Source organism: Leptosomus discolor, chromosome 5 (assembly GCF_034619465.1).
Source record: "Leptosomus discolor isolate bLepDis1 chromosome 5, bLepDis1.hap2, whole genome shotgun sequence".
Taxonomy (NCBI): Eukaryota; Metazoa; Chordata; class Aves; order Leptosomiformes; family Leptosomidae; genus Leptosomus; species Leptosomus discolor.
In genome coordinates, this window is record NC_141395.1 from 18,718,556 (window position 1) to 18,775,053 (window position 56,498).

General features: G+C 40.1%; 1 protein-coding gene across 1 annotated transcript; it reads right to left on the minus strand.

Annotated features, from left to right (window-relative positions):
* Nucleotides 1–628: 628 nt before the first annotated feature.
* Nucleotides 629–43,463, minus strand: PLA2R1 (phospholipase A2 receptor 1). Its single transcript, XM_086464997.1, has 30 exons — nt 43,355–43,463; nt 39,563–39,946; nt 37,173–37,340; nt 35,912–36,085; nt 34,693–34,806; nt 33,880–34,023; nt 32,387–32,575; nt 30,750–30,907; nt 29,256–29,363; nt 24,124–24,236; nt 21,884–22,053; nt 20,618–20,820; nt 20,178–20,323; nt 19,594–19,678; nt 18,475–18,607; nt 18,009–18,044; nt 17,346–17,503; nt 15,866–15,930; nt 15,380–15,483; nt 13,916–14,058; nt 12,963–13,080; nt 11,966–12,096; nt 11,264–11,408; nt 7,887–8,125; nt 7,191–7,359; nt 5,659–5,799; nt 5,124–5,240; nt 4,531–4,707; nt 3,817–3,846; nt 629–3,589 (listed from the first exon to the last, which is right to left on the minus strand). Exons 1-30 carry the CDS (start codon nt 43,461–43,463, stop codon nt 3,375–3,377), a joined length of 4,386 nt encoding a protein of 1,461 aa, XP_086321123.1. The 3' UTR covers nt 629–3,374.
* Between the last annotated feature and the right edge of the window lie 13,035 nt (nt 43,464–56,498).

The following is a 56,498-nucleotide window of genomic DNA, read 5'->3' on the forward strand; positions in this document are numbered from 1 at the left end:
CCAACACTTCCCTTTCAGTAAACGCGTTCAAAGAAGCTGGCACAACAGAGGAAAACACAATGTTAATTTGTCTGCTCGGGCTCTGGTGAACCCAGTTCTGGGACACTGGAAGCACTTCGGTGCTACCCATGGAAGCTACTGTGCTGCAGTCTGTGTATCTCCACCTTGTTTGTGGCAGAAACGAATGGGCTCCCACACAACACAGCCTCCACAGTCCAGCAGGAAAATTCCTCCAGCCCATCACTGATCCCTGATGGCCCCAGCTCCCAGGACTGCAGGGAATGGGCAGTAGGCTGGGAGATTATCTGTGGATCAGCACCATGCTTCCATCCATCATCCTTACTGATGGTGCTGCGGCTCCTTCCTCCTCCCAGCACCTCCTGCACACACGTCCTGGGGAATCCTCGTCTGTGCCCTGGGGAACATTGGGGCCACCACATGTATGGAGACCGTCTGCAGTGCCCAGGTCTAGGTCCAGCAACGTAGCCAGAAAAGAGACTGGTGTAAGCTGTCCCTCTCCTACCAGGATGACCCAGTGTGAAGCCTGGGGACTGCTGTTACGAGACACTAAAGCCTGGCAGCTAATTAAAGCTGGGGAAAGATTCAAGAAAAATTACAGCACAGAAAATTATTATTCACACTTTAATTTTCCAGTTGAAATAGTACAGTGAATCTCACTGCCAATATCATGAAGGCCAGCAGTAAAAACATAGTCACCACATACTCTGATCAGGAACAGTATAGGAGACATCTGATTAAGGGAAAACAAACGAAAGCTATAGGTAACAAAATCCAGAATGAAGACTAGAAAGCAATCAACAATTACATTCTTGAGTGAATACTACCTGCAATTATAAAAGTTAAATGATGAAAGATTTAAAAGTAAGTATTTAAGGGTCTGTTCCCTCAAAACCATTTCAAAGCAGGAAGAAAACATCACTTTAACTATTTTCCCTTAATGCAAGATCATCTACATCACAGTCAATGTTAATCAAGGATCACTAATTTGAGGTTAGAGTTATTTATTATACCACTGCCCTTCAAATGTAAATGATTACAACATACCTCAAGGAAAATTGATAAAATGCCTATGTCAAGTTTTGTGAAAAAAACACACCTTCATTAACCACATCAAAATCCGATAGGAGCCTGCGTAACTAGTAACAGCACTGCAGCCTGACAAATACACATCCTCAGAGATGACACAGCTTAGTCTTGCAAATAAAAACCAGCCTGCAAGCCGTTCTGCTTGCTGTACTGTAAGAAGGCAGCATTTACACACCTGTCAGTGAAAGGGATGAAGGGGGTTCATTGGTTTAAGTACCTCCAGCTGTAGTTTAAATAGGTGAAATTCTCACGGGGAAGGGAGAGTTGGTCACAACCTTTTTTCCTCTTTTATTTTTGTGGTAAAGAAGCTATCACAGTTCATACATGTAAACAACAGATTATCTGGCAATTGTACTCAGAAGTTATAGTCCACAAACTCTAATAGTGGACATAAAAACAGTCCCATAGAAAAATATAGAGGACTAAACCCAAACTTTTAAAACTCCTGAAAACTAATGAATGTATGGGGTCAAACCATTAGACAAAATATGCACAGAAAAGCTATTTATATTTTATATGATGGAAAAATTTCAGATTAAGAACTTGTGATAGCTACACCCATAGAAGTTACCGAAAACAGTAAGCTGAAAATGGCATTGGGATCAAAACCATCTGCAGCCTCTTTGACAAGATTTTTGAACGGTTCTGTAAACCAGCACAGAAATATTCTACATACTAAATAATTTTTTAAAATAGCCCTATACATAATTATGACATGAACAGGCAATTTTTGTTTCTAGAATTGGCCATGTGAAATCTAACTAAAACACAGTCATACATTCCTGTGCATGTGCACAAATACTATGTAAAAACATTTCAGTTGGCCTTGGCTGCTTGCTTAATTTCAAGGAACATACCTCCATCTTAGGGCTCTTGCAAAATTGTTAGAATGAGTCATCTTAAAACAAACAAACCAACAAACCCAACAATAAATGCACCTCTTCGCAGCAGCTTTTAGAGACTGAAGGCACAGTAAATCCATTCTGAAGTAACTCGTCATGACTAACCATTTGTTTTTCCACACTGCAATGAAAATTAAAAAATAAAATCCCTGAAAACCTTCCAGGTATTTTCAGAGATGTGGTGGAGGACTGGTTAGCATGGTGGGAGTCCCACAGAAAGTAGGCGTGGCTGTCCTCAGCCACTTTAACTGAGGTAGTGGAGAGACCTGAGCTGGGTCCTTCACAACCATCAGCCTGCAGGCAAACTGGTCAGTGAAATTTATCTCCTTTGTTAGCACCTTAGTACGAACACTGAAAGTGAAGCGTGTCCTTCGGAGGGTCTGCTACATGGGGTTAGAGGAATATAGCACCCTTTGGGAGCAGCAATGTGGCTCCCCAACGTATTGTCCTTAGCTTTTGAGAGCAAAAGAATGTATGTGAATAGTGCTTGCAGAAATACTGTAGGTGAACAGTAAAGCAATTTATTACCATAACTTCAGCAAGGTCTGTAACAGTTTTTTTTCCTTCAAACAGATATTGCCCAAAAATGTCTTTAAAAGAGGCTGATAGGATTCCATTTCTGAAATAACCTAGGTGAGAGGTCACATAATTGAATCTTTAACAGGATGCCGGAAGCATCTCAAATGAATATATTAACTTCAGGATGACAAAGCCCATATACCATTATATCTTTAGACTAATTTATTTTATAATATGACCTAGGGATCATGGCCCGAACTACCAAAACTCTGTTACTCCTGAGTCAAAAGTGACTTCATCTCTCTGCAAGCTTGGAAATCCACCTGGCAACAAGCCACCGCTTGAAAAATAACTGTTCATTTTGCAGAAGGAATGGCTATAAAGAAAAAAAATCTACCCCATAACGCCTGGAGTATGTTTCAGAGCTCCTAAATTCAAGGCCAAATTTAAATGCTGGCTCATGAGCAGATTCTGTGACATATAAAAACAAAACAAAAAAAGCCCAAACGTTCCTGAAAGACAAAGTTGCATTAAAATTCCTACTGCTCTGGGGCCTCGGACATGACTGCTCCACATGAGCAGTTGGAGGTTTATGGTGTGGGAGTATTTTCAGTTCCTGGCTTGTCCCAGAGGAGCCAATTCCTCTGTGGTTCTGCTGTGCATCTTCACCTCATCCTGATACAAAGCAAAAGTGTTCCAAGGCAGGGAGCCCCTACAGTGTTCATACCGATGGCTGTGAGGGTTTCCTCTGTACACAGGTGTCCGGGCGACTCCCGAGAAGGAGAAAACCACTGTAGATCGTGGAGTTTCACATGGAAGACAAGAAAGCTTGCTACTTCTGATCAATTAATTGTCGCTTGTCTCAAAATCAGAAATGAGGATGCTTTCTTCCAAAGCAGGAACGTCAGCGTTAATCTGTGGCAAATAAGCGTTTCTGACCCACAGTATCCTGCTGAAGAGTCGGTTATTCTGTTTGTACAGGCACCACAGAAACAGAGAAATGGCAGCCAGCATCACCAACGTCACGAGAACAGCCAGAGCTACAAGCCCACGGTATGATGCTAGAAGGGAAGGACAGAAACTGGTATTAAGCAAATATAGCTATAATTATATAGAACTCTAAATATAAACATATAGATGCTTTATGGAAAACATATTATTACCCCCTGTATGTCACACATTTTAAATTACAGATTTAACAGTGAAAAATGTTACCTCTCAAAATATCAGCTTAAAATGTGTTATTACTCCTTATAAAAAAAATTAAGAAAGTACAGAACAAACTTACATTTTTCAGAGGGTTCTCTTGCATCAATATCTGAAATAGAATCCGGAAGGGTCATAAAATTACCCATAGGGTTAACAAAAGTTATTACATATACTCATGGTAAAACTGATATTGAGAAGACAATCTAACTAAAACCATACAAGAGCAGACTGTTCTTTGTTTAACTTTACTCATGTTGATGGGATTCCAAGTTAAACATGACCTAATCTGTTATCTAAAATCCCTTAAATTTGGTGGAATATATTAATTGACATTTATGCAAGGATGAATAGCAGTATTTATCCACTTTTTAAAGTACAAACACATGCGCAGAACTGTGCAGTGGTAGATCAATCTAACTATTGGGTCCAACAGCGACTTGGGCATTTTGGGTGGGCTCTGGAAACACTTCAGCTCTCTCACAGATGTGGTGCCTGTGCAGCTCTCCTGGGCTGTGCCTGCTCATCCTACGGGGTCTGTGGAGGTCAGCCTGATGCTCTGCACACGGCGCACCCGTACCACAGAAAGTCCACCGCAGTCAGCAATAACGCAACGGCTGCCCAGGTTCCTCAAAAGGAAGTTACCCTGGCTGGCTGGGGGTTTTATGGGCATTTTTTCTAATACCAAGGGACAGAATTATTTAAATGGAAACTGAGAACAAGTAAGCAAGCCACAAAGAACATGTAAAGCAATGGTTACGAGGACACAACTGCTGCCTTTTATGGAAGCACATACCTGCATCCATTTTACATACAAATCCCTTTTTTTCTCTGCATGGAGATAATTGCCAGACTCCATCTGTGGTCCTCAGGCTGATACAGAAATTCCCTTTGACATGATCAAATTCAGGCCCCCTGATGCCCCAGTTAGAATAATTTAAGGGAGAACCATCAGACCAGGAGATTGTCCCATCTAAAAGCAGAAGTTATAAATCATTATAAAATATCATAGTATTTTAGTAAATATCTGTTTCAGTTGTACTTATCCTCACACAAAAAAATACTGTACTACGGAATACCAGGATTTTGTCTGTTCGGCCACTATTTTACTTTTTTTTTTCCTTGAAGGATTTAAAAACATCCTATGCAGTAGACACAGAAGACAGCCTGTAGTGCTTCTTTAAGAAGAAAATAAAGGCATTCACACTCATCATATTGAGTATTCAGAATACTAGGAAGTATTCTGGGTTTACACCATGAACATGTAAAAAGCAGTGAAAAAAAAATCTCAAAAGACAACAGTGTTTTGGAAGATGGTTACAGTAGCATTAAAACAACCTAAAACCAAACCAGACTCTTAGATGCAGCTCTCTTCCACCCAAAACTTACTGTCTGGAACAAGCAGGATGTTCAACCAAACCATTTGCACAGAATAACCAAAATTGTGCAATTCTTCCAAAACGAAGGCATTTTCATCTTCATCTTGAATAGTTAGAAGATTTGATCCTACAAATTAAACACAGAAGAAATTCCTGCCATTGAAATGTAACGTTGCATTTCAAAAAGTTAATATTAAAAGCCTGAAATGAAAAGCTTGAAAAGTCTGGTTATATTTTCTAAGTTATTAAATTTGCAATTAATGTGAAAATGCTCAGGCTGATATAAAACTGTTCTCACATGATTTTAAAACAAGTTTGAAGGGGAAAAAATTAATTTTCTGTGTTATTCCAGAAACCAGTATTTTCACATGGAAAGGAATATTTTTTGATATATGTTGCCTCCAATTTCATAGTTGGCTTAGGAGCTCCACTATTGTTATCTTGAACCAGAGAAAACACATGCTATGATTTCAGTCATTTCAGAAAATATGTATTTTTTTTTAAATACCACAATGACATTTTGTAGCTACAAAAGAATCAGTTACCTTGATTTTTGCAGACTTCATACGCAGTATCAAAACTTGTGCCCTGCAGAACTGTGGAAAAGCTGTAGCAACTGTTTTTGAACTTGATCCAGGGAACAGCTTTTTCTGAACATAAGCCTTTATAGGCAGTGGGTTTCTTTTCTGTGATAGAAATAACAGCACAGCTTCATTGGCACGACAACACACACATTAATATAACATTCCACATGCTGGTTTTGGAGTCATGCTAATAAGCCTGTTACTGCATTATGCCTCTCTTTTACAAAGTAAAAAATCTAGCGTTGTATATATTTGTATTAAAAGAGTAAAGCTGGTTTTACTTCTGATCAAAAGCCTTGCTGGATTGCAACAGCAATACCAGGACAATCTAACCAGTACTGATGTGCAGAAGGAGCTGTTATGAGCAAACTACGGGCACGTCGGAGCACTCCGGGCTGCCCATCATCTCTCAGAGGGCTGGGGATTTCCAAGGACTGCAGAGCTTCTCTCCACTAAGCCACAAAGATAACTGATGCCAAATACCGTGGCACAGAGGAGAGTTTCCCACCAGTAAGCAGCAGCCAGCCTCTCCAGCGTACAATGTGCTGCAACAAAGAGTCTCTCTGACTCAGGGCAACTCTACAAGCTCCCTTGGCGATACCCAGCATCGCTTTTGGCAGTGCTGTAGATTCAGCTATGTTACCTCCAGTCTCACATGCATGCTACTTTGCTACAGAACACAGTTTTTAAAAATTAAGTAAACCTTAGGCTATATATGGTTATATAACTTGAGAAACAAATCAGAAAATTAGTCAACTTCAGTACAAAACCCATGCTAGAGAGTAATTTTGGATTGAAGGATTCCGAAACAGCTTTCTTCTCAACAGATCCAAAAGCTATAATAAGCTGTAGGCGAACCCCTGGTGATCAGTACCACCCAAAGGGAACTATTTTGAGAACTGGATGCTGCCAAAGACTCTGTAGTCCTAGACTGAATGGAGTTCCAGACCCGAATTCTGGATTCCAATGAAGGCCAGGTAATTGACAGAACGTTGCAGGAAACACAACATATTTTAGGATACAGGAAGATATTCTTATCTTAAAAAAAAAAAAGTTGCAAAGTCTTTTATGTGCAATCAGTAAACACATGACAGTAATTTTCACTTTGCTCTATATGCTTCCCTTCTCCCATCCCACAGTTAATTGCAGCAAACTGAATTTATTTCCCTTCAAGCTAGGCTATTAGCAATCTTCATTTTTCACAGATAATATAGTGTCCACTGAAGAGACAGATAAGTTCCTGCTTCTTTTCTATTATGAAAGTTCTTTTTCCATTCTCCTACGGACCAGACCTGATGGCAAATATTTTATGGGGAAAAATCGTTTCACAAATAGGAGAAATAGCAAGGAAATGCCAGAAATATACTTCAGTTTCGAATAATACTATCACCATCACTTAACCTCAAACCAACTGATTCCCTTTCATATATTCCACTGTCAATACATACATTTGCAGCTGCAAAGATTTAATATAAAACTTCCCTCTGACTTACTAGGTGACACATGGCAAACTGCTCCTTGCAGAAGTCGTTCGCAGTCAGCACTTTTCCAGTGCCCCGAAGTATCAATGTAAACACAGCTGCCAAAGGCCTGGGACTCGTCGTCTTCCCAGAAGGTAAACAAAGACCTAGTCCCATCCGACCACTCAAAGTTAAGCCCGTTCTGCCAAAAGAAATTTCGGATTATCTTTCTGATATGCTTTAGCACCATTCAAGTTCATCTTCTTCTGGCGGCATCCTCACCAGATATCACAGAACACCTTTCACTTCTCCACAGGCTGGGTAGATCCAGGAGGATCTACAAAAGACAGATCAAAGGATCCTCCCAACTTACTTCTGGGAGACCACAAACTACATCTAACCTGCTGTTTTCAGCAAGCAGTTATTTGGGCCATTGAGCAACTACAAACGAACAACATAATTTCAATGTTGACAGTACAAGAGGGTTTTTGTGTGTTTTTAAATCCTTTCTATGGCTTTTAGTTTTCAGTAGACATTGCACCAAACCGGCTCTCATTAGATTCATACATTACGTTGCAAAAAAAAATGGTTAGGGCTCAAGCATTCCAGGGTTTCATTTCCAGGTACAAACTTCCTATGACTTCAAATGAATGACACAGCTCATTAGCCTGCTACTGGAAAAACTCCTTTGCAGCATCGAAGTTCATAGCCAGGGAGTCCACTACGTACATCCGAAGTGAACAGCCCGATCCAGTGGTTGTATCCCAGCCGATTCACAATGACCGTGAGGAAAGCTTGGTGATACTGGTCAGTAATGCTGACCAACTCCGCGCCGTTTGCCATGCAGGTTTTCAAAGCCGAAGACCATGTAAAATTCCCATGTATTAGCTTATACGTTCTGTTTCCATATTCTAAAGTATCTGGCACAGGGTACATTTCAGATGCGTTGATGACATGTCTGGATGTGTCTGTTATAAACAGAAAGAAAGGATTTCTTTATTTTTAAAACCAGACAGCTTGAACATAGCAGAACAGCTCCTAACAATCAGAACTAACCTTATAAACAAATCTAATACAAATTGCAAACTGCTTGGTTTCTAGAAAGCACTGTGAACTTTAGAAACAAAATGAAGAAGGTGGTGACTACTACAACAGTATCTGAAATTCCATCACAGCACAGAACTCATCACAGGAGTCAATAAGTTTAACGTATAACAAAAAGAAAAAAAAAAAGAAAACCTGGATGGAGTTAGTTCCACTGACTGGATCTTTGAAGGTCAGTAAGAAACCACCTGGTTTCTGGGCATATCCCAAATGTCCAATAGCAGCGGGCTACTGTGTGCTTTTATCTCAGATACCTTGCATGTAATTTAGATTACCTCTTTTTTGACCAATATTTTTTATAATTTCCAAGATCAGTTTAAAGCAGAAAGCCTGGCCTCACAAATAATTGTACTGGCACAACTGAGAGGAAGACCAGCTGTGACTCACGGTACAAGTGCGTGCCTGGGAGCTTCCTGAGCTCCTTTTTAGAATCCATGAGCCAATACAGGGAATATTGCAGTACTGGCACTTAAAGAGAAATCCTCTGTGCATGGAGACTTAAATCTCTTTTTGATGACAAACTAACACAGTAATGTCCAAAAAAATGAAAGGAAGAAGCAGACTTTTTAGATTTCAGAAATAAAGAGAGAGAGTCTCCCATGAGAAAAAAATGAGGAGACAGGGACCATCTCCACTCCAGCCCAGTCTATGATGCTGCTGGGCTCACTTTTCTACAGGAGGCAAATGCCTTTGCTAATGTGTATGAATGCCCACAGTATACTTTAAACAAGACTATTAAGCAACACCTCAGTTTTAATCTCGTTTGCCAGTTTGGATTAATTACTTCTGTCTGTAAAACTTCTCTGTGATTATAAAATGAAGTGATTGCTTTGCTATGAGATGGAGTGTTTTTTGCCCCTTTATGACTAAGACAGGAGGAGTGTTAACAAGCATCTTAAAACAGGAAATTTATTATTTGTCATTCACAAATCATTTAAAGTTAGAAATTTCTAAGCAAGAAAAAGTTCTACTCTTCAGCTAACTGAAGCACCCCATTTTGTTCCAGTTTTCAGTGTGTGTCACTGCTTAAAAGACAGAAAAGACAGGAAATGCAATAAAATGCCAACACAATCCTAATTCAAGCATCACTAAGAGATGAGAGCCTAGTTCAGATCTCCTGCTGGTTTATTTCATTTTAGTCTCCTACAGAAAATAATTCAAAAAAGGGGAGACGGGATGCGGACAGGATGGCAGAAGCAAAGCACCAGCTCATCTTTCCAGGAATTGACACATTTGTTTGGACATTTGAGCAAATTTAGCAGTTCACTACCACCAGCAAGAGGCTGTCTCACTTCTGCCTTCCTTGCGCCTCTGCTCTTCCAGCTCCATATTCCAATGCACAGGCCTGGTGTTTCCCTGACCCTGCCCTGAATCGATGCAGCCTGGAAAAGCTGCACAAAATCACATCAACTAGGGAAAAAAGACAGAAAGAGAGAAAGAAGGAAAAAAAAGAGACAGGAAAGCTTTCTGCTGAATTAGGAAGCTGAACTGCCTGATGGTTAGGGAGAGTGCCATGGGTGTCACACTGGGGAGGCAGGACTGGTCCCTTCACCCCCAGGAGCACTCTGCTGTGCATGGGGCAGGCGGGCAGCACTGAGCCCGGGGCACAGCATGGCCCTCCCATCCCCACCACGCTTGGCCAGGGCCCAGGGGCCACTCTCACATTCACCCAGCCAGGAAAAGTGGGGAGGGTCCTGAGCAGCCCCTGCAGCCCCAGTCTCCCCCAGGTGCCCTGCAGCCTGGCTACCCCAAGGCAACAGTTTTCCTTCCTGCCTCTTAACGCCTTTTCCATCTGTCTGAAGCAGCGGCAAGGGGTTAAAATACAAACGTTCAGGAAGAAAATGAAACAAACTAGCAGGAAAATGCCTTCTTTTTTTTTTTTTTTTTGTTTGTTTTGTTTTTTTGGTTTTTTGTCTACACTACGTGCAGGATTACTCCAGCACTCCCCGAAACTGTAGTTCATAATAAATGATGTCAAATATGGCTAATAGGGTTTGCTAGAGCCACATGTAAGCACTGCCCAAAGCTTGTATTTGTTTATCGTACTTCTTGACTCACTCTCCCTCCCCTCCCAGGCAACCAGAGGAGAGGATTGTCTCTTTAGACGCAGGGCTCAACCAAGAGGTGATATATAAAGCTGCGCCATATAAAACCACCCCCGCAGTAAGTGCAGCACTCAAGGACACTCCTTACAGGCTCAGATTACAGCCCTCCCTTTGCTTTCGGGTTAATAATTTGCTGTGGGTTTATTTTGGGAACATGCTCTGGCAGCTTCCCGCCAGCCGAGCTGCAGCAGGCCCTGGGACGGGGCTCCGAAGCCACCCCAGCGCCCTGGGGATGCCGGTGGCTCCCACTCGAGAGGCAAGGCCAGAACGCTGCTCGAGGAAAACAAATTATGTGTGATCCCCGCAAAAGCTTTGTGCTTCTGGCAACTGAACTTAATGGTAACAGAATTAGAGAAGCAGGAAAAGAAAAGCCAAATTGTATTTGATTGGCCAGTCAGTCCACCCTGTTCACAGAAATAAATTTTCTAGAGTCTATTCTGATCTAATATTACAAGTCTAATGCCCCATCCCCCCAAAAAAAATCACATTTTCATCAAAATTACCCTCAGTTTTGCCTTTTGTAATTTCATGTGGACATTTGAGCAAATTTAGCTGTTCACTACCACCAGCAAGAGGCTGTCTCTCTGCTGCCATGACAGAAAACATGAGATTTCATCTCTAATCCTGATTCTAAGATACACAACAGAAAGCTCAAAGTTAGTAACAAAACTTAATAACACAACATTTTTTTTAGAAATTACTTCTACATGACAGCTACAGATTTATTAAATAGCGTAGAGATGGTTTGTCTAAATATCAACATAAAACTATCTTAGAAATCTTTATGTTCCTGGTTTTGTAGACACTTAAAACAAGCTGCTTCTAGATGAAAATAATGTAAGATGAATTCAATATAGCAAGAACAGAGAACAGAAGCAAAGCAAACCAAAACCTTACCCTGAGTCTTCTGGCAGATAAACCCATAATTTTTCTGACAGTTTTCTAAGTACCATTTTCCCGTAAAATAAAAATTAGGGTTATTTGATACCAATGTACATAGTGGAAGTTGGTCTTGAACGTTTGCATTCTTATAACGCTGTCTCTGCAATCAACACAGAACCTTATATTTGTGAAAAAAGACACTGTGTAAAAACAACGCATAATTATTACAATAATTATCTGAAAAGCACTATGATAAATATCTGTGTAGAACAATGAACGATCTCATAAATACAATTTGAAATAATAATCTCATAATAAAAGGGTCACCAGCTTCCTCTGAACCAACTAAAACGCTAAGCCCAATATGGACTAACGTGGCGTAAAACAATACATTAAAATACAAAGTTCATAATCTTATTCCCAAACTTTGCTCAGACTCAGCATATGATACTAACCATGTAATTCAAACTCTGGTGCTTAAAAGCAATTGCAAAAGAATGTGACTATAGCCACAAACTATACAAGTAACTGTCTCCATAGTGCCTTTTTTGCCATCTCTAGTTATGTGCATAAATCTGTGCCCATGGTTGTCTGAAGTTGCAAAAATTAAGAGAAGATTAAGTTGCTGTAACAAGTGAGGCCTTGTCTTTGTGCTAGTCATGATTCTTACGGACAAAACAACTTCCCATTGTCTTTAAACCCCCTGGAAATACTCACATGCACTACTTCAACTGGAGACCAGTTGGAATACATCGGAGGATGTTCATTCAGCCATTTTTCATAATCATCACTCTGTAAACCTATCCAAACACTAGTTTTCCTTCCAAATAGATTCATTGTTATGAAAGCTGAAAAAATGAAGTAGGAATAAAATATAATAAACTGATAATCATTTAGGGATAGATGAAGTCTCTTCCAACACACTAAAGGATTGAAAAAAATAATTACTAATAGATGATGTTACATAGTTACTAGAAAGTAAGAACATAAGTGGCATTTCAGTGTCCTCTAACTATAAATTCAGTTAAACTTCAGCTGGGTTTGGATCTAGTCCATTAACTGATAAGTCTTCCAGAATGTTCACAGTAGCTTGAACAACTTAGGTATTAGTTCAGGGTACTGTCCCATTGAAAAAGCTCTTCTCAGTTTTAGTTGAAAGTTAAGATTTCTCAACTAAAGATAGCCAGCGGGATTCCTCCCACCTCCAAATAAGTGGTTTTACAAATGTATGAAATTCAACCACAGATTTTTACAAACAGGGATTATAAAAATTTCTGAATGTGCTGGCATTTATTTCTCTGACAGTTCCAGCCTAGTGCTATGCTTATGTGCTACACTATAGATCAGATTTTTAAGGATAAAAATGGGATTGCTTTTATAATAGTGTGATGTTGCATCCAAAAGGTAGAGATTTTACATAGCAAATTTTTAAATGGGTATTCCGTTTTTTAAATATTTATTTCTAATGCATGGTGGTATGCACAAAAGAAATTATAGTTACTCCTCAAAATGCACCTGTCATATAGCTCAGTGAGTATTTTAATCTTTACATTTTGGGCAACTGAGAAAGAGAAATGCTAATTTGTTTAAAGCAGTGGAACCACGAGTGGCATCTGAACGATCTTTTTTTCCTAAGTCTGTATCCAAGATTAAACTTTACTACAACATCCTAATGAAGATGAAATTTTATTCAACAGTATTTTCAGTACTCTACCTTGTTCCAGTTCATCTTCAAGAGAAGCGAGCGACCCATCATAGCTACTGCAGAACTCTTGTGCAGAGTACCAGCTTCTCAGATGCTCTGGATCCTTTGGAATTTGTATCAAAAAGCACTGTTTCCAAAAAAAAAAAAAAAAAAAAAGTATTTTCCTGGTTTTTTCTCTCCAGTTTAAAAAACTATTTATCAATCACTAAGAGCGATCACTAAATAAACCATTTCACACGCTGTTAATGAATATTAAATATTTAATTAGTTTCTGTCCTGCAATGGAACTCTCCAACACGCTTGGTATCAGTTTACAGCTGCGATCAGGCTTGGATTCAAACCCGTTGTTTAAAGGCAAACACAATCTGGGATAAATTTATCCTTGTCATCACTGCAGTTCAGCATTGGGGTAAATCTGGCCACCTCAATGCCCGTTGCTATTAAGGAACATATGTATTTAAGAGTGGCCTGATGAAATAATTGCCTTTCGACCTTCAATTGCAAATAGATTTTCGTTTATAATTATCTTTGATGAACCCTATTTGAAACAGTGTCCTTCGGAGGATGGCAGCAGTTAGGCATCCGTTTAGTACAACACAGGGTCAGAGATCTATTTTGAGACCATAGAAGTCTCTTGGAACTGTCATAAGTGGAAAAGAGAGAATCGAGCAGGCTTTTTACTGCAAACGCACAAATACACTTGGAGAGCTTTTGCATACATGAGTATTCACTTACTGGAATGAAAGTAAAATTTTGACACCTTAATAAGACAACTTCTGCATGCAAAGCTACTTAATAGCTGTAAACCTTTATATCACTGTGTCAGTAGTTATAAACCTAAGGGCCCTGCTTTCAAAAAGGAAGAAAATCTTCAAATACCAAATAATCCTTAAGAAGCCCAATTACTGTCATAAATATGGAAAGCATTTTGAGTAATGAAACAGCAGAAAAAAATATTTTACTTTGAATCCAAAATGCAACCAGCCGTTGGGACATACTCCTTGTTGGTTCTGGTCTTTTGGAATCTCTTTCTCTATTTTCCATGCAACTTTACGTTTACAAATACAGGGAAGAGAGACGGTACAGTTTTCATCACCCCAGAGTCCTGTGTAAAAAGAAAAATCATAGTTCAATATTAGCTTGAGAATTGGAAAGGGTTTTTTTCTTAGCTAGCTTAGATATTGTTATGAAGAGTATCCTTTAGTGGTTGAGTTAAGATGAGATTCTATGCCAAATACATTTGGACATACCATGTTACAGGGGATCTGATGGTCCATGGGGCTCATAGTTTTATTCCCAGTTTTATTTTACTAAGTTAAACCAATTCCTCTACACTGAGTCACATAACACATGCTTATGTCATCACATATTTTAAAAAATGTTATGCAAAAAAAGGAAAGGTATAGAAATTATGCCTTCCAGATAGAATAGTTTGACTTCCTTACATTGAAAATTTTTGGCAAGATTCAGGTACTGACATACAACGCTGACCTGCTTAGGAGGAAAATACATTTTTCAGTGCACTCAAGTTGTTGACCAGCTCCCATCTGCTGGCCAGCTGTGGAGAGAGGGTGAGTGTCTCTTCCTTTTAGCCGATACTAACTATAGTAACACCAAACTCAAGTATTTGAAAGTCATGAGTAAAACCCTCAGATTATATGTGGGAAAAAAAGGTTTTACATTTTTTCAGTTTTGGCTTTTGATGCTGCAGTTACAAGAGTGCAGCTGGATTAATTCTTTTCAGCTCTTCTCACAAATACAAAGCTGGATATTTTTTCTTTCCATAGAACCTGACATGTTTATTTTAGCATATGACTTGCAGATCTTCAGAAAACCTAGACTGTGAGATGACAAAAATCACTGCAAACAGCAGCTCTGTAAACTTTTTTTATTACTGCAGTAAAATATAGAGCTATGTGATGATGCAAAGGCTAGCACCAAAACCATGGCACCCCAAAATCCCTCAGCAGACTGGCTATGGGATCAAAAATAAGCTAGAAATCTGAGTATATAAAGTTGTGTGCTGATAGAAAAACAGTTTATAAACATAGGAAAAAATGTTGCTGAGTCCATCTGGCTCATTTGGCTATGGACTGTGAAAACCAGCAATGCATGAAGAGTTTTGCTGTGCCACACAACAGATTCTTAAGTACAACTAAAGTATTAGTATCACTGGAATCTTTGTATTTTGACATTAGGGTTCTGGAACTGTTAATATACTTTAAAATCCTACAGGCTAGTCTCTGAGCACATTAATGATATTTCATTATTCTTTTCTTAACCGTAAAAGCAGTTATGTAAATTATAACCAGGTAACAGGACTTTAATATGGATTGTGTTTCTTAAGAGCAATTAAAGTGTAACACCTTTGGCCAACAACAGAATCAAGTCACAACTCCTGCAGCAAAAGGAAATACAAAATAAACCTGTTTGTGATGAAATGAAGCCACATCTTTTCCCTGGTTTCTGCGGATCTCTTTCCGTCCCTTCATTCCAGTTCTGGTATGTTACTGGTGATTCATCTCTCCAGCTGCACAGAAATGTTAAGAATGTAGTTAGGCTTGTTCCTATCCTTACCTATAAATACACCCTCCATTAAAAGCGTTTGCAAGGAGGTATGAGGTAGAAAGTTCCCCTTTATTAACTAAGCATTAAAAAACCAGACAACCAACAAAGAGGTTGATATTCATGTCTTTGCCTTGTGTCTTTTATAACCCTTTCAAAAGAAATACTGTAACATGGAGATAAATCAAGGGTAATATATTCTGAATGATATTTACATGAGAACTGAAATTGTCCCTGGAATACCCCAGTCAGTCATCAAACCATTTTAGTCCCTCAGACTGAACGTCAGCCCATAAATAGGGCACGCCAAGTACAACTCACAGCAGCTGAAGTGTAGGTATTCTTACCGAAATTCATCACGGAGGTTTTCTGCGTGCAATCCAATCCACCAGTGAACATCACTATTCGATAGCTATAAAAAAAATGTTTTGCCATATGTTTAGCTGTTGTTGCCCTCTCATCAGAGCATTAACAAACTCCTATAGTCAGACTCTATTCAGACAAACAGCATCTACACTGGGCTCCAATGGGCAGAACAGGTGCCAATCCTGCCTGTGTTAATTTATGTCACTTCAGTAAGGTTATTCACATAAGTAGAGTGTGAGTTAGCCCCCAGTTTCCACTGGATTGCTGATGTACCTTCTGTAAACTAGGAATTTACCATTTTAGGAATTTACAGCCTATCTGGCTTGAAAAGGACTGCAGTCTTAGGCCAGAATTTGTTTTTCACCAACTCCTAAAAATAGACAATAGCAAATATTTCCTTTTAGCATTAATATACTGCTGGTCCTTTATGTTTCCAAAATGTTTACTATGAACATTTACTGACTTTGTATAGCTCATACAAGAGACAACCAGAGATGCTTTCCAGACTGATTGTCCTCATGAAAGGGTCTAGACCGCCACTCCTAAAAGGCCAAGTATTATGGAAAAGTCACAGAAATAATGCAATTCAAACAGCCACTTATTATTGCTGTGATGACTTGAGTCTGCCTTAAACTATGAACAGGCTTCACTTTCACAGTTAGACACTCAATAGTGACAGTTTTGGGGTCTTTTGGGAAAGAGCCAACAACCACAAAAAAGGTCTGAATGTGCAGGACACTGGAAAAGCCACCCTGTCTCTGAGAAGCATTTATTCTTTCCCAGAAAGAACTGAAATACAGCCTGTGTTGTGGCAGCCACACTGTCCCTGGAGTTATAGCTAGGATTTCACCAGCTTGATTTCAGTCATCATGTTGAAGATTTAAATTATGAAGGCCATTTCAAGCTTCTGGACTTACTACCCATGTCATGCTAAAACAGACACAGAAATGTCCCTTGGTATTGCTACCTGATGACAAGCTGCCAGTTACTGAACGGGAACGGAGCATAACTGTGGAACTGTGCGGGATCTGGAGACATCCTGGTGAATGCAGGACCGCTATGTAAACACCTGAGGAACCACCACGTGTCCCCTTGGTCATAGAGGGGTGGGGGAAGAAGAAACAGAGAAGGATGTACACCACATGTGACACAATCCTTTCTCTTTACCTCCAATTACTTTCATAAGTTTGGGATAGGAAGCTGGTTTTTGCTCCTCTTGGGTCTTCTGAGGCAGACTGACCGACCTGTTCATTAGCAGAGATTATTCTGCAGATTCTGAAATATTACTGACTTCTTTAGCTAAACAGGGCTTCAGGGAGGGATGTGGGAAACGAAGACAGCTAGAGAGAATTATTTCTAAAGGAAAATGTCTTTTGGATTCTACCTGGAACAACAGGCAGCAGAAAATAGCCAGTCACTGCCTAAGGGTTTATTTTTTTTCAAAGGGGTAGTTTTTGTTACCTTCTTAATTTTATTTTGAATAAAGGCTTGTTCACCAGAAGAATTTATTGTTGCCATTCCACTGCGAAGCCAGCCACAGACAAATTCATAGGTTTCCCAGTCTGTAGGACTGACATGGAAAAGATATTCTGCTCCTTGATAATATGACCATGGCAGTTCTAGAAAACAAGCAAGAGTCAGTGGTGTGCAGGGGTAAAAACTCATTTCAAGTCTCGTTCTTTGTGACCCTGTGGCCCACCTCCAGCAACGTGTCAGAGAAGAAATATGCCACAACTAACAGCAGAACCATATTTAACATATCAATTTATGAGACACGCCCCCCCGAGTAATTTTTTTTAAAAAAATATTCTATCTTGTGATACTGCAGTAATATTAAGAGAGTTCTGCAAAACTGCAAAAAAGGCAGTTTTAATGTGATGGAGAGGTTATCAAACTCCTGTGCTTACTACTGGCAACGTTCCTTTAGCTAACCGAAGTAGTATCTGATGTTTCAGTGTTCCTGAACAAAAGAGTGGCAGATTTTGATCTATAGCAACAAGTTCCTACAAAGTTCCTTAATGTAAATTTTTAACTTGGAACACTTCAGTTATTTTATTTTTACCAACGTGTTAAATTGTATTTCCAAGTTATGTTTCAAGATGTGAAAAAAAGAATGTTTCATACCAGATATGTACCAAGATGGATTCTTTGGTTTAACACCTGCAAAAATACATAAATAAATTAAAACATTGCTTTCTCCACATGGTAAGGATTTAATAAAAATCATGAAGAATATTGCTATTCTTGTTCAGGGACCAAAAAATAGTTAAACATGGAATAAAATAAAATAATTGCCACACTTACTAAACAATATTTTTAGTAACCTTTATAAATAAGAGCCTTGATTAACTTCTGCTAACTAACTGCTAGTCATTGCTATCCATTTTTAAACTGGCTGCATACATTAGACCTGTTAAGTGTCTGACAAATCATAATGGCCACACACAGCTTTGCCATGATTTCATGCAGAAGACCAATAAGAACTCCAGACACGGCTAAAAAGCAGGCTTTTAGATTTTTTTTTTTCCTTGTCTCTCCTGAATTGCAAGTAATGGGCGTAATAGACAATGTATGTTAATTAACATTTCACCTTTTGGTATTTTGCATATCCATTCACGTTTTTCATTGCAGTGTGCTGGAAAGACTGTTCTATTCACTTTGAACACACCACAGCTTCTTGAGTCATCTTCAACATACTTGCTCTCCAAAAATGAAGATACAACCTGAAAACAGCACATTCATTATCTTTCACCGACAATCCATGATGAAGCATTTCAAAATCTCACTGGAGAAGAAGTAAGGATTTGGAGATGTGTGTATGGTAAGAATATTACAAGCAACAACTAGAAGATCATTTACCACCTAAATCATGGTGGTAAAATCTGAAAACCAGGGTCCATAATCATGTTCTCTCAATGTTTTGTTCAACTTTCCCATCTTATATCAGACTCCTTCTTCATAAAAATAATTGAATAGCTATGAAACCTAACTCTTTTTTTGGACATGATTAGCAGTAGTTGCCCACATCTAACAGCCTTTGCTTTGGTTCAACATGTTGCATAAATGAACCTTGCACTCGCATTCTGAAATAATTGAAGTAACAATGTCAGAGCTGGCCCTGTTCTTTAAGGCTGAAAACCAATTACAGTTTAAAAACTGACCCTTCATCAGTTGTTTCACGCTTAAATCCCAGGTACTAACCATTAGCATGCCATACGGCACCAATGTCTTCAAGGATGCAAAATCAAAAGTGGTATATAAAAAAGGAAAGACTTAGCTCTGAATGCAGGCAAGAACCTAACAGTCATAGAATACATAAATCATGTTAGCACAGCTCTAAGGCTTCCCAATGTGTGTGCATGCGTATATATGTAAATATGTGTATATATATACACATATATAAACACACACACACATACACATGTTCACTCTGCGTATGCCTGGTCCTGGGCTAAACACAGGAAAGCACACATCTGCAAAACTTTACAACCCTACCAAATTCCTTTCACAGTTGCACAGCCCTTTTGCACAGGCTGCTATTTTAGTAGGAGTGTACTATTCATCTCATTGTAACAATCAATTTAAGTGAAGTATGTGGACAGGAAAAACCAAGCAGTTTTCCTGGCCAACATTTGCTCACAAGGCTTATTTTTGTGAACTTAGATATGACTTGAAAGTTTACTGAAATATATAGTATACAGATAGTTACAGGTGTTCTGTCAGACCACTGCCATGTCCCTCCAGCAAGCGGGTTTCTTTTATTAAATCCAATCCAGAACTGTCTTTCATCTGTCCTATGATGGAAACAAAGAAAATAACATTTCTTATGCACTTTTTCCTTAGCTACTTCAGAAATTATTTTTTAAATACTGCAAATACCCATATTAATTTCTTCTTGAATTCAATATATCACTCTGTAATACATTTCTTAATTTTTTAGTATCCTTGAAGTAAACTCTGGTTTTCCTACCAAAATGTTAAATTATCTACTTAAAGATGAAAACATGTAAAATAGGATTAAAATTGTCGAACCTCCATTTCATCAGGGAATGTTAACTCACAAGAGTATCACCTTGACATTAACAGTTGCTTGACATCTACTACAAAGATCATCTTCAAAAAGAATCACATTGCAGTGTTGCTAATACACATCTTTTCAACCTTTTCTAAGTTCATGTTAGAGACTTCTTCAGCCACTACTAAAGAGGACAGAAGAACCTAAATTGTAGATTATTTTTACATATTAGTAATATATGATTAAGATAAATCTTGCTGGTGTTAAAATTTATTTACCTATCAAAAATTGTATATAATAAATTGTTTAAAAATGTCTCTTCATAGATATGGCTAAAACTAGCAAGATGCGCTCCAAAATCTTGGCATAAGGCTTCTGCTTCATCCCATGTTCTTCTCATCAGGACTTTTTCATTGTGAAATATCTGCAATAAAATAAACACTGTCATAAAAGTAGTTCATTTTGGAGAACAGTTGTTTCAGAAACCCATAAAAATCAAGTATTATTTGCAGTTTTTCCTACAGTAAAGTCATGTATATTCCAAGTACAGTTCTCTTTCTTAAGACTTTCACTCACTTTAAAATGCAGTGAAGGATAGTAACAATTACTTTTTGCTTGTTCAGTGAAAGAAATAATGCTTTATCGAAAATATTTTAGGAACAGTGTATCCCTAAGCTGATGCAGAATCAGAAAAATTCAAAGCAAGTTTGTCACATACCTTGTAGCAGCTGAGCAGATTAGCTTCCGACTCCCATCCAAAATAGCAGGAACTCAAATGTTTTTGAAAGGTAAGTTCTGGTTCTTCATAAGAATTGATCTTTTGCTTGCACAATGACATTGCTTTGAAGTTCTTACAGCTTTTCACCTCCCAATAACCAATGGGGTGCTGCCCTCGCATAGCCACGCATCCTCCAGAATGACCTAGGCATGGGAATAAGCATTGAGTATCAGAATAAAGCGTTTGAGTTTTGTGAATTTTTGGTGAAGTGACTGTTTTATTGGTATCAGGTTCTGGATAAAACCTCGATGAACTGACAAAAGTAGCAAATGCTCTGGTCAGCAACCAGTTTATAAGCCTGTCTTGACTGACTTGAGCTTGTAAAATGAACCATGATGAAGGGTTCCTCTCACAAAATGCAGAAAATGAAATGCAATTTTAAATAGTACTTTTGCAAACTGCAGTAGTAAAGCAATAAATGTAGAGAGTCCAAAACTCAGAAGCAATTAGCGAAACGTTTATTCTTATGTCTCTATTCTCAAGTATTGCTAAGGTGTTTACATTTCAAAGATTGAGCAACTTTCATTTTTCTTTTTTTTTTTCTTGGAATGTTTTCCTTTGGATGACTATAAGAAAAACACAAGCAAACCAAGTATCAGCAAACTAAAGGGGAAGAAAAGAAACTTGCATATAGTGCTCTCAGCGACCGAAATGTATCTAAGGCAATCTCTGCCCTCTTCTTTTTTTCATATAAAACGCAAATTACAAACTGCGACTGTTACTGAATAAAACTCATGACTTCTCTGGGACCTTTTGCTGTGAGTCTCAGGAAGCCCTGATGGCCTCCTTGAAAAGGCCATAAAGAAACGTATGAAAAGCATCTCTCGGAAAAAGAAAAAAAATTCAGAGATTCGCTGTGTCTGCAAGGAGAGCGTGGCTGTTCATTTCCCCCCCCGTCACACCAGGGGGTGGGCAGAGCAACGTCCAGCATCCTGCCACAACCGGGGAGCCCACAATAACAGCACCCAGGTGGGAAGCTGGGAAGGAAGCTCCAGTTTCTCCACAACTGCCAACTCATCTAACTCAATCTGCAGTAGGAAGTTACAAGAGTCAAAGAAAATGTAAGCTTATCTCTCTGCTCCCTTGACCAGGTAGGGAGGAAAGAACCAGGACTCTTCAGTCACCACTAAGCCACTGGTGGCAGGGGGAAGAAAGCGCACTCCCCCCCTTCCAAGCCATTTCTTTTTTTATCAGCATGTTACTCACGTGGCTGGTACTTGTTCCAGTTTGCATAACTCACGGAGTGATTCTTTCCCACTGTACTTAGCCAAAAGTACTCTCCTGTGTTGTTAAGGTCTTGCAATCCTATCCAAAAGTAAGTTCTCTCAGCTTTTACCATACTACGGATCATGCTGTTGATAAAAGCTTGTTCAAACCTTAATAAAATAATCAAGACAAAAAGTTTCTGAGAATAAAATAGGTCAACTGGTATTTCGGCGAATAGCTCTCACGAAACGATTTAAATTATGTGAAAAGAGAAAAATATATATAAGGCACTTAATTTTCTTTACAGAATGCTGTGGGGAACTTCAGGCACAAGTCTGTGGCATAAACCACAATTCTTCCCTATCTTTTTTTCAGCATTTGGGCACACAGAAGAAACAGTAGATTAAGATCTTATAAATTCAATGCTTAAACTACAAGATGGGAAGACAGAATATATTAATGATGCACAAATAAAAATAAGAAACTCCTTGTACAAAGGAGAAAAGATAGCGGCGTCTGAAAAAGCTACAGAAGAAAGAAAAGAAGCAGCTCTGCACAGAAGTATCCTATTGGAACCAGACACACAAAGCGTCAAGAAAACAGAGCTGAAGCACTAGCTGATCTGGCTACAGATGGAATCACTTTTTCCTTCTTTAATTTCTTCATTAAAGTTATGTGAGAGATTTACACCTTTTTGCAAGTAATAATTGTTGCACATAGTAACCCATTTGTCACTTAAACATAATTTATTCAGATATAATTGGTACAGCATTATACAAAAATGCTTCATTTTATGAGCACATTTAATCAGCTTCCTATGAAAATATATATAGCAAAGTAAATTCCCAGTTTGATAGACTGATCCAACTTCTTGGTTCCACTCATTGTGAAAAGAATGGCTAAAAAATGTAAGGATGTTAACGTAAAAAACTGAACGATCTCTAGCATTGAGAGTGACTGAGAACTCTTGTTTAATTTTCATTTCCTCTGCATGTTCTCTTTTTATACCAACTCTCCTTCCTCTACAACCTACCTTTTAATGAACATTTTAGGATCCATACACTGAAAAGTTTTTGCATTTTTCACACCAGAACAACAAACCTCAGCAGTAATTAAAATAATAAAAAAAAAAAAAGCTCAACTAACAGCTAGCTTCCTTTGCCAACATTGGAACTGGGAACTAACACAATAAACAGTGATGGCTTCACCCAGCAAAAATCCAATAAAAAGAAATAAGCAGAAAAAGACAGAAGACGTGCTTCCAGTGCTGTGCGGTGTGCCCTCAGCTCCCTGTGATACTTGAGCTGCAAATGCTCAGCTGCAAGAATTTGTCCTTTGTCCTTTATCCTCCCCCTAAGGATTACTGTCATACTGCAGCACAGCGCTGTATGCATCGTGCACAATCCTGAAACCACCCAGCAGGCCAAATTCCCATGGATGTAAATCCTTATGTGGGGTAGCCTGTGTTTTCCTAAAATTTCTAGCTATCATTCATCTGATTGCTGGTGGTTATAGTACTTCCCCTATCCTAAAGGGAGGGGAGATTTCCTCCTTAAGTTTTTTTTTTACAATAAATACGTGGAGGTTAATGTATGCATGTAATACATCTATCAGTATGTCATAAACTTCAATGGGAATCCAACACATAGGGTAAATCACAAAGAGATCAGAGAAAATCCAAGTATCTGGACATCTGCAGAGGAGAAAGCCTTTGCTGAAGCTGGAATACAGGTAAATAGGAACAAAGCAAGGGAAGACAGACCTCAAATGCTTTCAAACATTTACTCTCTCCCCCTATTGGCTGAGAACTCACACAAAACATATACATAAACAGAAACACATATAAAAAATTAACTGTTTTGGAGTAAAATTTGATATATTTTGATTATAACAATTGAGTATATTTTCCTTTTTCAGTATAGTTTCCAAGTACACCAATAAAGTTTCTTAAAGATGTTACACACCTCAACAGAAAGCATTTTGTTTAGATTCCTGCATGCACACATGTGTGCACATTGCTATAAGTGTCTATTAGCCTAACAATTGCTTTTTACTAAATCTATTTTCAATCAAAAAATAAAGCAAAGCTCATCTTTGATTTTAGCCAATGTTAGTAATTATGCTTGCCTCTTACAAAAATATTATTTCATAACGGTAATATCTTTTGCCATGCAACACTTCCTAAAGTTAGAATAGCTCTTGTTAGAGGTATCTTCACGCTGTCTAATAGGATTAACTACCTGTTTGTTACTGATACAAGTGCAGATGGGCAGAAATAGCCACTGGAAGCATGTTCAAAACTTCGAGGGGTACTGTCGATTTTGTAACAATATCCACCATGTCTTTCCCATCCCTTAAAAGAAATGAACATTATTTTATAGATTATTAATTATTATATAGTTGTTAAAAACTTGATCCCCTGTTGTACTTTGTCTGATCGTCACCAACGTCCCTATAGCCCTTTTCCTTTCTACCGTGGTTCAACAGTAGTTACCCTCAAGGTCACTGAAAACATGGGTAAATTCAACAAACGTTTAAAGTTTAAATCCTTAAATTGTGCTGGCTTAACACACACACGACAACCTCTTTAATGGGTATGACAAAAATGTGGGCAACAGCACTCTCCCCGCACACTACTTTTGTTTCAACTTTATACTTTGAATACTGTTTTACTGACTGAGTTTTGGGGAGGTACACCAGGCCCTTCAGAGAGCCATCTCTTCGGCATGAAGCATGTAGTAGCACTTGTTGGTTTCTGCTTGTGGTAACTCATTGCTGATATCTGATACCTGAAGTGCAGGGTAAACACTGCCATGTCAGATCCAGTTAAGTTATTATAAAAAAGGATTATAGCTGCCCTTTGTCTTCAACTGTAAACGGAAATATTTATTCCAGAAATTGCTGGCCTTTCATAGAGCAATGCACTCTAGATATTTACCTTTTCTCACTTCCCTTTCTCATTTTCAAATAGAACTTATAGATTTAAATAGATTTAAAAAAAAAAAATAGATTTTTCAAAAAAAACCAATTACATTAACAATCACCCTACTCTAGTAATGCAGAACTAAAATAATCGATTTTCATTGTTTGTCAGATAAGCCCGAACATCAAGTCAGTGGTCAGCCTGCCTCATTTCTTCTTACTGTCAATCTTTTATTTCTTATTATTCACCTCTGGGTGTCCAGAAGCCACTACCAGGACTGGTGTGACTTCTGCCTGGGTGAGTTCACGTGGTGCACCTGCCCAGTGATCCTGCTTGAGTGCTTTAAATAATCAAGAGAATAAAGAGACAATAAACCACCTCTGTCTAAACTCAAAGCCACACAAAGGGAGGAGAACCAGTCGATCTTGCTTTGCCTCTTCCATTAGGGAGGTGCTGCTTGCAGGGGAGCTCACAGAGCAGCACAACATGGAGCAAGCACAGCACCCAGGCGGGCACCACCAAACACCGCTTGATGGTGACATTAACAGCAAAGGGAGGAAAAAGGGGAACCAGATAAGCTCTTTTTCTCTATCCATCCTCAGGTACAGTAAAATTCACAAGATGCTGCGGAACTATTCAGGGCAGCAGTCAAACATTATGCACATCCCTCAGCCCTGAGGATGAATCTAAGGAGGCAAATTTCAGCCTCTAGTTAGGGCTGTGTTTGCTGTCAGGGTAGCTGACAGCTCTGCTGCCCTTTACTGTCATCCCCCTTCAGTGCTTGGAGGGCAGCTGGGCACAGTCCTTCATACGGCACGAAAGCACAGAAGCAAAACGAGCTGTAGTATCAATTTCTGTGGTTTCACCTGAGAACAACACATATGCATTGCTCAGACACCGGCTTTGCAAATAAAAATAAAGGGGGTTGAGGCTCTTCCCTTTTTCCATACCAGTGAGCTGGGACTTCCCCACAGGAAAAACACATTGGCAGGTGCTGAGGGCTCTGCAGTGCCCAGGGACCCAGCAGGCTCTCGGCAGTCCCGTAGGGGATACAGCAACGCTGCTTTCACTTTGATGTGCACTTAAACTTGGGGGCGTGGGGGCTGGGGATGCAAGTAAGAAACAGCAAATGTCTAGCTTCCTTCAACTGGAACTCTTGAGCGACAAATGCATCCGTTCAAATGAAGCAAACACAATCCCAGCCTCCTGGAAATTTTAATCTGGAGCAAATAGCACTGCATAACCTTCCTCTTTAAGCTTTCTTGGTGCCTAAAGGCTGGAGTAAAGTAATTTGACACTAATCTTTACTTTAAAAAAAAAAACAAAAAACCACAACAAATTGCTGAGTAATGAGGCTGGTAAGCTTGCACTGAGGGCAAACGCAGATTGAGAAATTCAAAACTTAAAAGGCTGAGTAATTGGTCAATAAAATGGCAGATGGCATTCTGTACAGATAAATATGAAGTGATGCACATGGGGACCTCCCCTGCACGCCCAGTCACTCCATGTATGAAGTGAGGGACAGCTATCTCACTCCCAGCGTGCAGGAATGAGATTTGGGGTTATGATGGTTAAGTTCCATGAAACATCAGCTTAGACAAGAAGTCAAACTGAACCTTAAGAATCGTGAGAAGCGAAAGAACAGATAAGGTTACTCTGTCCTCTTAAATTCACTCTTTGCCATTTTTTGGAGTTCTGACCCCCAATCTCAGAAAAGGATATTAGAAAAGAAGGGCATTGAGGATGATGAAATGTGTGGAGCCACTTCCACATAAGCAGTAACTGAGCAGGCTGGAACTCTTCAGCCTGAAAAAGGAGATGCCTTAGGGAGGGTATGACACAGGTCTACGAAACGGTGAGTGCCATGAAAGTGGGCGACTATTTCAGTACAAAACCTTGGGGATGACAAACAAAGCTAAGGCAGCAGGAGGAAGGCTCAACATGGAAAGGAGGTAGCACTTTTCATTCACAGGGTAGTAGATTAACAGATGCCCTCACTAAGTAACATTGTGAACGCAAAGACTTTGCATGAGTTCAAGGGGAAAGCAGATGAGCACTTGGAGGGGATACCCAACACGGGCTGTTAAGTACACAATCTTAAAAGGCTCAGGAAATCCCCTGAATGGCTGGGGGTCACGGGCAAGGTGGGGGAAGCATTATCTGTATTTGCCCTGTCTTGCCCTTCCCCAAACATCACTTGCAGCCACCTATGGGAGGCAGAACATGAAGCCAAACGGACCCTTATTCTGAGCAGCTGCCCTTCTGCTCTTTATGAGGTTTTGTAGCCTTAATAGCAATTCTCTTCTTAAAAGTACAATTCTCTCCTGTTACAACAGCAATAAAGACAAACGCCAATTTAGTACTATACTGTTATCTTTTGATGCACTAATTAAAGTGTAGAGGACCAGAAAAAATCACGAGTACATAAACAATCAGTTCTGCACACAGAAACCTCTAACTTGATTATCAAGCAGCAGACAGCTCCACAACCTGTTTCCAAAGCTGGCTGAAAGAAAACGTTTAAAAGTATTATTTCAGTGTTGGGGAAAACTGCCCAGAGAATCTGACCTTTCCAATAAAATATTTATTCTCAGTAATAGCCTGCTGACCAGGAAAAAACAATAGGTGACCTGCTAAAGGAAGAAAGTGCTTAGCACTTTTTATGTCTTAGGATGACAGAAGTGTAGGAAAAAAAATAGAGCTCAGGTTTCTGGTAACTTGATATGGACAAATTGCAAACACTGCAATCAGCGGATCCACAGAAAATGTTAAAGGCTAGTTCATCTGATACACAAGTCATAAAATCAACATGAGATGAAAGCTCAGTAATACACATAAGACTACAAAGCTTTACAAAAGCAAACAACTGTGCCCGAGGCCAAAGCTCCCTGAGAATCTACTAGCAATCCAACATGAATGACAGTACGAGGTTAACAAAAAGAAAGATCAAATGTGAGAAATGCCAACAGATATTCTGTACATTTAAGTCAGCAAGAGAAGAATGTGGGAAAAAAAAAAAGAGTAAATAAGGATGAAATAAAGACTTAGCCCTAGAAAATTAGGCCGATAACTAGCAACCACATATACGCTGAATATTAAAAGAACTGAGCTGTCAAGATAAAATGTCTGAAATCAAAAGTAGCTTTGACTAAGCTTAGTACTGACTTCTTTGGACTAAATGAATATAACTTATTTCACATTAGAAAGAAAAGGATCTACTGAAACCAAGGGACTGTAACAGGGTTCTGCATACGTTTTTACAGGGTGTGAAACATCAACAAGCAGAAATTTATCCTGACTAGGAACTTTGCCAGAGCAGACAAAACTACCTATGACCAGTGACTCAATCTCTTGAGTCTCGATCCTGTGAGGCACCAGAAGCTGAAGTGCTGTCAAGCTCCTGATTACAAATGGAAGTCTTGATGCTCTGCACATTTTTCACATGGTCAGGACTGCGACAAACCTTTCTTACACTAAGAACACACAGAATTCCTGAGTGATGAAATACATTCGTCCACATAAAACAAATGCAGTTATCCTAAACTTCTGGAAATGTTAAGCTGGAATCAAGCAGTAACTTCTGCCTCCATAACGGTATGACCAGAACTCTGGATCTGATCCCTGTATGTCTGGGGAAAGACATCCAAACGGTTCAGCTTCAACCTTCTTATAATTCAACTGAACTGGTTGTGTTTCTTGACTTCTCAAGAAAAAGGACAGGAAATTAAAAAAGGAACACAATGAGCTAAAGAGTAAAGCAAGTTAGAGAGGAGAAATTTTTGTTGATAGAAAAAGAGGTTTGCAAAACTCCCCCAGAGTTTTGAATAAAACAAAGCATACAAGTTTGCTCTTTTCACACTGTGAAAAGAAACCTGTGGCAAATAAAATCATACCTTAACACGTTACTTTTTACTACCAGAAGGCAGAGCCTAAAAGCCTGAAAACCTGTTGCACTGTCCCACTTAGATAGCTTTGCTCCTTCCCGTTTGTGTTTGAAAGCAAAAGGAATGCTAATGTACGAGTGGAAGAGTTCACTCTCAGTGTCAATGAAACTGATTGTTTTTCACTCTGACATTCCATTTCAATGTATGAAAACCATGTGTGGGATGAGGCATCATATAACAGCCATTATTTGCACAGATGGTGGACAAAAGGGTTTTCATTTTTGATCTAGAAAGAAATAGGAACTTAGGTCACAACCACTGACAATGCAACAAGCCATGAAAGACATCTTGGGCAAGCTTTTAATCTTACATTAAAACTTAGTTTACATAGTTTTAAGGCAAACAACGAGATTTTTTCCTAGCAAAACATGCATGTCTTTAATATGAAAAGCTAAAATTATCTATTTACACCCATATGTTCTGCAGCTACCTTTAGAGGTTTCCTATATAATTCTATTTTATTAGTAAGGCTCTAAAACAAACCAAAACCCATAAAAACTCTTACCTCTGGACAACTTGATTCCAGCTCAGGAGAGACATTATTAAATTCCCCTGCTTTTTTGCAAATGTAGAAAGATCTGTCTTCACATTTTTTAACCTTCCAATGTCCATTCTAAGGTACAAAAAGAAGTACATTCTGTATATACTCATATTCTTATGCACATCTGTACGCACATTAGATTACACTCCCTTCCCCTATTTTAACTTTTCAGTAAAAACAAGTAATTTTTCTCACTCTACTAGTTTATTTAGCCTTAGATGGACCACTTATTTCTAACACCATCATCAGCAGGACTTTCAAATACAGTCATACGAAAGGGTTTGTCTCTTTGAATCACTCTTTGGGATGTAACGAATCTTAATTAACTAACACTATGGCCATCAGAGCAGACAGGAACTTTCTTCCTAGCTATTATAGTTCTTTGTAAGATTAATTTTTATATTTGAACAGTCCTTACTCAAGATATTACAAAGTCTGTATGATATAATTTTCAGACATCTATATATACTGTACCAAAAATAATGCCTGAAGAATTTTATCTTGAACCTCCTTTTCCTTTGTATTTTATATTTTTGTTTGTTTGCTTACACTTGCAAACTGAGTAAAATGTAGTTTTGTGTATCTAAACCCCACAATTTCCCCAAAGTTCTATTTTCTGCTTCCAATGGAAACCCACTTTTCCAGGTCACTGTAATTGTCTTGGCTTTTGCATGAGTTAAAGATCGCAACCTGGATCCAGGACTGGAAAGACAACGGAAACACTTTCAGATACAGTTTTCACACTTAGACAAAACATACTTAAAAAAAAAAGTATTATAGTGCTACTTATGTAACTTATATATTAATGAATTTAAGTACTGTTAATTGTAAAAGTGAAGTAAATTTATGACCAAATTACGAAAAAATTGACAGTGCCATGAATACCGACAAGATGTAGTGTTATTCGAACAGTACTCCCAGTTTTACAACACTTGACTGATTTGGAGTCAATATTACTGCTTTCAACTCCTATAATATTATGTAGATCTAGACTACTATCTGTTTTTGAAAGATGACATATAAAATTTATAAATATTGACAGGAAAATAAAATAGGCACAGCTGACAGTTTTTCAAAACATGAATTTGAAGATTTTAAGACCAGAACTGATGCATCATAAATTACAATAGACACTACTTGGATTTTAAATTACTTTGCCTTTATCAAAACACCTACTCATATTTGTTCTCTTCCATTTGGCAAGCTTTATGTATGTAACATTTTTTATTGAACATAAGCTCAAAATCTGTGATTAATTTTCTGTGCATCAGTGCTGCAAAATGTATTGGTTTCTAGAGGCTACATTGCATTTATCACAACATCAATACATTAGGAATCAAAAAACAAAGTCATACTACAGGTCATGGTTTAAAAAAGTATGGACAGTGAGAAAATAAATTATTATGAGCTAAAATAAAAGTGTCTGTCTAATTCTTTCAAAAAGAAAAGCAAACTTACAGATCCTTCTGCTGAAACACAGAGTTGTCCTGTTGTTTGAAAGGTGTTAGGTTCTTGGCTGTGCCAGTTAGAGAATTTTACTGGGGTGCTATCTGACCACTCAAAAACAACAGGGGTGTTATTACTGTATAACCCAATCCATGTTTCAGTTACATTTTCTGTAAAAGAATAAGTGAGTTCAGATTTTAATGGTGAAGAAATAATTCCTGTTGTTCCTGTAACATCAATACCACCATTAAAAATTATTCATGGAATTTTCATAAGAATTACCTTCTTTCAGGCAAAAAAACCCCACACCTGTATAAACTTTAGGAAACCTCGCTGATGAGACAATGTTCTACTGCCCTTGAAGTCTAAATTGTTCCAAAAATAGATCAATATACACAATAATAAGCTTTGAAATGGTGAAAAATACAAATCAAGACCATATGCACAGTTTTGAAGTGCACGGATCAGAAAGCCTGACATGGAAAGGAAAGACTTCTTCTTGTAATCTTCCATGGCACACTCAGCTTTAGGTTTCTCTGAGTGATGTTTATAAGTTCCAGTAACAGCACAGTTGTAGCCACAGTGGCTGGCAAACAGGAAAGACAAGGGTTGTGGTTTGATGTCTTACTTGACCAGCTACTACAGCCAGAAAAAGCAGACAGGCTTTCAGGCATGTAAGCCCTTCTCCTGAAGAGAAGCCTGAAGCAGGTCTGAAGTAGAAGCAGCAGACTTTGAAGCTGAATACAAGCTGAGAACAACTACGTCTATCCATTACAACATCTCTGGAAATAATGGTGTTTTGTATCTATGGAGGCTGTTAATAGAGGTGAGGAAGATGATACAGTGGTTCATCTAAGAGAAAGACAGACAGGATGGCAAAGCGCATGGCTGGCAGGAGAGATGCTAATGGGAGATGTTGTCCCATCGAGTGTAACACACCATGCTGCAACCACAGCTGATGGGGCAGAGTTGATAAAGCACGCCACTGTGCCCCAGCTCTGGGAAGCTTAAACTCATAGCCAAACTGTGCAGCTCTGCCAGCACGCTGATGTCAGCTGGAGGCACAAAATATTCACTTTTCTTTGCTGCTGTTATGACAACAAAAGTCTTGGTGTTGCTGCACCAAAGAGCTTTTGTTCATTAGGTTCCTTGTGTAATTATGCTACCTCTTAGGACAATGTGGACTAGCAGAACTCCTTTGATGCACTCTGCTGCCATCAAAGGGGAGTCTGCCAACACACTAAGCAGCAGCAACTTTACAGTGTGGACAAAGCCAGCTTGAAAGCAAAAGACACTAAAATTGTGTGAAATGCACAATTCTTGCATGCAGATGATCACTGAATATCTTGCAACAGTTTGCAAGGAACCAGACAAGAACAAGAAAGGACAAAACACAGTGTGGCCTCACTGTGTTTACTTTGTTGATTCATTCCTTTATTTTAAGTATGGTTATTGGATAAGGTGATGGTATACATTTTTAAGACTCCCAGAAGGAGCATGCATCATGCTTTCTTTTTTTGTAAACATCATTTGGGTGTGCCATGTAACACAGGGCTTAAGCAGCTAACAACATTAAAGGATTGCACAAAAGAGCATCACAAAACACTTCAAGAAACACTGCACACTTGAAACTAACTTCCAAAACTCACCACTTTCAAGCAAGTTAAGGAGCAGCTCTGCATCTGCCATGGAGGATATACTAATGAGCCCGCTATTGTCACTTTGGCATGAGACAAAAGCATCATTCCAGCTCTTCTCCTCTTTATGAAGTCTGTAGCAGTTGCGATTGTGTGGGTACCAGCCAGTGTCACAACGAGTGGCGTAATACTTCCATGTATCTTTTAATTAAGCAAACCAAGTTCATGTATATTAGACAGAATTGCCAATGTTACGCTATGTTCGTAACACATTCAGAGCTATTTTTTTATATTCAAATGCTGAAAACAGAGTCAACCAAGGTGACTTAAGGAGGCCAAAACACATGCTCTATGGAGTATCACCAAGCAAAATGATATTTCTCCCACTTTATTTTACAGTTCCACCATTAGGGCTGCTTGATAGTGCAAATGCACTAATAGATCTGTTATTCAGTTTAAAACACATTCTACCTCCCTTACTACCTCCAAACCTGATCCAAAGCCAGCTAAAGCCTTTTCAGATGCATTACCCACAAAAAGTTCGGGTAAGTCCTTTCTCGTTACCTGAAACAAGTAGTGAAACTTTCTTTCACATTATCAGGAAGAAGTTGTACCTATGTAAGTTGTTCTTATCAAAACAAAAACTAGTGTTCTAACAAACTCAACTCTGTGTTTAACTTTCCCACAGAATGGGAGTCTGAGGCATTCTATGTACTATACATACTACACTCTGCTTATATAATCACAGAATCACAGAACGGCAGAGGTTGGAAGGGACCTCTGGAGATCATCTGGTCCAACCCCCCTGCTAAAGCAGGTGCACCTACAGCAGGTTGCCCAGGACTGCATCCAGGCAGGTTTTGAATACCTCCAGCGAAGGAGACTCCACAACATCCCTGGGCAGCCTGTTCCAGTGCTCTGCCACCCTCAGAGTACCGAAGTTTTTCCTCATGTTGAGGCGGAACTTCCTGTGCTCCAGTTTGTGCCCGTTGCCCCTTGTCCTGTCACTGGGCACCACTGAAAGGAGCCTCGGCCCATCCTCTTGACACTCACCCTTTACAATGCTTTTTTTTTGTATATCAAAAGTACAGCATGCCAGAAAAATAACCGCAAATTTTGAGCTGCATTTATACAACTTTCTTCTCTGTGGGCCACTGGTTAATTCCATCCAAAGCTGAAAACCTGTTTTTGAACTCAAAAGCATGGCTCTATTGTAATACAAATAGAATGAGCATTCTGTAAGACTCTGATAATGTAGCGAACCAATTAAATGCTAGGTATATCAAAATTATTTGTTAGTTTTAAGACTCTCGACATGTTTTCCAGGACTGCATTTAAACAGAAGAAAGTGTTATTACATTAGTTAAAGTAAATATTCAACTTAAACTAGCAAACCCATACATTTAGTCCAGCTAAGACTCTGTTCTGCTGACTATATTCAGGTGGCTTTCTCTTTTTCTCCTTCCATACCCACAAATAGGATACAGTAACATTGAGAGACTTACCCAATGTTTCAGGCTCTGTCCTATTTAAATATTTTTTGCATATAAAAGGCAATCCAGATTCACACGGATAACTTTGCCAGCCATACTTCAATTTGGAATTAATCACTGCACAATGATTTTCCTTAAAATGGTTATCAGAGACATCTGCAAACGCATTTTTGAGAAGCATGAAATTACCAAAAAATCAGTTCTTTCTTGTAAAATGGTGTTGTAAGGCTCTCTGCATCTTATTGAATGAATATATAACCATCCCTACACATCCCAACTTCTAGTAATATTACACCAGTACTATGGACAGCTGAACATTGACCATGATTTATATTTATGTGGCAATCCCTCCTTGGCTGCTGCTATCAGATAAGAGGCTGAAATAAGCTCTAATGTCTATTTTATATTTGCTGGTGGACAGACTCAAAATGTAGCAAACCAAGTCACAAACTTCACGTTAATGTACTAATGCTAATTACAGCACGTTAACGTAAACAAATTGATACTCCTTTCCTCCATGATACCAGTCAGAGCATAGCTTGCACATAAACGTGCAACTGGAATCTTACAAACACTTTAAAAGTAAATGATGAAAGGGAGAGATCATTAATACTTCAAACAGATCCATCTCAATTGATGCTACATCCCTAGCAGGGTCTTTCAGTTCATGAACATGAATAAATATTTCTACAAAACAGAGGTACACTCATTCACTTGATTCTCTTTCCAAATGTAGCTGCAGGAACAGCAGTCTTGTATCAAGATGTAGTTATAGAGAGCATATAACTACACTGCTGTAACATATCCAAAAGGAACACCAAGTACCTGCTCCCCAGTTCACAAACACTAGCGGTGCTCCATCTGACCACTGCCAGCCAGCATCTTCCTCCAGGCGATTCAGGCCCATCCACAGCATCATGTCTGTGGCATTTAACTGCCCTGAAACAGAAAACAAACAAAAAAAAGTAATACTTCATGCCTTACACACGCTTTAAAATATCTACAGGTACAGATCTGCTGTCCTGGCTTGTTACAAAACTTCAAATCAGGCTCCAGAGAGTTCAGGCTGTTTTTCCTGTCCTTAGAAAAAGTCTATTACTTTGTTAAGCAACACAGAGATGAAAAGGAATAAACTCAGAAGTCTGCATCCTTCAAAAGTTATTTATCCTGCAAACCCTTCCTGCAGAAGTTGTTGCTGACCTTAGAAGTTAAATCCAGAACAAGCAGCTACATAAATGCTAGCCTGTTTCTGCTTTCTGTAAACCAAACTTCAGTCCCTCTACAGCCTGCAGGCCTATCAAAAAGCTGATGAAATAATTTTTTAAACTTCCTGTCAGCTTATATCCTGCAATTGAAAATCAGCAATAATGAGAACCAATGGGCAAGAAACCTGTGGCAGCCTTTCACATCACAGCTCTACTACCCATTCCTCCACTTGGTCCTCTCCACTCACGCTAAAATACCCACAAAAGCCATGCTGTCAGAAGGCTCTGCAAAATTTGTCTGAGATGCTTGCTGCACAGGTGAAAGCAAAAGGCTTGTCAGAGAAGGAATACCATCCATTTATGAAAACAGAGCTGGCATTTTTCCCATACAGGACATTTACTTCAAACCTTCAGAAATGTTCTTGTCATTCGCGCTTGGTGAAGTCCAGCTGGCAAAGAAAACTTAACAGGAGAAAGGGACAGGAGGGTACATGGCAGAGAAGGTAAATATTTGTACAATCCTCCAAAGAAAACAAACACACTCCACAACCACAGCTGCAAGAATGAATGGGAGTCTCTGTGGAGAGGGAGAATTAAGACAATCACACCCTCACACAACACTTATCACCACTTCTTAACTCAGGTTATTAAGGTGGTAACTTACCTTCACCCTTGCTTTTTCAAATAGCTCCTCTGAGGTGTGTGACAAAGCCTTACGAGCAGCAATGGGAGAGACATCACACAGAGTGATAAGCTCCAAAGCTTAACCCTTTTTCAAAGGTAAAGAGGAAATCTAACTACAGGTTTCCTACAAGGTCCCCAAAGAAATGTCTACTCACTGCTTAAGTTACTTATGTAGTTCTGCTCTTCGGGGTCGGCGACACTCAGCAGGTCTCCTCCTTGCAGCTGACAGGCAGCCCGTGCCTCACGCCAGGTCAGCACAGACGCAAGGTTGAACTGGTAGCAAAGGTGCGTCTCAGGGTTCTTCTTCCAAAAAACGTCGCAGCCGCTCTCTGCTAAAATAGACTTGTCACCAACAGCCCAAGACTACAAACTAGTCAGAAATACAACACCTTGAACAATTCAATTAATTAATGACAGTAGTGTCCCAATTGTAGCATGATTATGAACTCCTTTCATGTTCCTTTTTTAAAGAACATATGGAAAAAAGGCACTAATGGAATAAAATGTTGCTTCATATTTCATACCATTGATAAAATACTCGGGAGCTGATCTGCTGGTGGTGATTTTCACAGCTCTCATGAAGCCAACAGAGCTATGTTTTAATTTAAACAAGCTGATCATTTGTTCCTAAAGCTGAATGTTGAAACATTCACACTACAAACACCTCACCCAACTTCTGGATGAGCAGTCACTGGATCTCCTTCTATCTCGTACTCAAGAGAATTACAAAGTGTAAGCAAGGCTGAAAATGCCATCTATTACAATGGTGGCTCAGAAATCCCCATTACAAAGACACATTTACAGCTGTTTTTAAGATCCTTTTGAACAGAGATCTGAAACACAGCTTGAGCAGGGAGGGCTTTTCCAAACCACTTCTGCTGACAGAAGATACTATTTTGCTTATTTATGCAAGAAGCTGGAATATTCTTGAAGATTATACACCCAAAATCTTTCCAATAGCAAGTATTTTTGAAGCTCTTGCTTCTAAGTGTTTTAGGCCCAAGATGTGTCCAAGTACTGCCCAGAAGAAAAGGAATGTGCAAGATGTAATGCAGTCAAAAGCAGAATGTGACTTTGCAAGAGCAACCCTTTACGTGCTTCAGAGGAGCTCCTTATATATCACTGGGACAGAGAAGAGAGAGGTTTAGCTGCAGGGTAAGGTCAACAGGCTACACAGAGTAACATCCTTTTGCTCACCCCCTGTGGTTTTGCTTTTGAGATGAGGACTTGAGACTCCAAAGGACAAACCTGATAAATTATAATAAATTTTGCTAGTCTTATTTTGCCTTTTTTAAAGAGACATTCCCCTCTAACAGAAAGAAAGTAATCCAAAATACAGTGTGCCCTAGAACTACTAATAAAGAGCAAAGATACTCTTGGGGGTTGAGGGGAGAGAGAAGACAAGCAACATCTTACCAGCATTTGGGCAAAACCCCCATTTTTCATCTTGTTCATAGTGAGTTGTTGTGGCACACCACTCAAATTCCTTTCCATCTTTGGTACACTCATAATACCACTTGTTGTTATATTTAAATGGAAAAATGCATGGCAAACCAAAAGAATTTCCCAGCAAGGTATATGTTTCTGGAATAAACAAAACGCAGAGATTAAAAGAATGCAGACCACAGAAATGTCTTCACTTCTGTATTTCATTATTCCCTTTTTTTAGCAGCAATGATAAAAATAAATTTCCTAAAGTTATTTTATAATTTTAGTTTATAATTGATAAGACAGCATTACAAGTATGAGCAGCATAACTTCAGCAAACAGAATCTGGAAATATAGTGTATGAAATTTGTCACCATGAAACAAGACACATTCTTGTAACTTACTACAATTGAAAAAAAAAACCCAAACCCAAACCTGAACAATTAACATATAAAATCTACACTTAAATTTCAGAATAACTACATTAAACAATAGTTAGCAGAATCAGTACAGGGTCAGATGGAAACTCTACTTAATTTTTGTTAGTCTATGACAGATAAGCAATTTAGCATTATTTCCCTTGCTCCTCCCAGTCTTTATAAAGTGGATTTCTAAATGTTTTTTCCATTCTCTTTGTCACTCTATGGGGAAGGAAATGTGAAAAACAAAGGAACATTAAATAAACTTTTAAAAATAATTTTTTATACCATGGGGAATAATAATCTAGCAAAAAACCTGATGTTACATACCTCTGTTGTCACAATCAATTAATGCCTTATAAAATACTTAATATATTTTTCTATTGTACTTTGAGTATCAAAATATTGAGAGAACCCAGTGCAACTGAAAGCTGTAAAAGCTTTACCTCAGTGAGCGCCTCCTTAACCTCAGATCTTCTACCAAAGGTCAAAGAACCACAATCACACTTGGAATGAAATTGTTTGTCAAAGATCCCATGTTGATAGCCTAAAGATCAAAGTCCTTCAACTACAGAATAAATACATACTGCCAGGTTCCCAGAGGTTTCCAGAGTTAACAGCTGGCTGTGCACACATAAAAAAAGTAGTTTACACATTGTAAATCCCCTTTAAAGCCTTCTGATATCAACAGATGATACAAAGGACATGGGTAAAAAAAAAATCAGGATTGCTTCTCTGTCTGTCCATTAACATGCCGCTAGCTACGGAGGTGCAAGAGATTATTTCAGTCCTGGGAAGAAACAAAATTCAACAGCTACAGACCTCTCACCACAGCTATATACATTATTTCTTTGAAGGCAGAGATGCCCCCCCCAACCTGGTGGACCAACAGGCTGGCCTGCATTTGCATGTGCATAAGCTAAGGTGGGAGGAAAAGTGAAATTGGAGGTGAAAGAGATTCTGCCAATGCAATTAATTACTTTAGTCCTGAAACTAGGCTAGAAGCGCCTGCCTAAGGCTCATCCTCTTCTCCCAGACATTGCAGTACTAGGGCTAATCCAGGTCTACTTTCATCTCGCTGTGTACATAGCAAACGTGTAAAACTTTTTGTGGGTTTAAGTATTTTGTGTCTGGTCTTAAGTATAAACTCCACTAGGTTTTAAAGAAGAGGTTGAACACTGTAGTGCTTTCCCAGTTATCACAGCTCCCAAAGAAAGGACTTTGGTGAGAGCAGAGGCCAAGCCCAGCTACACCTACAGAGGAAACCAGAGACCAGATCTGCAACCCAAACACTCAGTTCAAATGGGGAATATCAACAGCTCCAGTCGGAGAGACACTGTGCAAACATGAGGTCTTTCCTTCTACAGAAACACCAAGGAAGGGGTCAAGGTGCTGTCTGTCGCTGTTTGTAGTCAATGGGTTTATCTTAGTCCTCACACCTGGAAAACTGTTCAGGTCTGCAGACATACATTCCTACGCCTTCGCTAGCTGTACAGCAGGATTAATCAAAAGCCTGATCTCTGCTCCAAAGTTTGGCACGTTCAGAGTCCAGGTGCTGAACGTTGCAAACATTTGGTTCATGTATGCTGCGATCACAGACTGATTTTCACTGACAGGATTCCAAATCCTTCATTCTCTCTCTTTGGGTTCATCTGATAATGAAAGCTGCAGGACAGGCAACTGCAAAACCTTAGTTCCCCTATTTATTTTACAGAGGATTTGAAATGAGCATTTCCTGGTTTGGAAGGATACTGGTGCTTTGTTGGGTCCATATAACAGATGAGGAAAAAAAGCAATTGTGTGGTATGCTCACCTCAACCACTGCATACAAAAAACCCAAACTTTGAGTCCCAAACCACAGCAGAGGCTGGAAAGGATCATAAGCACTCGACCTTGCTTCAAATAAAACTTTTGAAAACTTTTCACATCTACACTTCTATGAAAAAATTTTATTTTTACCTTGAAATGGGTGTTCACAAAGGTCTTCATCATAGGACATGTACTGTTTCCACTGATAAGTAGATTTTTTTTTGGCCACAATCCGTTTGCCGTTTTCAACAGCTAGTTTGTACTCTGATACACCAACTAATGTTTTTCCATCACAATTCCACCATAACGAGTATTGAGTTGAATCACATTCAAGCATACTTAACGGCTGTTCTGGTCTACTGATCTTCAGTCCTAGACAGGTACTTCTGCCTATGTTGAAAAGACGGCGATTGGATACCCATTTCCATAACATGTCCTTTGAGAGTTTACCGCAGTCTTCCAGAACAAGGCCAACTGTGTCCACTTTAACGCACAAGTTGGAGCCTTCATTCTGGATAATAAATATCCCTTTATCTGCAGGGGGAAAAAAAAAAAAAAAAAGTTTCAACCTGTGGAATACTGCAATTGATCAAATACTATCGAAAGACAAATGTTTTAGTTGGAGCCATTTAGGAAGAAACCTGAAAATACCCATCAGAATAACTGGCACTTCAAAAAATAAGAGTACTGGTCTAAATTTACCGCCAGCTGAGTTTTTAACATGTGGACCACTTGCAAGATCACAGAAGTAAGGCTAGGTAATATTTCTCAAGTTGGATAGCCAAAAAAAAAATGGGGTGCCCAAAACCATCACTCACGTTCAAAGAAAAAAAACACACTGGTCACCAAGAAATACCCAGTAATAAGAGTACAGGTTTAAGTGTTACAAAAAGTCATACTGTATATTGTAAAATAATTCCTGGGGGCGGATTGGAGAGTGCAATTGAAAAGCTAAAAAGTTTAAGGCTGACGCTATCATATTTTCTGCCATATTCATTCTTCACTCTCTGCAACTCTATAGGCAGAAAGAAAATATTTTGCATTGCAAATAGGATACAGAAAGGGTAGGCTTTATCTATACTATGAGAGCTGCTGGCCAAGGGTTAAAGTGTGCCTTCCCTATTGGATGCATATTGTTCAACTATACATGACTACCCTGACGGCAGATGTTGCGGGGTTAGCCTGACATCCTGGCTTTCCTGGCATCATGTAGAAATTCACTGAACTATGTGACATCACATTGTAAGTATGTGAAAAAAAGTCGGCTGTTTAACATCTTGGGAGCAAATGCTTAACTGAGCACATAGACTGAAAAAACTGAGGGCAGCTAAGGAACTGGAAATCAACAAAATACAAACCTATAACAGCTCAGCTATTTCATTCACTCTGAAATTCAATGGTAATTAACCCATGCAGTTCCTCTCACGCTGCAGGTGAGATACTTATTTTATGCCTTGGGAGATTATGCACTGAAAACCTGAGCAGCACTTCCACTTTGCCTTGAAATTTTGCAGTGATGATTTCTGCCACATATGCTTTCTAGTTGCTGTAATTCACTACACTAAACATCCTGAAGTAGTAGCTATAATAAAAAAAAAAGGTCTCAAACTGACATAGCCCACACTTAAAAGTATGAGACGCAGAGGTCCACTCAGATGCTATGTCTGGGTTTAGCACATACAGTTTAGATGTACCTCTAGAGAAAAAAAGATTTTTCAAGCAGCAGTGGGACAGTGCTGTGCAAGACAGGAGATCAGCTCACCAACGTAACATGCACACAACAAGCAGAACAGAGAGGATACGGATTATGGTTATAGATTCTGCACAGAGCACATCAAGCAGCCTGACTTACAGAGAGGACACAGTCACACTGCAGATTGTACCACTGGTAACTGGGGCTGTTTTCCACGTGGCTACAGGCACTGGTAGCTTGTGATGGCACGGGAGCAGGGGCAAGCCTTTCTGACTACCAGCAGGTGAGGATCAGCCTATGTAATTGCATCTCCCAAGCACCCAGCAGCTGTCTTACATTAACTCCTTAACAGTTTGGGGCAGAGCAAGGTTCCTTTAACCCATTGTATCTCTACAGCTCTCAAGTGTCTGAGCTCACTGAAAAACCACCAGATGACATTCTGTCACAGATACCCAGCTTGGCCCTTTGCTTTTGAATTTTCCGTGAAGTTGTGCTTGTTTCATCCTCCTCATCCAACCCAATCCTCCATGGCAACACAGGCGTCTCTATCTACATGGCCAGAAAGGGTATTTCGCTCCCACAGCATCTTATCTTATTTGACCAAGAAAACACGCTGTTAATTTGGTAGATAAGTGGAAGATGGGTTGTTGTTAGCACCAGTAAACGCTGATTAATGAACTTAATTCACCATGATACTGGGATTCACACTTGAGGCAGTGAGCAATAAACTTATGTAAACTCCCAATCTACCTCCACCTCCACTGCACACAGCAGCTCCCATGCAGCAGCTTCCTGGGGTTGGGGAAAGCAACACCACAACTCAGAGATGAAGGATTCTGAACCTTTGAATGCCTTTATCAGTAAGGCCCTTAAGAGTTGCAACGACTGCTGAGAAAAGATAAGGGTCTTAATGCAGTCTACACAAATAACTCAGCTGGGTGATCTCTGTGAATAATAGCATGCTTCCCTTCTTCATTCTGCAGCAACTCACGCCAAGAACAGCCAGACTGTAGTTCTTGAGCCACACAGCCCCCCTCTAAATGCGGTTTCCACTCCCCAAATACAAAATGCAATTGGCAAGAGAGCTGTTCTGGCCTGAGGACTGCCAGGTAGCTGCCAGTTCAAGGCAGAAGACGTGAGAGATGGCAGACTCAGTGACAGCTCCATGGGCCTCAGCCCTCTCCTCAAGCAGGGCAATGAGACAACCGGAACAACATCAAGCCTTGGGAACACCTATAAGGCTCCCCTCCGTTCAGCTTGCAAAGTTACACTGTCCGTTTCACAGGTGCTCTCATAGAAGGGTTTTGTTACAAAGCTCCTGGGTTCGGGGAGGATTCTGTGGCCAAAATCCTGCAGATGAAGAGCTGCAAGGGGCTCTATAAACTTGCAAGCCCCAGAGAACCCAAAGAGAAAAAGAGATAGCCTATGCTTTAGGAACTGACAGGGCGGAGGGAGGCCTTTGGAAACTTCCCACTTCTCCTACACCCAGGCCCCTCCATACAAGTACAGGGTGACAAGAAACAAACTCCCAGAAGTGAAGCCTCAAGCTGATGTGAAGCCGCAGATGAAGAGCTGATAGCTGACCAGTACTCCAAGTTCCTGTTTACATAGGCTGAACACAGCTCAGAGTGAATACACGACTGTAACAAGACCAGGAGAACAAGATATCTTCACTTCCTTCCTCCTCACCTCCCACTTCCTTCCCCCCCCCAAAAAAAAAAGCAGTGAGAATTGCTTATGTGCTAATAGAGAAAATAACTGAAATTTCTGAAAATGAGAAAATAATAATCTGCATTCCCTCTAGGTGCAACAAAAGCAAGGGGCAGCAAGGCACGGCCGGGTTCGCACGGGTTCAGTGCCCGCCCTCGGCCTCCCATGCCTCCAAAACCCCTCACCCCTGTGCGGGGCGACACCTTCACCCTGCCCAGCCGCTCCTGACCGGGGTCGGGCTGATCCCAGGAGGACTCGCCCCGGCCCTGGCACGTCCTGGCCGCCTACAGCGCTCAGAGCCGCCGGGGCTCTGCCGGGGCCGCCGGGCAGACACCGAAGGGGAGGCCCCGCGCTTCCCCACCGCTGCACGGAGGGACGGGGCTGGGGAGCGGCGGGGGGCGAACGGCTCAGCCCGGCGCGGAGCGGGGACGCCGCCGCTGCCCGACCGACGGCGGCCCCCGACCCGCCGCAGGGACCCCCGGGGTGCGCGCCCCCCCTCTCCCTCCCTCCCCGGGCCGCCCCCCGGAGGCGTCACTCACTCCGAAGGGAGGGCACCTCGTCCCGGCTGAGGGCGGCGGCGCCCCGCGCCGGGCCGCGGCCGCCGAGCAGCAGGCAGCACGCCAGGAGCCGCAGCCGCACGCCCAGCATCGCCGCGGCACTGCGCCCACCCGCGCCCGCTCCGCTCCGCGGGACCAGCCCTGCCCGGGGGAGGGCAGAGGAGCGATCCCACCCCGCCGGCGGCCCGCGGCGGGGAGAAGGAGGGGCGCCCCGGCCCGGCCCGGGGAGGAGGCCCGCGGGCTCCCTCCGTGCGGCCGCGGGAGGGGCGCAGGGGAGGCCGCGGCAGCCGCCCGCCGAGCCTTCCGCACCCGCCCGCCGAGCCTTCCGCACCCGCCCGCGTCCCCCGGGAGAGGGGGCGCTGCCAGAGGCGGCTCGGCCGGGCTTGGGAAGGGCGCTCAGGCAGCTCCGGCCGTCTGCCCAGATCGGGGTTGTAGATTCAAGCGGGCATAAAGGCTTATATTAAGCTTATTTTCCATCTGGAAACACTGACTTTCTTATGCCTGCGTTCCCAGTACTGTTATCCTAAGAAGAACAGAAAAAAACACAGAGACGCTGAAGGTGGGAGACCATTGATGGCATAGTCCATCTTCACAGGTTTTCTGCTCTGTCCCTGAGCATCCTGACTTTTACAAGACCCCACTCGGAGACTGGTTTTTTTAGCTAGGTCAGCCTGTCAACTCGAAGTCATTTTACATTTTGGCACAGGGAAGAATGATTGCCACCTTCCATTTCGTTCTTTGTCTTCAGTCGAGTATTCGCAGAAGGTGCCCCACTTTGTTTGAGTTTCAGTCTTAGGGAACGTGAGTAGTGGAGGGAAACTCAAAAGCAGAACCTCTGGGTTACACATAGAACAGTTTTACTGGAATCAGCACGACAGTTAGGTTTTAATCTGCATAAGCATCTTTCTGCATTGCTCTTTATGCATAGCAGACAAGTTTATAAATATATATAAATCTATACATGAATTTATAAAAGTAAATGTACAGTGTTGGAGCATAACTGAACAGAGCGTCTGTTCCCCCATGTCCACCTCAATCATGACACAGAACATGGAAACAGAAACCTTTGGGCTTGAGAGGAGCTTCTTGCTGGTAGTTTGGTAGAACAAACTAAGAAGCAAATAAAACCAAACACTGAGAAAGCAGCAGATAACTGGAGGGGTTTCTCCCATGATAAAATGCATGATAAAAATGTCTGGCAGAGAACAAACAGCAGGAAACATTGCTGAGCAAGCTGTTCTAAAAGTGACCTGACTTTGCAAGACAGAAGGCGTGTAACTCTCAAGGAACTGTAATGTATCTCTCAGGAAAGCTGCAGCTTTCAGAGAATTTCAGATTCTGAGAAAGAAGCTTGTTAATAAGCCATTTCTGAAAATCTGGCCACTCAGAACTGTCTACATCTCTTCAGGAGTATTTGGTCACTACTTTGAGTACTGAGCTCGAGAAAAGGGCTCTCTTGCTCCAAAGCCTGCTTCTGGGTCACACTGAGAGACCATGCTGTGTTCATGGTACTACATGTAAAAATAGAGGTGCCAGTGAGCAAAACTGAGGCTCTGGGCTGTGGGAAGGAGGCCCACCTCAGGAGGATTTTTCTGCTCATTTCAGTAAGATCAAAGTTAGCATGTTCTGATTACAGATTCCTAATAATGAACACATCAACAATGGTTTTGTAAGTATTTTACTAAATGCAAATTAGCAACTTATTACTTCTGAGTATTTTTTCTTGCCTTTTTTTTTCTTTGATATTCAGATCTCCCTCTTTGACTAAACAGTTTTTTACTGTCTGATCTGTTCTTGCTAAACTGGTAAATCCTTTTGAGTGCAGCTGCAGTTACACTGACCTGGGTATTTATTTATAGCTAAGCTATACCGACTTAACAATAATAAGACATCTTTGCTGTCATAGTGGGTTGTAAAACCAACATGGTTGGCAACATTTTCCAAAGTAAACTTGATGACATAGTTTATGTTATCTTGCACATTAAATTGTATAACTTTCCAATTTTATTTCTTTGTTGGTCTGTTTGTTTGTTTATTTGAAGTTTTACATGTCTTCCTTCAAGGCATTTGCTGTAGTGGTTTTGCTCCTTTATTTTATTTTCTGTCTGGAACCCACTTTTTGTAAATATTTTTCTCCTCATTTCTCTGCCAATGATCTGTTCTCTTTATTTTTGTGTCTACTGGGACCGATATATATATATTTGCACTTGTCTCAGCTGATCTATCTGCCTTTGCTATTTAGGTACTCTACATTGATGTTTGATAGCTTCCCCTGTCTTTGCTTAAACATTACCTTAGCCTTCTGTATAAGACCTGTACACAGCTATGAACCTAGTATGTCTTCATGGCCCTCATCCACAAATACAAGCCCTCATCAAATTCACACTAATTCCATTTTCTCACAAACCCATTGCTTTTCCAAGATACACACATATATCCAGTGAGTCACATGCTCAGCATCTTCTCACGCAGCAATTTCTGTTCCTAATCTGAAGTCTGAGGGCAGATGTCCTTTTTTTTTTTTTCCTCCTACCAGCCAGAATGGGACTACCAAACTAGAGAACAGCTAGGAAGAAAAAGCAGGACCAAAATTGCTTGCAGTAGCTATGCCCAGCAAGGAACAACTCCATCTTTTTCTGAAACACCATCCTAGATCCTGTTTAGCTCAAAAAGTGACAGTTCACAGGCATCTCCAGGCAACTCCCAAGCTGGTATTCATCTTCCCTTTCACTTAAAAGTGTTCCTGCTTATGCAGACACAGAACTACTCTCATGTATCAGCTGTGCCACTCCTTTTACAGCTGGCCCCAGGCACTGCTTCCACTTCCCTACCTCCTCTGACACATCCCAACCATGCACAGCGACACCCCTTTTCCTTTTAGCAGCCTTACCTGTATATTTCTGTTACGCTACTCCATCCTCCCAGGCAACTGCTGCGGCTGCCAGGCTCTGCAGTTTCAGTCCCCATCAGCCTGCATTGGATAAGACAGCCCTATGGGACAGCTTACACTGGCCAACTTCAGGTTAACTGGAACCCCTAGTTGCAAACTGCCAGTTTAACATTCACTGGTCAGAATGTGGGGTTTTTTTCCTAAATGCGAGAGTTTTATTTGTTAGCTGTTCATGTCTTTAGGCTAGAAACTTCTTATTCCAAAGTGAAAAACTCCCTTATAAGGTTGAACACAATGCTGTATTTCCAGAGTGACAGGAGAATCGCAGGAACTGACAGTGGTGGAAGCAGAGATGAGTCTGACTGGACATGGGTGGAAGAGGCATTCTATTGTGACTGGCCAGCCGCCCCATTTATTCTTGGTGTAGACTATCTCAAAAGAGGGTATTTCAAAGACACAGGAGGGTAGTGATGGGGGTTTGGTGTAGCAGTGGTTGAGACGGAGGAAATTAAACCACTGTCTACCTTGCCCAGTTTGTCAGAGGACCCTTTTGTTGTGGCGCTGCTGAGGGTTGAAGAACAAGGGGTGCCCATCACCACTACAACAGTGCACTGGTGACAATATCATACTAATAGAGTCTCCCTGATCCCCATTCATGAGCCGATCTGTCAGCTGGAGAACCAAAGGGTGATCAGCAAGGCACACTCACCCTTTAACTGTCCCATATGGCCAGTGCAGAAGTCCAATGGAGAGCGGAGACTGACAATGGACTATCATGGCCTGAATAAAGTTACACCACTGCTGAGTGCTGCCACGCTGGATGTATTAGAACTTCAGCACATTTGGCAGTGGAGTGCAGGCCACAGTTAGCTTTCACCTGGAAGGGTGTCCAGTACACCTGGAATTGACTGCCCTGGGGGTGGAAACACCGTCTCGCAATTTGCCGTCAAGTAATTCAGTCTACACTAGAAAAGGGTGGCACTCCTGAGCATTTGCAATATACTGATGACATCAGTGTATGGGGTAATACAGCGGAAGAAGTTTTTGAGAAAGGGGAGAAAGCAATTCAGATTCTTCCGGAAGCCAGTTTTGCCATCAGAAGAGGCAAGGTCAAAGGACCTGCAGAGAAATTATCCTATTCTTGCAAACGTGTCTAGTTCTTTCATAGGAACAAATGTTAGTCACCTCCTACCTGAAATAAGCAGTGACTAGAGATCACTGAGTTTTATCAATCGAATTTGATTTCTCATGCTTGTTTCTGGGACTCAAATGGCAAGATGGGTGTCACCAGATCCTGATGGACACGATTAACACGATAACAGCCATGTCTCCACCAAATAACAAGAAGGAGACATAAGTTGTCGTAGGCCTTGTGGGTTTCTGGGAAATGCATATTCCCTGTTACGATCAGATTGTGAAACCTCTATACAAATCAACCTGCAAGAGAAACAATTTTAACTGGGGCCCTGAACAACATCAGGCCTTTGAACAAATCAAACAAGAGATTATACATGCAGTATCCCTTGGGCCAGTCCAAACAGGATGGGACATTGAAAATGTGCTCTATACTGCAGCTGAGGATAATGGCCCTACCTGGAGTCCTCCCCTGATGCTTTCTGCCACAAACTCCAGGTAGGACTCAATCAAAATCTTTTGAAACTTCAGCCCTTGGAGGCTCTTAAAGGTTTACAACTCTCCTGGGAGAGCTACTAAAGTTGGGTCCCAAATAAACATCAGACACCAAATAGACTGCCTATGTTTAGCCTGTGCCTGGGATTAAACTGTAACAGTCACTCTGTCACCTAACAACCCCTCACCAGCTGGGAAGGGGAATTGGGAAAAGGAGAAGAGATCCATGGGTGGAAGTGAAAACACATTTAATGAAATAGCACAAATACCGACAAAGGCATACAAAGTTATACTCAGCCAAGTGAACATGCAGTGGTCACAGACAAGAGACCAGTCCTCATGAGCAGGGAGAAGCCAGAGCAGGAAGACACCAGGAAGACACCAGTCAGAACCCAGGAGGAACCCTACAGGAACTCCCCCTTCCTCAGCCAACCTTCCCCCTTTATAATGACCATGACATCATGGGATGGGCTACCCCTGTAGCTGACTCAGGGCAGCTGCCCTGGCTGACTCAAAACTGCCAACAGCCTGCCTAGCATGGCTGGGCTGGGATTCTATCCTAGCCAAACCAGACCACTGTATTTTTCCCATATTCAAGGCTTTTAAGCAAATCCTCATTTAATACATACACACCAATACCATGCATTTCACATCATTTTAACTACCTGCAGCTAAAGCAAAAATACACATGTGCTTATAAATTATACACACTGCAGTGCCAAATGCCTCTTAGCAGTGAGGCCAGAAGGACATGGGTGAAAAGAAGGTGAAAAGAGTTCTTTACAGCATCCCAAGCGTGCTGTCAGCATCTCCACAGGGAATGCAATACAACAGGGAAGTGGCTGTGGCTCCCTCTTACACTTTGAACATCCTCTCTTGCACTCCTTGAGGGAAAGGATGCTACCATGTTGTGCTGGGAACAGTCTTAGATTTTTCCCTTGATTGCTGTTTACTGAACTTCTGAGAAAAGCCAGTATTAGGTCAGGACTTTGGATCTAAACTATATCACATTGGCACTGTAGAAAGGGGAATTACATGCAAAGAGCAAATATTCAGTATAACTATTTTTGTCTGCAGTCTTCATGCAGCTTTTAACTACTTCTGCTCCCAGCTGCCCCATGTCTGAATTTGTTGGCCTCGACAGCCTGTGCCTAGAGATATTTTCCGAAGTCTTCCCATCCCTGTTAATTAGTGCGGGTTTACAGAGCTCAGAGCTGTAATGTACAATTGATCAACTGGTTAAAACATTTCAAGAATTTGTCACGTAACTGATCTCAGTGTTTAACATAAATTTTCAACTCTGATTTGTTGCTTAAATTTTAAGCATTTATGTGCTTATAATGACTTCAAGCCTTTGTATATGCCCACTTACACCTATAAAGTAACAGACAGGTAAGTACTTTGCTAACCTAGCAAATCATGCTTAAAACATACATGGCTGCCATCAAAGGAGCCTTCCATTGTTAGTACTATTGTAGTGAAAGCAATAGTGGAATGAGACAATTTTTGCAAAGATTTGCTGCAAGAGAGTAGTTAGTGTCTTCCCAAGAAAAGACTGTAGACTTGTTTACTAAACAACTATGACTCGTACTCAATACCAGAAGTTACACATACTGTGATCAACGAATGTTACACTTTCTAAACAAGCCAATAAATCATTTAATTGCTTAGCAGACGTTTTGGAACAAATATAAATCACATGAAACTTTCACAACTTTTGTTTCATGGTTTAAATGCACCTGAGAGTCTGATAGTTTTCTCTGTGTTTCTTAATCATATGCAAACAGTTTTGTAGGCAAAACCATTCCTGATTTGTTTGGTCAGATGTGTCAAACCACCCTGTGCTAACCAATTCCTTAAGCACAACCCACCTTCATTTTATCAGGGTGAAGCTTCATAAATCAGGGTAATAGGGAATAAGCAGCAGGTTCCACTATAAAAAATGGGAGTGGACATGGATTCTGACAGGGAAGCATTGAGGACAGTTTTTATCAGCTCCAGGAAAACTGATGCTTTCAAGCACAAGTCCATCAGGGTTCCCTCCACATCTGCATGCCCACGCAGCCCCACCAGCCAGCAGCAGCAGTTTGGCAGCCAAGCTGCAAGGCAGCACAGCAGGAACCCAAGCCTGCAGTTGCTGATCTCCAGCGGCCACTGCCAAAACGACTCATGCTGGATCCCATTGCCTCTCTGGGTATCCCACTGATGTAATGCTGTCTGAAACAGGAGCGTGTCTACGAGCTGGGCTTGGCTCTGGTATAAAATGGCGTGTGCAGAAGTGAGGGTTGGGTGTAGTCTTAAGCTTTGTCATTTACTAAGAGACTAAGAACAGCAACCTAGGAAGGACAGACAGCCTCAAACAACATATCATTAATCTAGTCAGAAAAAAACTTGACTGGGTGTAACACTCAGAACAAGGATATATGCTTGCAGAAATTCTAGGTGTACCGAGTGCTGACATGACTTCACAGGTTGGGAGAGGGTGTGCCTTTGTGCCTTGTACGCTCCTTCTCAGAAGAGCTGATCTTTTTTTCCAGCCAGGCATACACATTCAGACTCACACATCCCACAACTAATGAACACATTTACTGTGCTCGTTAGAGAATGTGCACACAGAGAAATGCAAAGCAATTTTACTTTGCGTCTTTCCTTCGACCAATTTTGTCTTAGGTGGAATAATCTTTGAGTTTAATACCTAACTTTGTATTCAATAAAAAGGTATAGACTTTTTTTTTTTGTTATCTTCAATATTTTGTTTTGTGGTAAATAGATAGACAGTGGTCTCATAGTTGAGGATTTAAGAACCAGGGTTTAAAAATGTCCAGAAGCCAGAGCTCCTATTGGCTTCGCACAGTCGTAGAATCTGTCTTCATTACTTATCTATTTTATATTATATCCACATACACACATACAGGTAGGCACAAAGGAACCACTTGTTAAAATTTCTTCTGAATTTTATGCTGGTAAGACAATAGAAAAAGCAAAATTATTTTTCCTTTGTATTTCTCCATGCCCAAAATGAAAAATTGTTAACAAGCATGAGAAATCAAATTCGATTGATAAAACTCAGTGATCTCTAGTCACTGCTTATTTCAGGTAGGAGGTGACTAACATTTGTTCCTATGAAAGAACTAGACACGTTTGCAAGAATAGGATAATTTCTCTGCAGGGAAATGGTGTTTGCTATCATGAGGCTGAGTTTATCATCAGATGCAAATGTCCAGTCAAAAATCTTAAATGCTTTAATTGCAGTAGAGTAGGTGCTCTGACTGTGAGTCACTGAAAGGCTCTAAGGACTTTCCAACCAGTGGGAACGACTTGACACCAATGCTGTTAAACCAGTCGGGCCTGGTATCTTGGCCTTTGATATGGAGGAAGGCAGGATTTAAATTAATTAAATTGCCGACTGTACAGGAAATCACATAAACTGAATTAAACATGTTCAGACACTTTTGTCCTTACTTGGAAATAGAGATTAGCTAGATTAAGACCAGTTCAATTCAAAGTGAAAGTCATCTTCACAATTTTTCCTGTGGATTGTCCAGCCACAATAAATTCCTAGATGTATTTTGGAATGAATTTCCTGAGTGTCACTAGCAGCCAGACCCTGAGGAACAGTCTTTCCACAAGCTCTTTTGGGATACTGACTAATCACCCACAGTAAATACTATGTTCAGTGAGCAGCTTCTCTCTCTGATAAAGCTCTCGATCTGCCAGATTCAGACAGCATCAGAAATCCAAAACCTGTAGTCTATGGGAGGGAGACATTGAACTGGTTTCTCACAGCTGCTGCCCCAGAGAGCTTGAAGCAGTAGCTGCAAGTGCTCTGGGATGAACATGAGAGGTAGAGACCACTGTATCTGTTAAAAGTCAAATTCTCTTGCTTGACCAAGGTTCACTTGATTATCACCTTGTGTGTTGGCTCATGATACATTACCACGGATGACTTTCTCTCCCTGCAGACACTGGTGGGGGGAAGTATATCAAAAGCATTTGTAACAATTAATTGATTTTAAGGCTTTCTAGAACTCTTAGCCTAAACTGTTCTTTTCCTGGTTTGATGTATTTTCAGGCTTAATTTCTCCATCACCTTTTTTTTTTTTTTTTTTGGCTTTTGTTTGTTTGTTTGTTTGTCTGTTTGTTTCGGTTTTCCTCTTTGGTTTTGGGGGCAGGTGTTTTCCTTTTTTCTTTTTTTTCTTTTTTTTTTTTTTAATTGTCCTTTTTCAAGTCTACCATAACCTAGAGTAGAACCAACTGAGAGTTTGTTACATGGTAATTATAGTATAATTATAAGTCTGATTTTTAAGGGTTCAGAGAAAGCAAGTTTTAAGCTCTCACCTAAGAAGATCAACAGGAGATACAATTTGCCTTTGAACTAGTTATTAACTTTGAAGCCCGAAGTTGGTGGTACACACTTTTCCAGTCAGAGGTAACATCCAATGGCTGAACACGAAATAGAAATTTCCTGTTTCTTCATACATAAAGACCTTGGTTCTATTTACACTCCTACCTGTTCTAAATATGGAAACAGTAATGAAAAAAACCACTGTTGAGAAAAGTTACCCGGTGGAAAAATGGCTTTTTAAAAAAATACATCATGCCTTGAGAACTTCATCTGTCTGAATACAGAAATGTCTTGAAACTGTTTTAAATTGTCTGATTTGTGATTCTGTAAACTGTAGCCTGAGGAGCGAGAGGTTACAATGAAAATCAAGTTTTGGTTCTCTGCCTTGCATGATGACTGGTAGAAGAGAGAGACTGAGCAAGCTTCAAGAAACAAAGTTCTCATCTACCAAGATCTTTAAAAAGCCAAAGCCTTTATATTTACCTACACTACCTGTCGTCATTGTGCTTTTGTTGCTATCTGTCAATATTAGCTCATATGTACACCAGTGAAAATACAGTACTAAATTTTCTAAGCATGAACCATCCCTAAAAATAAAGAAACCAAAAAATATTATAGACTTTTGGGGATAGAATACATTCTACATTACATGCTGTGAGTATACATTATGCGATTGTATCAGTTTCAGTTTTCACAATCCACTGTGAAATGCAGGAGAGCATGATCTTATTGTGTGCCTGGAGATTACAATAGATTTTAAATACAGTTCTGTAAAGGGTGCAGAGGAATGTTCTCTTCCTCGGAGCAGGAAATTAGCAGACATCAAAATACATGACTTTTCATTAGAGGAAAAAAAGGATTAAAGAGATTAAAGAGAAAATACGCACTTTGCCATGTAGTTCTAAAAAGTTATTGCTGCTGTTACACTTATGGAATGGATGGATCTTTAGCTTTAAGCAAGTTGTGCAATTTAGGGATCGCTGTATAAAAGAATGCCATATGTAATCTATCAGAGTTCCAGAAATAAGTTTCTTACAGCATTCACCCATTAACTCATTTCCTTGAAAAGTAAAAGGATCACAAACAGAACAAAATCCAGGCATTAAATCTCATGTGCTGTCTTAAAAAAGGGGAGAAGAGTTATAAAATAAACCCTAGAGTATGCCAAAGCATGAGAATTTGCTAAGATTCATCAAATCAGGTGAAAACAATGATAAAGATACATGCCAAAATGGGAAATAAGGAAAGAACAATAAAAGTAGATTAAAAAATGCGTTCGATTTTACAGGCTTTATTTGAAGTTAATAACTCCTTTTTTTACAGAAACAAGTTGAGGCATTTACCTGTTTCTTTCAAATAGACTAAGACGAAAATCATATCTTTTTTTTTTTTTAATTTTAGATTGCGTGTGATAAGTTTTGTGGGGCAGTAGCTCCCTTATGCCCACTGCAAAACAAACTTCTGTATAAAGGCAGACAAGACATGGATAGTATTGCACTTGACATCTGAGTCTTGTATCCCAGATTCATTACCCACTAACTGTATTACAAAACAAAGTTGAATACAATCTGGACATACACAATACAGGCTAACACGCAACTTTTATAAATGAAATGCAAAATAATCTATTTAACATACAATACTGAAATTACCATTCTACATGGTGTAAAAGATACACAAATACCATCAAATTGCTAATGATTATTCTTTTATTCAGTTTAACTCTTCAGTGAATAGAAGTATTACTATTAAAAAATGTTTTGGCCACTCTCAAGGTCCAGCCTCAGGTCAAAACAATATTCATGAAAATAGCAGAAAGACTTTTTTGTCCCACTCACCACACACAAACCCACTTATAATTCGGTGGAGGGAAAAAAAAAAAAGAAAAAGATGAACTTTGGTACAAATGCTACAAGATAAAAATAATATAGTTAATAAAAAAAAGATGAACACCGCTCTTGTTTCTAGGGTGAATGCCAAGTAAGATCTTTAAAGTTCTTGAAATCTGGGAGTTTAGTCAAAACTGATGATTTAAATTACTGGTGTTAAAAGGAGGGCTCGTACGAATGAGCCTAGTTCTTTGATATCCCTCAATAATAGAGACCTTCCTCACCAAGCCCTTCTATTTTCTCTCTTCTGATGAGTTTTTAATTATTTCAATGATTTTCATCCTGATGATTTTGAAGGTGCACAGAACATTTATAGTTGAGTCAGTCACAGCAGGGAAATTGCCAAACGTACTGCCTGGTTCCCATACATCTGTGATAATTTGGAGAGAGATTGCTAGGAGGAATAATTGGACTGTGAACATTGTCTACATACCAAGTTGGATCTTTGCTGATGATCAGAAGATGCAAGTGATGGGAAGAGAGTGAGTAGCTTTGTGAAATGAAATCTCCTGTAGGAACAGGGAATGCAGACCACCAAGTGTTTGATACGAAATGTGAACACCACTTTGTTAATAACATTTGAATACCGAAATGTATTTCAATATTGAAATGGGTGACCTACATAAGAAGGGCTTTCAACCCTAATATTGAGCAACAGAATCAGCCTTCTCAGAAACAGAACTTGAAAGGTATTTAATAAACAGTATAGATTTTTATTACTTTAAAAGTAATAAAAATATTTTCATTCCTTTTAGAGACAGTTCGTCATTTGATGACTTCTATATGAAAAACAATAGAGTAACAGATAATTTACATGGGCAAACCCCAGATTTCCCTAGTCCCTTGGGCAATCATGACCCAAGTGGAATCGGACAGAATCCAGGAGCCAGCTTGGCCTCCCTTGAGTTTATCCATGTTCCAGGGAAACAGCATTTGGTCCCACATGTAACTTGCACTGACACCTGTGGGAGTCTAGTGGTTGGAAGGGCCACAGATGCAAGCCTTTGCCTGTGCACAGTTTCCACTATGAGATATGTGGGAGTTCTGAAGAGTACAGATGTGAACGTGTAATTAATCTGTTCCAGTTTGAAGACAGCTATCATTTGCTTCACACTGCAATAATTTTGTATTTAATATGTGGCTATAGCATCACCTTCTTTCCAAAGGCATCTGATACCGTTTATTTCTCTTTGCACAGAAATATATACTATAGGTTCTAATCCACTAATAGACAGTATTAACCAGTTTGTTTAAACAACACAATCTTTGTAAACCAAAACTAATAGTTTCACTGAAACTAGATCCTCATCTGTAGCCATTGACTCCAGTAGGCTTTGGATCAGGCCCTAAAACAGGCATGTGTTTGAGCTAGCTAATATATCAGTCTCACATCCAGGAATTGCAGAGGATATAGAGACTGAAGTTGCACAGACTTTGTAAATATTTATTACAAAATGGACATTGAGTTTTGTAGATCAAATATATAATTTACCATAGGGAATGTACATAATTATTTGTCTGTGACTGTGTTGATGTAGCTTTGATTTCCCAGTCTTCTTTGGTAAGTACATTCATATATATATTTTCACTATCTGTTCCAGAGTACTAAAAACTGCAGAGGAAAAGTGATACTAAAAGTAAAGTACATTACTGTTAGTTTAAAATAGCCCAATGTTGTAATTGTTTATGCCAGCATGTTAGCTGATGTCATTGGGGCTTTTTTTTTTCCTAGTGCTGTGCATGATAACAGCATTACACTTTAAGAATTCATGGCAAGTCACTAGTAACTAGCTAAAACTGAGATTTAAAAATCCTTATTAACGTCATGGATATTAATATGAAGTGGAATCCATAGATCTGCTGCTTAGTTTGGAAAAAAAAAAACCAAGCCTAATACATTAGTTCACACACGAATAAATGCTTTGGCTGCTGGGCATTGAAAGGACCCCACAATTTTGGGTATATCAACAAAAGACTACTGTCTTTGTGTGTGATACTGAGTCTTTGTGTGTGAAATTTTCCTGCATGTAAAGGGCTCCTGCAGCAGTTCATGTAATGGCCCAGCATGTGAGGTTTATTTTGAGTGCCCAAACAGGATGTAAATGGTGAAATGGAGTTCTGGTAATCCTCTGGTGTAAAGTTTCTCTACCGGGGTCTCTAATTTACAAATATTTCTCTTTTGCTTTGGATCCTCTCCACTAGAATGTAAAGGAAAGAGAAAAAAAAAAAAAAAAAAAAAAAAGGTAGTTTATGCCTGGAACAGAAAACAACTCTGTAAGTGAATAGGGGCTTGGTTTAGCTTTCCCTGATATAACCCCAGGGACTGGGTTCTTAAAGAACATGAAACAGCAACGAGGACAAGAAAAGAGGGAA

Bases quoted from the DNA above. Each gene is read 5' to 3' on its own strand.
- PLA2R1 (XM_086464997.1), bottom strand. From the start codon at position 43,463: ATGCTGGGCGTGCGGCTGCGGCTCCTGGCGTGCTGCCTGCTGCTCGGC. The intron at 19,679-20,177 runs GTAAATAAATTT...TTTCCATCATAG, and splicing joins TTATATACAATTTTTGATAG to GACAGATGAAAGACAGTTCT. The intron at 7,360-7,886 runs GTACGTAGTGGA...TTCTTTTGGCAG, and splicing joins TCGGGCTGTTCACTTCGGAT to AACGGGCTTAACTTTGAGTG.